The sequence below is a fragment of the Numenius arquata genome, chromosome 27, assembly GCF_964106895.1.
Source record: "Numenius arquata chromosome 27, bNumArq3.hap1.1, whole genome shotgun sequence".
Classification (NCBI taxonomy): Eukaryota; Metazoa; Chordata; class Aves; order Charadriiformes; family Scolopacidae; genus Numenius; species Numenius arquata.
In genome coordinates, this window is record NC_133602.1 from 1,659,454 (window position 1) to 1,727,462 (window position 68,009).

The window sequence follows — 68,009 nt, forward strand, 5'->3', positions numbered from 1 at the left end:
CAGGGATGGGGCCGTGTTGTTCCAGGGCCATGCATCACCCTGGAGCTGGGGGATTGTCATCCCGGGGGGTGGTGCATCACCCCATGGGTGGGAGAGCATTACTCCAGGGAGGGGTAAATCACCCCAGGGATGGGGCAGCATCACCCCAGGGGGGGTGCATCACCCCAGGGGGGTTCATTGCCCCCAGGATGGGGGAGCATCGCCCTTGGGACCCTGTCCCCAACCCATGCTGACGAACGGCCCCAGACATGCTTTCCTGGCAGAAAGCAGCCTGGAAGTGCAACCTCCCTCCCCTGCTCCCCCAGCCCTGCCTGGCCCCCTCCCCTCCCACCCCCCCGGAGCTGCCCGGTTGTGGGAATGAGGAGAGCGGGGCTGCAGCGGGTCCGAGGGGGAGGATGAGGCTTTATTAAATTAACGTCAAGGCAGCGAATACAACCAGCGTGGGTCAGCCTCACGAGTGTGGGGGCTGGGGACCCCGGGGTTCCCTCGCCCCCCGAGGCGCTGGGTCCCGAGATGCAGCGTGTGGGGGTCCCCAGCCTCCAGCTGGGCTTCCTGGGGAGGATGGACTGGGGAGAGGGGGGTTGAAGGCAGGGAGATGGCAGGGAAGGGGGAAACATGGGGTTTAAATTAAATACAGCCACGGCAACCCACCCAGAGGGGGCACAAAATGAGGCTGGGGGTCCGGAGCAAGCATGCGAATTTGGGGGGGTTGGGAAGGAGGGGACAGGACGGGACAGGGGCGGAACTGAGCTTGGTGGTTCTTCACTCTGCAAAAGGGGTGCAAAAAAATTCCACGCAAACGTGTTAAAAATCATAAGGAGAGGGAGAAGCGTTAGGTGGGCGGGTGGGGGATGTGAGGGGACTGGGTTTTGGCGGGGAGGGGGCTACTGGAGGGGTGTCACTCGTCCCCCGAGGACCAGGGCTCCTGCTCGGCTCGCAGCCGACATGCCGGTGGCTGGTCGGGCGCGAGGCACAAGCCATCGTCCCCCAAAGAGGACGGCACGGGGACGGTGTCGGCCCCGCTGTGCTTGCCGCGGGGGGTGGCATCGGCCAGCTTGGCGGCGGTGGCATCTCCGGGAGCGGGGGGCTGCGGTGGCATCCCCCCAGTGGGGCCTGGGGTCTCGGTGGGGAACTCCGGTGCCGGAGACAGGCCGGTGATGCCGTTCGGCACCTCCTCGGTGAATTCGGCCAGGTCCTCCAGGCTGGCCTCCCGGTGCAGCCCGTTCTCCGCCCGAGCTGGACCCTCCGTCCCCGGTGCCACCTCCGCTGGTGCCTCCTGCACCGTGGGCTCCTCCTCGCTGGAGGAGGCGGGTGAGGAATCTTCCCCAGCATCCCGGGGGAGCTGCTCGGTCCCACCGGGATCCCGCTGCCCACCCTCGGCCGCCCTCACCCCCATCACCAGCTCCTGGTTGAACTCCAGGGCTTGCTCGACTATTTCCAAAATATCCGAGTCTTTCATGACGTCCGCCGGCACCTTTGCAGCAGGATCATCCCCCTCTGGACTTTCTTTAATCACTTCTGGAAAATCTCCCTGCTCCGGTGTGGATCCCAGCTGAGGGGGGTCGGCCTCGGGGGGCTCCTCGTCCCTGGCTGGGGGGGGACTGTCACCCTCTGGTGCTTCCTCCTCCACAGACGGCTGCTCATCCGATGTCTGCTCCGTGTGGTCGGGCGGCGGAGAAGCCAGCGTCACCTGGGCTTGGAGCTCTGCCGGAGGGATGGGCTCAGCCGTGTCCTGGTGAACCGTGCCAGGATCCTCATCCTCTTCCTCCTCTTCCTCCTTCTCCTCCTGCCCCACCAGCCCTGGGAGCATTTCGGCTCTGCCGGCATCGCTCTCCAGCTCGACCGCACCATCGAGCTCCTCATCTGATTCAGGAGCCAAACCCTCTGAGGTCCCTGCTCCCTCCTGCACATCAGAGCCTGTGGCACCCTGGGCTGGCTCGTCAGTGCCTCCTGCTAACGACCCCACAGCCCCGGGGGAGCTGGGATCCACCTCGGGCACAGCTGAGCCTTCCTCCAGCTCAGCTGTAAAATCCTCATCCTCATCCTTTGGCATCTCAGGTTCTTCTGTGGGCATCTTCACATCTTCGTCTGCTTCACCAACGAACACCTCAAAGTGCCCTTCGTCCTCTGCCACGGGAGATGCTTCTCTGGCAGCTTCCAGATCATCTTTGCTGGCTTCGGTTGCTTCAACTTTAATTTCTTCAAAGTCCTCGGAGATCTCGGCTTCCTCCAAGCTGGAAACCTCTTGGTTGGGAGCAGAGACCATGAAATAGCCTTCCTCCTCCTCGGCACCCTCTGCTGTGGGGGCTACCTCCACCCTTGCCTCCTCTTCGCAGCTCTCTGGCACGGTGGGAGTTGGTGGCTTGTCCCACCCATCATCCTCCGGAGCTGTTTGGGATGCGGGGGCTGCCTCTGCGGTCTCCTCAGTCTCTGGAGGGATTTGGCTGGGTGCGACCGCAGCCAACATCTCCCCTTGGTAGAGGTGCAAGGGCGTGCTGTCGGGCAGCGTGTCCTCCAGCTCCACCTTCCTGCCCGTCCCCGGTGCCTCCTCCAGCTCTCCCCATCGCCCTTCATCTCCATCCTCCTCCTCCAACTCACCGCTCTCCGTGCCATCACCCGGTGCCTGCTGCAGTGCGGTGGGGATGGTGCTGTCGCTCTCCGGCTGTCCTGGGTCCAAGTCGAGCTCGTCATCAGCATCCTCATCCTGCACCTCCCACGGCTCCTCCAGAGCCTCGGTGGGCTCCTGGCTGTCCGCTTGCCCGGTGGCATCGGTGGGTGCCTGGTGAGGCTGCCCCTCGGTGGCCTCCTGCTCATCCCCCACCAGCCCCGGGGCCGGCTCAGCCTCCGGCGGTGGCTGCTGCTGGCTCGTCCCATGGCTCTCAGCATCTTCTTCATCATCTTCCCGGGTTTCCTCCAGCTCTGCTGGCGACATGCTGGCGTCTCTCTCCTCACTTTCCAGCCCTCCTGCGCTTGTCGGGGTGTCATCTGCCCAGGCTGGCTCTTCTGTCCCCAGAGCCCCTTCTGTGTCCTCTGCTGTCACCTCCCAGTCCTCTGGAGGGGGCTTTTGGCTGCTGCCATCGTCCCTCCCAGCCCAGGGCTCCTCTCCCAGCTCCGGCTCCGGCTCCAGCTCCTCCTGCTCCTGCACCTCTTCCACAAAGCCATTTTCCTGCAGGTCCTCAGGCTCCTCCTGGGCTCCGCTCTCCTGCCCCAGGTCTTCAGGACCCTCAGCCTCTTCTGCCTGGGGGTCTTCTCCTCCCAGCGCCTCCCTGCTGGCCTCTCCCTTTTCTCCCCCACCATCTTTTGCTCTGCCCCGGTCTTCGCCTCCCGCAGCGTCTTCTTCAGCCCCCAGTGAAGACTCTTCTGCTGGGATGGCCTCATGGATGCTCGACGGCTCCTGCTCCAGGTATGGTTCCTGCCCTGGCCACGTCTCCTGCCTGCTTTCCTCCTCTGCAGCCAGATCTGTCTCGCACACGGGCATTTCCTGATGCTCAAACTTTTTCTGCTCTCCATCAACAAGGTCCTCTTCCAGGTGACTTTCCACGGGCAATCCCGGCTGGCTTTCCATGGGGACAGCAAAGGCAGCTTCGATTTCTCTTTGTGGGGACTCCTCTTCTTGCTCATCCATCCCTTCACCGTGGAAATCGTCATCATCCTCATAGGGGCTGCGGGGTCCCTTCTCCTCCTCATCCTCTGAGGGATGTGATGCCTCCGTTCTTGGGGCCTCCTCCTCATCCTCCCCTCGCTCTGGCTCTTCCAGGCCTGTCCCCGTCTGGCCAGGGCCACTTGTGTCCTCTTCCTGGGCCACTACTTCTGGTTCCCTTGGGCTCAGCACAGCAGGCACCTCCTCCTCCCACGTTCCCATTTCTTCCTGGCTCAGGGAAGCATCCATGCCGCTGGGATGTGGTCCCGCACCCACCCCCTGGAGCATGGCTTCCCCAGCCCTCTCCTCTTCTTCGGTGGCTTCACCATCCCCAAGGGCATCCTCGGGGGGACCTTGCCCTTCCCTGGCCCCTCTGCAAGCCTCTATGGGGGGAATGGGGCTGGGGGGGGGGAAGGGCGTCCTGGGGGGCCCACGTGGCGCTGAGCGTGGGCTCTTCTTTGGGCTGAGCATCGTCTTTCATTTCCTTGAGAGCATCCTCCAGCGCCTCGCTGACCAGCCGGGCCGGGTACCGCAGGGTGGGCACTGCATCCTGGGTCTCTGCCACGGCTCCTCCATCCTCCCCCTGAGGATGCTCCTTCTCTTGACTCGTCTCACCCCCGTCTCCTCCTGGCCAGGCAGGACCTTCTCCCCCCAGGCTCCCCGGCTCCGGGGGCACAGGGCTGGGGGGGTCCAGGGAGAGAGAAGGGGCTTTGCTGGGCTGCGAGGGGCTCAGTGTGGGGCGGCTGGCGGCACCCGACTCCCTGGTTTGCGGTGCCGTGGCATGGAGGGCCGAGCCGATTTTCTGGAGTTCCCTGGCGCTGAGGCTCTGGATTTTGGGTGTCAGAGCATCGCTCTGGGCTTTGGGGGGCTGCCCCCTCCCCTCCGCCCTGGGAAAGATGGAGGGGCTGGCACGGTGGTCCCGGGGCAGCAGCCGCCTGGCCTCGGTGCTCACTGGTGACAATTTGCTGCCACCGCTCACCTCCAGCTTGAGATCTGCAAAGGGCGAGGGGCAGCGCGGTGAGCCGGCCGAAAAGCCACTGCCGGGGCTCCCCCCCACCCCTCCCCGGCCCCCCCGGGGGCCTCTCACTGCCCGCTGCCCCCTCTCCTATTTTTAAACAGCCCCTTCCTGGAAAAGTGGGAAATTCCATGCTGGAGTGCCACCGATGCTGATGCTCCCGGGGGGATCGGGGACCGCGGGGGGACGATGCTCTGCCGCAGTCAGAGGGCGGGCGGGCGGGCGGGCGGGGGGGGGGGGGTGCAGGGAGGGAGGGTGCAGGTGCCAGGCTTTCCTTCTTGTTTTTTTTGGAGGAAAAAAGAAATGCTCAGCTTGTTACGACAACCCGCCGGGCACGTGGGTCCCCTCCTGCCCTCCCCGTGCAGGGAAGGAATGACAAAAAAGGGACCAAGTGGCAGATAAGCCCTTATCTGTGGCGGCGGGGGGGGGGGTTGGGGGGGGGGGGCTGCCAGCCCCGTGCCAGGAACCACCCCCCCTCCCCGGATGCTGTTCGCACCTTCCTATCGTGGTCAGGAAAATGCTCGTGGCTATATTCAGCCTTATTCTCCCCCCCCCCCCCCCCCCCCCCCAAATTCCTTCCCCTCCCGTCCCGGTGGTGGCCAGTGCTCCCTCACCTCGCAAGCCGTTGGCCAGTTTGTATTCCCCGGTTGGCATTTGCAAGCGGGTGCTCTCTGCTTCCAGCAGCGTCCTGCAAGGAGAGAAAGGGGGTGGGTGCTGGGGGGGGGGGGGTGTGTGGGTGGGGGGGTGTCTGTACCACAGCGAGAGCCAAGCAGCTCCCCGTACGCCCCAGCACACCCCACTGGGCTACGGCGGCTTCTTTGCGGGGAAACTGAGGCACGAATGGGCTACGGATGGTTTTGCTGCTCGGTGGAGGGGTTGGGGGGGACCGGAGCAGCCCCCCCCCCCCCCCCCCCGGCTCTTGCTCCTGTCTCCCCTCCCATCCCCCTGTCCCCAGGATTAGTGTCCGCGCAGGGTGACATCATGCTCTGCCGGGGAGGCCCCTCGCCTGGGCCGGGGACAGCCCCTATTCTCATGCTAATTGTCCCCCCCCCCCCCCCTCCCCGGTCCCCTGGCAGCCTGCCTTTGTCTGGGGCCATCTGGAAGGGCTGGAAGAGGGGCGCGGGGCCGCCCCTACACAAGACCCCCCCCCCCCCCCTCGTGCCCGAGAACCCCCCCCCCCCCCTTATCCCCAATACCCCCCACCCCATGCCCACCGCGGTGCAGGGGTCGCCCCCAGCTCCCTGTGCGGGGGAAGCGGCTGTGTCCCCCAGTCTCGTCCCCGTGGGGGACCTCACCTGTAGGTGGCCACCTCCAGGCTGAGGGACATCTTGAGGTGCATGAGCTGCTGCCTGTCCTCCAACACCTGGGCGATCTGCACCCGCAGGGTCTGCTTCTCCTGCTCCAGGGCTTCCATCGCCAGCTGCGGGGAGGGGGGGGGACACACACACACATCAGGGACATCTCAGCCCTGCTGTCCCTGCCGGACATGGGACCGTGCTGGTGGCTCTTCTTTCCACCCAGCGGCCCATAGGATGCTGCAGGGAGAGGGGTCCTGGGGGGACCAGGGGGGGGCTGAGGATGGGGAGGGGAGGGGCGAGGAGAGAAATGGGGGTGAAAAGGGAAGGGGGACGGCTGCCGGAGAAGGGAGGAAGGGCCCGGGGGGGGGGGCGGGGGGATACGGGGCTGCAGGACAGCAGCGTGGGAAAGAAGCATCTTTGGGGTGGGGGGCCAAGACCGTGGCACCCTCTGCTCCGTGACTGGTGGCCGTGGCCGGTCCCTGGACCTGTAACAAAGAGGGACCCTTCCCGGGGGTGGCATCCGTGCCCTCCCCGGCATTTCCAGCCCCATGTGTCCCGTCCCCCCAACCCCCCTTCCCCACAACCTCCTGCTGCTGAATTACTTTTGCAGCTGTTGAGCTGCAGCTGCAGCAAAGTCGGTCGGAGTTTATCCTCCCCACAACTCCCCCCCCTGCCCCCCGGTGCTGCCTGCACCCGCTGCCTGCACCCGCTGCCTGCACCCAGCTTGGGGGGGGGGGTGCGTGTGCGGTGGGCTGCAGGCAGGGGCTGCCATTCCCCAAGGGCTCTGGAGCCCATCGGGACGTGGGGCAGCAGCCCCAGGAAGGGTGGTGGAGGAGGACCCGGTGTCTGGGTGCCGCAGGGTGGCCCCCGGTCCCTCTTGTGATGGGGACAAGGATGTCCCCGAGCTGCTCTGCTCTTCCTCCCACCTTCCCCAGCTTCCTCTCCATCTGCGGCTCATCCAGGGCCACCGTCCATCCCTGCCCTGGGGTTCGCTCCCTCTGTCTTTCCTCCTTCTATCCATCCACCCCGTCTCTTTGCAGGTGGTGGGTGCCCTCAGCACCCCCCCAGGCACCCCCGACACCCCGCTTTCCCCCTCCCCAGGGGTCCAGCGCCTCCCCACCGCCTTTATCCACCTGGAACTTCTCTGCCTCCCCACGCTGCTCCTGCCATTGCCGGGCCAGGCTCTCCTCCAGCATCTCCTTCCGCGCTTTGAGCCCCGCCAGGTCCTTCTCCAGGTGCTGCAGCTGGAGCTGGCTCTGCTGGTTGTCCTCCACCGCCTTCCAGAGGTTCTCTTTGGCCTGGCAGAGGGAACCCTCCAACTGCGACACCTCTGTCTTGTAGGTCTCCACCGCCCCTTTCCAGATCTCTGAGAGCCTCTTGGAGTAGTCCTCCACCTCCACCGGCTGGAAAGCCACCGGGGCGCAGCGGAAGCTCTCCAGGCTCTGCGAGAAGCTTGCGATCTCCTGGTCCAGCCCCGCTTTCTCCTCCTCGTGCACCTCCAGCAAGGCTTCCACCTCCTTCTCCAGCTGCACGGCTCTCTCCTTCAGCCAGATCTGCGCCCTCCTCTCCTCCTCCAGCTCCTTCCTGCTCAAGGAGAGCTGCTTCTTGGCTTCTTCTCGGGCCGCCTGCTCCTTCTGGCACCTGCTTTTCACCTGCTGGACCTCCTCGTAGAGGTTGTCCCTGGCCAGTTCGGCCGAGCACTTCTCCCTGAAGGCGTGATCCAGCGCATCCCGCAGGGCTCGCAGCTCCTCCTCATACTTCGCCCGCCACGACTCCCCGGCGGGGCTGCTCTTGGCGCTCTGGATTTCGGCTCGCAGCACCTCGTTCTCCTCCTCCAGGAACTTGACGCGGGCCAGGTACGCCTCCAGCCTCTTGTTGAGGTCCCACATCTGCAAGGACTCCTCGCCCAGGGCTCTCGCCCCAGCGAAACTTTCCGTGCTCAGCATCGGCGTGGCCGGAGGGTGCCGGGGCTCGGATGCCGGGGGATGCCGGGGGATGCCGGGGGGTGCCGGGGGGTGCCGGGGACTCTGGAGGAGAAGGAAGGCACGGGGAGGGAAACGAATGGCTGGGAAAGGAGGGAAGGGCAGCTATTCATACTCCGCCGGGCGAGTGGGAGGCCCCTGAGACCCGGGCGAGCAGCTGGGCTTAACTCTTCCGCAGCCGGGCTAGTTCCAGCCCCACGTGGGCTCGATGCCGGCCGTGATTTCCCAGCCCCGGGGAGGGGCAAAGTGTTTCTTTCCACTTTGGGAGGGTGGTTTGAGGAGTTGGATCCTGCCACCGGCGTGACTCGGCTGGGAAAATCCCCCCTCCCCACTCCCCCAAGGCTCCGTGTGGGGTGCTGGGGGGCTGCCGTGGGGCTTGGCGTGGAGGTTGGGGGATGTCCAAGGCCGGGTTGGCAGATGCCAGTCCTTGAGGGCTTGGCTGCGGGCATCCTTCTCTGACGGCTCACTGGCCCCACGCCACTCCGAAACCGGGGGCCAAGGGAGCCCAGTGGGAGCCCAGGGAGGGTCTCACAGTCTCGGGGAGGTGACAGTGTGTCCCGGTTTGAAGTAAAACCGAAACCACGACACAGTGGCACTGGGGGACACCAGTCCCCGTGGCCAGGGCAGTTTTGGGCTCGGCATAAGCCACGGCTGAGAGCTGGTCCCGTGGATCTGGCCACACGGGCATCCCTTTGCCCAGGGGGGATAGCTGGGAGCACAGGGCATCGTCCCAGCCAACCTCCCCCCCCAATTCGGGGTGCTGCATCCAGCTGTGTCCAGCTGCAATCTCCTCTCTTTCCAGATGTGTGCGGCGGGAGGCGCCGAACGGAGTCGGGAGCCCAACGGAGACTTTCACCGGCTGCCTCCGAAACTTGGCAAGCGCCGCCTCAACATTTGGTTTCATTCACAGCTTTCACCCGCTCGGCCGAGCCGTCACGGTGGGGTTATGAATCGCTTCGCGGGGAGCGTTTAGGGGATTATTATTATTTTTTATTTCTCTCTTTTCCCCCCCCAGCTGATTTATTTGAAGGCGGGGGGAGGGGGGGGGGGGCGGGGGAGGGGGGGAGCAGCGGGCTGGCAAGGGGAAGAGGTTTAAAAATTCAAACTCTGGAGGTTTCTGTGAACAAAAGAGGGAGGAAAACATCATTTGGGGAGGGACTCGTTGCCAGCTTTTTCTCCCCGTCCTCCCTCTCCCGGAGAGACGGTGGTTTTCCCACGGGAGGGTCCCTCGCCAGGGCAAGGAGGAGAAGATTAAATGTCCCCTCCCGAGCAGGCTCCAGGCGAGCTCCTCCGGAGAGACAAGCAACAGTCCCCTCTGCTGGCAAAGGCCACCCAGAGCTGTCCCCGAGCTCCTTCCAGCCTTGAGCCACCCGGGAGCTGGTGGGATCCCCGCATCCCCCACATCTGAGAGTGGCAATAACAGGGGTCCCAGCCCCCCTTGGCACCTCATGGAGGGGGTTTTCCCCCACTTCTGACACGTCCCAGTGCCTGGACGGTGGGGAGGGGGAGATGCCCCGGCTTGGGGGTCCCCAAAGGCATCGGCTTCCCAGCTCATCTCCGGCCAGACATCCTGTCTGGCTCTCCGGCCCCGGCTCTGGTTTGCCTCTCGCAGCCAGGATTGAAATGCCATTAAGCAGCACCGGGGAGCGCTGAGGTCGAGTAATTCATCTCTGGGTCCCCGGAGATCTGGGCAGCGGGGTGATGGAGCCTTGCTGTGCGCCTTCATCATCCTCATCCTCCTCCTCCTCCTCATTTCCATAGCACATCCACTCCGGAGCCCACCATCCCCGCTGCCCAGCTGTTCTACCAGCTCCCAGTTTCCTCCTCCCATTGGGGAGACTGGGTGCCCCAGGGTTGCCCAAGGGCCACCCCCCCTCAATATCGGTGTCTGCCACAAGGCGGCCCTCAGCGCCTGCAGCTACACCGGGAAGAGCCCTGGGATGGAGGTTTCCTTCCTCCCCGGCCTCTCTCCGCTCTTCCTCCTCATGTTTTTGCTTGGGCTTTCCCCATTATGGCCAGCACTGGGGCTCTCTGGGACAGCCCAAATCCTGCAGCCCCCAGAGGACTGGGGATCCCCAGGGGGGTAGAGGGGTCCCAGCACCTCCCTGCCCGGGATAGGCTGGGGGCAGAGCTGGGGAGATTCCCCCAGGATGGGGATGTCTGTGTATCCCTTCGTCCCGCGGGGTGCTCGGGGATGGGAGTCACTTGGGAGGGGGACATCCATGTCCCTGGGGGATATTTGGAGTCAGAACCCCTTGGGATGGGGACGTTCGTGTCTCTGGGGAGTGCTCAGGGTCAAGATCCCCCCAGGGTGGGGACATCCATGTCCCTGTGGGATACTCGGGGTCAGAACCAGCTGGGATGGGGATGTCTGTGTCCCTGGGGGATGCTCAGGGTCAGGATCCTCTCAGGAGGGGGATGTCCATGTCCCTGGGGGTGTTCAGGGTTGAGACACCCCTGGGATGGGGATGTCTGTGTCCCTGAGGGATGTTTGGGGTCAGGAACGACCCGAGGTAGGGACATCCATGTCCCTGGGGGATGCTCAGGGTCAGGATTCCCTGGGATGGGGATATCCATATCCCTGGAGGATGGCCAGGATCCTTTGGGGTGGGGACATCTGTGTCCCTGGGAGATGGTCAGGGTCGGGAGCTGCTCAGGGTCAGAAGCCACCCAGGGCAAGGACATTCATGTCCCTGCGGGATACTCAGAGCTAGGAGCCTCTCAGGAGGAGGATATCCGTGTCCCTGGGGGATGCTTGGGATTGAAACCCACCCTGGGATAAGGATATCTGTGTCCCTGGGAGATGCCCAGAGTCAGGAGCCACCCGAGATGGGGACATCCATGTCTCTGGGGAATGCTCAGGCTCAGGAGTCACCTGAGGTAGGGACATCCATGTCCCTGTGGGATGCTCGGGGTCAGAACCGGCTGGGATGGGGACATCCATGTCCCTGGGAGATACTCAGGGTCAGGAGCCACCTGAGGTAGGGACATCCATGTCTTTGGGGGATGCTTGGGGTCAGAACCCCCTGGAATGGGGATATCTGTGCCCTCTTGTCCCTGCAGGGTGCTCGGGGGTGGCAGTTTGGCAGCAGCAGAGGTTTGGGGGGGCAGCAGGTTTGCGGGCGCCACAGTCCTGCACCCCCCGGCGGGTGCGTGTCCCCCCAGGGTGGGGGTCCTTCGGGGCGCCGGCGAGCTTGGTGCAGGGTGAGCAGCGGGCGCTGCTACGTGGCTTTGAGCAGGGCTGGAGGGGGAAGGAGGAGAAGGAGGAGGAGGAGGAGAAGGAGGAAGCACAGCTGGGCATTGGGGCCCTTCCAGCCTGGACGCAGCTGGGGATCGCCTGCAGCCAGGGTGGGGGCTGTGGTTGTTGCATGGGGTCCCCATGGGGTCCGACCCCTTCCCGTGCCCTCGGCTGCTGGGGCTGGGTCTGAGGCAATGGGAAGGACTGGGAGGCCCCCGATATCTCTGGGGCAGGGATGGGGATTCTCTGATGTCTAATAAGGGTTGTGCCCTGTTGACACCTTCTCTTCTCCCTCCTCCCCTGCCCCTTCCAGGAGCTGGATGTCCCAGGGGCTTTGCCCCACCGATGTCACCAGTCAGGAGGGACCAGGAACTGCCCAGAGAAGGGACAGGCAGAGCAGCAGCCCTGGAAGATTCGCTCTGAAAACCCAAAACCCCGGCCGGGATGGGAACATTTGTTCCCAATTAGGCTGGGGGACGCTCCTTGCTGAGCAGGCACTTTGCGCTTCCCCGGCCCCGAGCCTTTTGCCGCAAAAGTGCAGGATGTGACCTCATGGGTCGGGTTTGGGGTGGGGGGGGGGTGGGCAGAGGATGGGGCAGCCCGTGGCTTTCACCCCTGCTCTTCCCAGTGTCCATCCCGGTGTCCATCCCGGCCCCGTACCACCATGCGGTTGCCCGGAGGGCTGAGCGTTGCGGCGTGCATCACCCGCCGGGCTGCACCGCTAACGAGGCCGTCTCCGCCGCCCGTAAATTATTTCCCAGGGCGACGAATGATTAATTCTGCTCAGGAGCTGCGGCTTTCTGCAAACTCACCCGAGCAATTATCTGGCAGGCGCCGCGCCGCCCCCCCCCCACTCCCCCCGGCCAGAGGATGCTCCGTGCCAGGGAAAGTTGGAGTGAGATCTGGTTAAAAAAAGCCCTGAGGCCGGTTGGTGGGTGCTGCCCTTCTCCCCAGGGGCTTGGGTCTGCAGATGAGGGTCCCCAACTTCACCCCACACCCCACTAGGGCACCCAGGTCCCGATACGTCCCTCTGGGAGCAATCTGTAAGCCATCAAAATTAAAAATACATTCATTATCCTGGGTCCCATTAACACAGATGAAGGTGGGTAAACTGAGGCAGGGCACGTGGTCTCTGCGGGACCAAGCTTGGCTGTGAGCGGGTCTCTGGAGGTCTGGAGGTCAGGTCTGGCTGCTCTCCCCACCCTTTTGGGGGCTGGCAAAGCCCCTGGGTCCCCCCCAAACCCCCAGACAGTGCCTCCACCCCCGTGGGGATCCACCAGCCTCGCTGCGAAGGGGGTTTTGCATGACAAAGCCTCCGCTGGCTACTGGGACCCCCATCCATGACCCCCTCCCCGTCCAGCTGAAGCTGCCAAATATTAGAAATAACCACCCAAAAGGGGCTTTGGGGGGGGGACGGACCCCCTTTTCAGGCTGGGTCTGGGAGAGCCAGCGTTAAATAACGTGCCCAAGTTGAGCATCCTCCTCTCCCCACACTCGGCATCCCGTGCTGGCTTTGCCAGCTGCCAGGAGGGAGGGAAGGGGAGGGCAGAAGCGCCTGCCAACACAGTAATAATTTATTTTTTTATTTCCCCCCCCCCCCCCCCTTAATTAGGGGAAGGAATAAATATAAAAGGAGGAGGGAAAGGGGAAGGAAAAAAAAAAAAAGGGAAAAAAAAAAATTAAAAAAAAAAAAAAAGAGAGAGAGGAGGACACGGACACACACACACACACACACAGAAGACTCCTCTTTTCTCGCTGCCTGCACTTATGCCCGGCGGAGCTGGTTCCAGGCCGTCCTGCCAACCTGCTGCCGACCGCTGCCTGCGCTGCCCCGGAGAAGCCGCAGCTCAGCCCCGCACCGCGCCCCCCCCCCGCCGCGGAGAAGGACCACCGAGGGGCTGCCGCAAGGTGGGAGACGCGGGGAAAGCGACGGGGGGGAGGTGGGTGTGTGTGAGTGTGTGTGTGTGTGTGTGTGTGTGAGTGTGGGGGTGTGATGCGTGTGTGTGTGATGCCCGCTCCGGGGCGGGGGGGGGACACACACACAACTGCCGTACTGCGCTATTAATTTCAATATCTCCTTTCACCTCTGCGCCGGCGGAAAGTAAGCGGTGAGCGGGGTTGGGGGGGGGGGGGGGGGGGACACGGGACAGGACGGGGGGGGGGTTACCGAGAGCTTTCCCTGTGATTTTCCCCCCCCTCCCCCCCCGCGCGGGATGCAGGGGCTCAGGGCATCCTCCTGCCCTGCAGCGGAGGATGCTTGAAGCTGGTGGTCCCCCCCCAACGGTCCCGCTTAGGGGAGGTTTGTCCTTGTCACCGACCCCCCCACACCACCCCCCCCCCCCGGAGGACAGAATCGCGCTGCAAGGTTGCTTTTTTTTTTTTTTAACGGATCAGTTTGTACCGGCGGCGGTTCTGCAGATCTGGGGGCAGAGAGGGGGCTGAGGGGGGGGTGTGTGTGTGTGTGTCTTGCTAAGTTGGGTGGAAAAAGGACTTTGGTTCTGCCCGCTCGCCGCAGCCTGGAGCCCAGCCCGGTCGGGCTCGAAGATTTTGGGGATAAAGGGGATTTTGGGGGACTGTTTCAGCAGCTGCTCCCGCGGGACCCTCAGTTTGGGAGAGCTGCTGGGGGTCCGGCGTGGGACTTGGGGTGTCCCGTCTCGGGGGAGCCCTCCCCGTCCGTCCTGCAGAGCCTCTGGACGGGTCCTTGTCCCAAGGAGGCTGCAGTCAGGGTGGCAGTGGAAAGGGAAACTGAGGCACGGAGCTGGGCAGGGGCTTGCACAGAGACCCAGGGGTCCGGCTCCCCCCTCTCCTGCCCGTCCCCCTCTCTGCTCTCCCTGGGGAGGTTTTCAGGGTCCCGCAGGGGTTGGGGCAGAGTTTGGGGTTTGGGATGGCTGTGGGGCACCGCCGGATCTCCCCGTCCTCCCCCAGCTCTGCCGGTGTCCCGGGGCGGGGGACAGGAGGGGCTGGAGGAAAATAGAAACGTTTTGCGGGATTTTCATGGCTTTTTCCCACCGAGCAGCCCCAGCTCCCCCGTGGGGTGCCCCGGGCTGGGGTAATTTTCTGTAAACCCCTTCCCCCCCCGCCCCCCCAGCTAGAGCATTTTGTCCCTCGGGGTGAACGGGCTGCCCTTGAGCATCCCCCCCTCCCCGGGGACCACTTTTGGGCGAAGCCGCCTCCTCTCCCATCACATCGACTTCTCCCGTCTCAACCCAACCCAGAACCTGTTGCTCTTCCTTTCGGGGTGGGAAAAGCTCCCTGTGCCCCAGCTCGGATCCTTTTCCAACCGCTTGAGGAGTTGGGGGGGGTGTGGGGGTGTGGGGTGGCGCATGGCAGTGAGACTGGTCAGGATGCTTTAAGGGCTGCTTTTCAGGGAATGGGTTTAGACTGGGGAAACTGGGAGCCCGGGTCCTTCCTCGGGGCGCTGTGGTCTTGTGCTGGGAGTAACGAGCTGCGAGTCTGAAGGTGCCAAGGGGCCCGGGAGACCTGGTTTAGTGGGTGCCACCTGAGGAGCAGTGCCCAAATCTGGGACCCCCCCATCCTCCACCCCACACTTATCCTGCCCCACCTCGTGCCTCAGTTTCCCCACAGCTGGGAGAGGCAGGGTTGGGGGTGCAAACCTTCATGTGTGCGCGCGACATGCTCACCCAGGTGCGCGTGTGCCCACGTGTCCCTGGGGGTCCCCGAGGGGTCTCCATCTCTCCATGGGGGAGACCGCCCCCCCCCCCCGGCCTCCCCTGGACCTCCTGCTGCGGGGGGCACATCCCAGTGTCCCAGCCCTGCAACAAGGAACCCCTTTCTCCCTGCTGGGTTGGGGGGGTGGCAAGTGGCTCTGGCAGCCGGAGGGACCCCCCCGTTGTCCCCACCTGCTTCCGGACTTTTAAGCTCTGCCAGCGGCTGCTGCCAAGAGGCTGCTGGGTGCTTCCCCCTGCAGAGACCATGGCTCGTCCCCTCCCAGGGAACCTGGTGTGTCCCCCCGAGTACTGCCCCGCTCCGGGGACCCCTCCGGGCATGGCTGCACCCCATGAACATCCAGGGTTGGGGACCGATCCTGGACACAGGGCCAGTTTGCAGCGAGGTGGGGGGGGGGGGGTGATGTGTGCGTGACACTGATACAGAGACGACCACGTGCGCGCTGGGATGGGTGCGTGCGTGGCCGGGGACATCGGTGCGTCCGGCTGGCTGGGGTGTCCGAAGCCCTTTGCCAGTGGGGACGTGGGTTGTCCGCTTGTGCCTGGAGCGGGGCCAGCCTCTGCCCGTGGCTGCTGACTCATTCTGCAGCTGAGCATCCCTGGAAAGCCACCGCTCCGCTGCCTGTCCCCCCCCCTCCTTTCCCCGGGCTCGCTGCGGGCTGGCAGGGCACCTTGTGAGCTGGGATGAGTAACCATCACGTGGAGGGGACAAGGGGGCCCTGGAGGAGAAAGCCCCTCTCTGGAGATAGGAAGGGATCGGGCTCGTGGCTGCGTCACCCCCCCAGCATCGCCCTGGACCAGCCCCAAGTCACGCCGGCCCCGTGTTCAAGGAGCCGCCTCCGAAAGCAGGGCCGAGCTCAGGGGAGAAAGAATCATCGCTCCTGGCCCAAAATAGACTTCAGCTCCATTTTCCACCTGGTTTCCCACGGAAATGGAGGTTAGTCGGCCCCGCCACGTGCGTGCCCTCGTCTCGGTCCGTCCCCAGCATCTCCGAGGTCTCGGGGACGATTGAGCCCCAAAAGCCACCATCATTTCCCCCTCTCTGAGGTTTTTGGCCACCTTTCCCTAGTCCTGCTCCCAGCTTTCCCCTCCTGATGTGTGGGCTGAAAATTTTTCCGTTTGTGGCAAATAAGGAAAAAAAAACAAAAACCAAACCCAAAAATCCAACCCCAAACCCCAAACATGACATCTGAGAGTTTTCTTGCCATCACAGGACTCCAGGACCTTGGGGCATCGCCCATGGGTAAGGGAGAAACTGGGTTTAACCCTTTCCACATCCCATTCCCAGTGCTGGCACACTGGTCCCAGCCGGGGACTGGCACCGGAGGGGAGCAGCCAGCCACTCATCCCAGTTTGCCCAGTTCCTGCAGAGTTTTATCACTTGAATTTCCTCCCCGGGGCTTCGTGGCTGCCGCCGGCCGCGGCTCACGCCACCGCGGCGCCTTGGGAACGGGAAGAAAAGGCGCCCGTGACAAAAGCCTTCCTCGCTTGGCCGCCCGGGGGGGGGGGGACGGCAGCCAGCCCCCGCGCTGGAGCCCGGCCACCGCCACCGAGCAGGAGGGTTTTGTATCCCTCGCTCCAGAGCCGTGGGGCTGAATTCAAATGATCCGGTCGGAGCAGAGAAAGCCCCCAGTTTGGCTCTGGCACCGCCGGCCGGGTCCTGGGTGGACTGGGCTTTGGCTCCTGCTGGGAAGGGGTGGTTTGTGGTCTTTGCATGATGGTCAATGCCCATGGTGTGTGGTGCCAGGGGCTGTACGTCCATGGTGTGTGGTTGACAAGGGTTGTGCATGCATGATGCATGGTGCCAGGGGCTGTGCATCCATGGTATATGGTGCCAGGGGCTGTACATCCATGGTGTGAGGCTGTATGTCCATGGTGCATGGTGCCAGGGGTTGTACGTCCATGGTGCCAGGGGTTGTACGTCCATGGTGCTTGGTGCCAGGGACTGTGCATCCATGGTATATGGTGCCAGGGGCTGTACATCCATGGTGTGAGGCTGTATGTCCATGGTGCATGGTGCCAGGGGTTGTACGTCCATGGTGCCAGGGGTTGTACATCCATGGTGCTTGGTGCCAGGGACTGTGCATCCATGGTATATGGCGCCAGGGGCTGTACACGCATGATACATGGTGCCAGGGGCTGTATGTCCATGGTGTGTGGCTATACGCCCATGGTGTGTGGCTGCACATCCATGGTGTGTGGTGCCAGGGGCTGTATGTTCATGGTGCTAGGGGCTGTGAATCCATGATATATGGTGTGAGGGGCTGTACATCCATGGTGTGTCGTTCTAGGGGCTGTACATCCGTGGTGTGTGGTGCCATGGGCTCTATGCGCATGGTGCCAGGAGCTGTGCATCCATGATATATGGTGTGAGGGGCTGTACATCCATGGTGTGTGGCTGTATATCCATGGTGTGGGGTGCCAGGGGCTGTCCATCCATGGTGCCTGGTGCCAGGGGCTGTACATCCATGGTGTGTGGTTCCAGGGGCTGTGCATCCATGGTGCTTGGTGCCAGGGACTGTACATCCATGGTGTGTGGTGCCAGGGGCTGTACATCCATGGTGTGTAGTTCTAGGGGCTGTACATCCATGGTGTGTGGTGCCAGGGGCTGTACATCCATGGTGTGTAGTTCTAGGGGCTGTACATCCATGGTGTGTGGTGCCAGGGGCTGTACATCCATGGTGTGTAGTGCTAGGGGCTGTACATCCATGGTGTGTAGTTCTAGGGGCTGTACATCCATGGTGTGTGGTGCCAGGGGCTGTACATCCATGGTGTGTAGTTCTAGGGGCTGTACATCCATGGTGTGTGGTGCCAGGGGCTGTACATCCATGGTGTGTAGTGCTAGGGGTTGTACATCCATGGTGTGTGGTTCCAGGGGCTGTGCATCCATGGTGTGTGGTGCCAGGGGCTGTACATCCATGGTGTGTAGTTCTAGGGGCTGTACATCCATGGTGTGTGGTGCCAGGGGCTGTACATCCATGGTGTGTAGTGCTAGGGGTTGTACATCCATGGTGTGTAGTGCCAGGGGCTGTACATCTATGGTGTGTAGTTCTAGGGGCTGTACATCCATGGTGTGTGGTGCTAGGGGCTGTACATCCATGGTGTGTGGTTCCAGGGGCTGTACATCCATGGTGTGTGGTTCCAGGGGCTGTGCATCCATGGCGTGTGGTGCGGGGGCTGTATTCACACCCTCTCCCCGGTGCACTGGTCCCACGGGTAAACTCAGGGAGCACTGTTCGCAGAGGGATGCAGGTGACGGGGACAGCCTCCCGGCGGCTTGGCCCTGGCAGCCAGAGACCTGGCCCAGAGAGCGCCCAGGAGGTGCCAAATCCTCTTCTGTGGCTGCCGAAATCAATGCAGCACAAAGAGCTCATAAATTTCGAAGATGCTCTGAGTCTCAGGGTCACCGTACTCCTGTCCTCGGGGAACCGAGCGGTGCATCCTCGGGTACGGGGAGGGGGGGGGGGTGTGCTGAGGAGACCCCCAGCCTCTGCGGAGGGGTGAGGGGGTATGGGGGTCTGTGTCCCCCCTGCACCACGTAGGGGCATCTCCCCGCATCCCCAGCATCCTCCTCCTCTCCGGATGGCTGTTAAGAGCCCGTGGGCAACCGGAACCCCTCCGCGACATGCCCGGCGTCCCCAGCGATTCCCCCCCCCCCCAAGGGGGGTGGGTGGGCAGTGCTAGCCACTGGGCTCTCCTTTCAGCGCTGGTCCCCAGCCCGCTGGGGAGAGCCCTTTGTGCCAGGCAGCCTTGAGAGAGGCCTGGGACATAATGGCCGCTTTGCTGGGCCCCGCTTTTCCCAGCCCCGCGCGGGGGGAACCTCCGGCGTGAGCTGAATGGCAAAGAGAAGCCCTCCCTGCTCCTTCCCTCCCCCTCCGCCCCGCGCTTTGTGTGCCCTCGGCCGTGTGTCGTACCCCCCCTCCCCGCTTCCCCAGCAGCTCGCTGACCTCAACACCCGCCGCGTCCCCCCCCCCTGCCCCCCCACCTCCATACACACAGCGCACACGTGCACGAGGGCACGCACACGCGTGTGCGCACCCGCACGTGAGCACGCCACCAGGGGCGGGTGGAAGCAGGAGGGCAGGCAGCACACGTGTGTGCCCTGCTTGCACGCTCGCCTCCCCTCGCGCCCTCTTTCCCTGCCACCCCCCAGTTGTTAAAAATCCCCTTTCTGAGGTTTTTCACTGTGGTCCCAGCCCTGGCATCACCCACCCACCCCCCCCCCCCCCCCCCAGCCAGGGCCACGGTTTGGGCTCAGGTTTTCTGTGCCATGGGGGCCAGGATGGGCTCTGGTGTCCCCGGGGGACCCCGGCTCCCCAGGAAGGCTGGTGGGGGCCGGATGGGACCCAGTGACCCCCCAGCCAATGGTCCCGGTGGCTGGTGCTTTCTTTCTCCTCTTCACCAGGGCACATTCCCTTCTCTTCCCTCTCCCCATCACCACCCCGTGGGTCCAGGTTACCCCCCAAGCCGTGCCGGTGCCACCCTCTCCATCTCTCCCCAGATGCCACATGCATCACCCCATCCCCACACACGCGGGCTGGGGTCCCTCCCCGACCTCTCTCCCTCCTGCAGGGAAGGGGTATTTTGGATGTTTCTTTGGATTTTAAGCCCAGTCGGTGTTTTTTCCTCTCCTCCCCCGTTTCAGGGCAGAGGATGGCCTCAGCCCTCCCGCTGCTGCTGCTCTGGGGGTTTGCCCCCACGGTGGTCCCGGAGGTGTTTGCCCCTGCAGATGGCACAGGTAACTCGGCATCATCGGGGGTACCCTGTGGTGGGGGTCTGGGGCAGGGGGGGGGGGGTGGTGTCACCCTATGGCAGTCTCCCCTCACGGCTCCTCTCTTCTCCCACCCAGAGGACGTCAAGGCTCTGCAGGTCTCCATCCCACGGCAGCCAGCCCTGGACGCCGTGCTGGCGGGTGACATCACCATCCCCTGCCTCATCACCTACCTCGGCCCCCAGCCCACCCCCGGCACCGCCGGCCGCCGGGCGGTACTGGGAACCCCCCGGGTCAAGTGGACCTTCATTTCTGAGGGCAAGGAGGTGGAGATCTTGGTAGCCCGGGGGGACAGGGTGAAGGTGAGCGAGGGCTACCGCCTTCGCGCCTCCCTGCCCATCTTCCACCAGCGCTACACCAACGCCTCCCTGCTGCTCACCGAGCTGCGCCCCAACGACTCGGGCATCTACCGCTGTGACGTGCAGCACGGCATCGAGGACGGGCACGACATCCTCCACCTCAGAGTCAAAGGTACCGCCAGGTGGGGAGCAGTGGGATTTAAGGCTGGGGGAGGTCTGGGAGGGGCAGGGGGGTAGGGGTTCATCCTGCCCAGGTGCCTTCTCCTGGCTCAGCAAACCCCTCCTGCACCCGGGGGGACGATGCGCCCGTGTGGGTGGGGGGGCTGCCCAAAGGGGGACCTGGGTGCAGATGCACCCTCATGGGTGGGGGGCTGCTGCAAAGATGCACCCATGTGGGTGGGGGGGCTGCCCAAAGGGGTAACCGGGTGCAGATGTACCCTAAAGGGTGGGGGGCTACTGCAAAGGGGCAGCCATATGAATGGGGGGCTGCCCAAAGGGCCACCTGTGGGGGGGTGGGGGTGCCCAAAGGGGGACCTGGATGCAGATGCACCCTCATGGGTGGGGGGGCTGCTGCAAAGGTGCACCCATGTGGGTGGGGGGGCTGCCCAAAGGGACAGCTGGGTGCAGATGTAGCCATTTGGGTGGGGGGGCTGCTGCAGAGGAGTACCTGGGTGAAGATGTAGTGGAGTGGGTGGGGGGGCTGCTGCAAAGGGGCACCCATATGGGTGGGGTCCTGCCCAAAGGGGCACCCAGGTACAGATGTACCCATATGAGTAGGGGGGCTGCCCAAAGGGGCACCCAGGTGGGTGGAGGACTGCTGGAAAGGGGCACCCGGGTGCAGGTGTACCCTAATGGGTGGGGGGCCTGCTGCAAAGATGGACCCATGTGGGTGGGGGGCTGCTTCTAAGTGGTACCCAGGTGGACATGCATCACTATGGGTGGGGGGCTGCCCAAAGGGGCACCTGGGTGGGTGGGTGGGCTGCTGGAAAGGGGCATCCAGGTGCAGATGCACCCATATGGGTGGGGGGGCTGCTGCAGAGGGGTACCCAGATGAAAATGTAGCAGAGCGGGTGGGTGGGGGGCTGCCCAAAGGGGCACCCAGGTATAGATGCACCCATATGGGTAGGGGGGCTGCTTGAAAGGTGCAACTGGGTACAGATGTAGCCAAGTGGGTGGGGGGCTGCCCAAAGGGGCACCTGGGTGGAGATGTACCAGTGTGTGTGTGGGGGGGCTGCTGGAAAGGGGAACCTGGGTGGAGATATATCCATAGGGGTGAGGGGATGCCCAAAGGGAAACCCATATATGGGGGGGGGGGGGGGGGCTGCTGGGAAGATGCACCCTGGTGCGGATGCACCCGTGTGGGTGGGGGCTGCTGTGAAGCCCCTTGCCCCATGCCTATGTGTCCCCCCTCCCAGGGGTGGTGTTTCACTACCGGGAGGGCTCCATGCGTTACGCCTACACCTTCGCCGAGGCGCAGGAGGCTTGTGCCCGCATCGGCGCCCGCATCGCCACCCCCGAGCAGCTCTACGCCGCCTACCTGGGGGGCTACGAGCAGTGCGATGCCGGCTGGATCGCCGATCAGACTGTCAGGTGGGGACCACCATCACCCCGGCATCGCGCCCTTCATCCCCCGTGACCCCCCCTGGGAGCCGTCAGCCCTCCCCTCTGCTTTCCTGCCCCAGGTACCCCATCCACACCCCCCGCGAGGCCTGTTACGGAGACATGAACGGCTTCCCCGGGGTGAGGAACTACGGTGTGGTGGACCCGGAGGACATGTACGATGTCTACTGCTACGCCGAGGACCTCCCAGGTGCCTGCGGTGCCACCAGCCCTGTCCTACCCCCCGCCCCTTGCTTTTGTGGCCACACTAACTCGCCCCTGTAACCCGTTGCGAACCCCAGCGTAAAAGCTGCCCCGAAACCTCTGAGTTCCACAAAGTTTTGGGCACCTTGATGCACGCAAAGGTGGGGGACTCAATGTTTGCTCCCCAAAACAGCTACGGTTTGGTTCTGGGAGGTGTGCGGCTCGTTCCCTCCCAGCAGCTGGTGCCCATCCCTGGGCATCCTCGGGGCTGGAGGATGCCCAGGGTGATCCGCCCCATAGGCTGCGTGGTGTTTTGGGGTCTGGGAAGGCTCATTCTGAGCTTTGCATGCATTGGGTTCTGCTTGTCCCACAGCTCGGGGACATCCCACCTGGTTGGGTGTGTGTGGAGATGGCCAGGGACATCCTTTGGGCCCGGGTTGGGGTCTCCGGTGGTGGCTGTGGCTGCCGTGGGGGTGGCTGGGGGGATGCCAGGCAGATGGCAGGCATGCGGTGCGGGATGCTGGGCACGATGTGCTGGTACCGGGAGAGCCGTGCGGTCACGGGGGCTGGCATGTGGCGTGCATTAGGGTCACGGTCTCCAGTCCTTCTCAGTGTGAAGCCCCACCATGGCACCTGCTGGGCTTGCAGGTCCCCTTAGAAATGTCCCCTACGTGGATTGCGCTGTGCAGGGCACAGACTGGCTCCTCTGCATCCTTTTTATGGGTTCCAGGGGCTTGGATGGAGGCTTGGACGGGGCTTGGAGCAACCTCGTCTGGTGGGAAGTGTCCCTGCCCAGGGCAGGGGAGGGAAAAGGATGGGCTTTAAGGTCCCTTCCCACCCAAACCATTCCATGATCACATGATATTAGGAAGAAATTTTTCACTCTGAGGGCGCTGAGAGCCTGGCCCAGGTTGCCCAGAGAAGCTGTGGCTGCCCCATCCCTGGAGGGGTTCAAGGCCAGGTTGGAGGGGGCTTGGAGCAACCTGGGCTGGTGGGAGGTGTCTGGTGGGACTGGGTGGTCTTTAAGGTCCCTTCCCACCCAAACCATTCCATGACTCTATGCTTTGAAGTCCCAGCTCCGTTTCCGAGGGCAGGTTTCCCGTGTGGCACGAGAGCTCCAGCCGTGCCCCGTTGCCCTGTGCAGGGAGACTGGAGCCAGGCAGGGAGGCAGCAGCTCCCTCCAGCCCCCCCGTCCCCCTCATCAGGACCACGCTGGATGTCCCCATCCCCAAGCCAGCTCCTGGGGCCGTGCAGAGAGCAGAGGGGCTCCTGCAGCCCGTTTCCCCCCCCCTCCCCAGCGCTGATCCCCTCCGTCTCCTTCCTCTCTTCGCAGGGGAGATCTTTTTGGAGACATCCCCAGAGAGATTCACGCTGGAGGAGGCGGCGGTGCACTGCCGGGCGCTGGGGGCCCAGCTGGCGAGCCCGGGGCAGCTCTACGCGGCGTGGAGCGGGGGGCTGGACGCCTGCAGCCCCGGCTGGTTGGCCGACGGCAGCGTCCGCTACCCCATCGTCACCCCCCGGGAACGCTGCGGGGGGGCCCTGCCCGGCGTCAAAACCATCTTCCTCTTCCGCAACCAGACGGGATTCCCCGATGCCCAGAGCAGATACGATGCCTATTGCTTTCGAGGTAAAGAGGGGCGCCCCCTCGCCCCCCCCCCCTCTGCCCCCCGCCTCCGGGTGTTCCCGGGCAGGGAGCAACCTAAGCTTTTGGGAAGGCGCCGGGAAACGCAGGGTGCCGGCTCCCGCAGAGCCGGGGTGTCCTGTAGGGTCGGGATGGCACCGGGATCCCGGTGTGTTGGCGGCGATATCGCGATAGAGCCAGGGGTGTTTGGTACCATCTGCGTCGTGCGCATCACCCTCCCGTGGGAGGGTAGGGGTGCCTTGCGTGGTCCTCACGTCGCACGCCGATATATCGTGATAGGGGAGGGATAACCTGCATGGTCCCGCTACTGATACATCACGATAGAGGAGGGATGTTTTGCGTGGTCTCAATGGTGCATGCTGCTATATCGCGACAGAGTAGGGATGCCCTGCATGTCCTCGGTACCGTGTCGCGATAGAACAGGGGGTGTCCTGCGTGGTGCTGTCGGTCTGCATGCCCTGCGGGGGCACAGATGATTCATCCCCCAGGGCAGGGGGGCTCTGCCGGGTCCCTGCCGGCTGCGAGGCTGGTTTTTAGGGAATGTCGCAGCGGTGAAGAGGGAACAGGACCCACAGGCAGCGGCGCTGGGCCGACTGCACTGCCGGGGGTGGCCTGGATGCTGGTCGATAAGCCAGGGGAGGATGAGCAAGGATGAAGGCTGGCAGGGATAGTGGGCATGGAGGGAGGAAGAGCAGCCCCTCTGCTCCTCCTTCCCTGTCCCACATCTCTCTGCAGCCCCCCGGGGCCACGGGGGCTCGCGATGGGGACACTGTCCCCCGGATCAACTGGATGCCGTGCATCTCCATGCCTCAGTTTCTCCATCTCTCAGCAGGGAAAGCCATGGGTCAGGCAGGATGGACCCGTCCCATGAATCCGCGACCCCTATAACCCACTAACTCCCCACACGCGTCTGCGCTCCCCGGGGTGGGGATGGGGGAGTGGAGAAGGACCCCCCCACCCAGGGTTGGGTGCCAGCGTGCAACGAGGTTTAGGGTTCACTGGAGGGGGAGAAGCGGGGACACCTGCTGTCGGGAAGGGCAGGGACGAGCAGAAAACACCCTGCGAGTGGAAAATTCGGCGCTGCCCGGATGCTGGCCGAAGCCACGAGCCCCCACCGGGGTGCCAGGCTGTCCCCAAGGCTCCAGCCCCACGCCGGGGGCGAGGGCATCTCTGCCTGCCGCGGGGCCAGGAGCGGGGCAGTAATATCCCACTTTCTTTCTGCCCACAGAAGGGACATACTCTTTCCCTGAGGCTGCAGGAAAATACCGAGCCAGAGAGCCCGAGGGCCTCCAGGAGATTGTTACAGTGGCAGAAAAGCTGGAGGAGCTGCAGCTGCCCAAAGCGCAAGTGGAGATTGAGTCGCGAGGGGCTATTTACGCCGTCCCTTTCTTTAAGGACGCTGAGCTGGAAAAGCCGAGCCCGTCCCCCGAAGACGCCCCGGGGCCAGGGACCCGGCACCCCCCGCTAGATACCTCCGTGTCCTCAGGTCACCCAGCCCCTGCCATCCCCTTTTCCCATGGCCCCGGCCGTCCCCGAGGCAGGCGTCCCCCCCTTAGCTGTGCTGCCAAAGTGGGGAGCCCATTCCCCGCGGAGGAGGATGGGGGGGGACAGGGACAGTTGGGGACACGGGTAGGTCGAGCAGCCGCTGGGGCGATGCCAGGGCTGGGGTGCAAGAGAGAAGCCACAGGGACGGAGGCGCCAGGATGGCAAGGAGAGGTCGGAGGCACCCGTGGGTGCCCGGGTGTCCCCAGCCGTCCCCATCCCTCCCATGGAGGGAGCACCCGTGGCCGGGGCACCCGTGTCTTGATGTAGGGCTGGGCACAAGCCACCGGTGTGGGGACAGCCGTCTGTCCCTCCCTTGGCCGGGGTCCAGCAATGCAGGGTCAGTGGCGGACTGTGATTTAGCAACACGAAGAGCCGGAGCAGGGAGAGGAGGCCAGGCGCAGCGGTGAGGGGCTGAGCGTGGCCCCCACTGCTGGGAAGCCTGTGCCGGGGCCGGTGGCCAAGCTAGAGCTCGGTTTGTCATGGCCACTTCAGAGGGGACAATGTCACATGGGCTCAGAGCCGTTTCTGTCTCCCTGGGGATCTTCATGCTGGCGTCACCCCCCACCGTGGGCAGGATCCGCAGCGATGCCGGTGGCCACACGGTCCGACTGGCTCCCGGTGCCGGCGTCTCACTGCCATTCTGCCTTGCCCTTTGCAGAGGAGGAGGAGGAGGGAGCAGCGCCGGGCAGGGACACGGCCAGTACCTCGGCAGAGAGTGGAGGGCGAGACCCCAGCCAGCCCACGGAGCCGGATGGAGCCGCCGGTGCTCAGACGCTCTCCGTGGCCCCGCGGGCGGGCGCAGAGGGACCCACCGGTGCCCCGTCCCCGGCGGGGGCCGCAGCAGGTGACACGGAGCATCCCGAGGGGTTTCCCCAGCCGCCCAGCCCCACTGTCCCCACGTGCCGCCCCCATCGCCCGCAGGATGCCATGGGGCGGCCAGCCCACACTGCCAGCCCTGGGCCACCAGGGCACCGGGTGACATCGCCGACCAGTGCCACTTCTGCCACCTCGACAGATAGCCGAGAGCCCGGCGGCCACAAGTCCCGTGGGGCGAGCACCTCTGTCCCCACCGCCGAAGATGCTGAGCTGTCAGGAGACGTGGCCGAAAGCCCCGGCGTGTCCCCGCTGCCCCCTGCGCCCCCGCAGACGCAGGAGGAGGGAGAGGAGGAGTCGGGGGCCCTGTGGGTCCCCTCACCCGCAGTCCCTGGGGACGGGAGCACCGTCCCTGCGGCGGAGGTGACGGCGGTCACACCTTGGCACGTGGAGGCACCTGGCAGCAGCAGCAGTGCGCCGGCGGCGGGAGGCAAGGAGGCTGTGCCGAGACCCCCGGGCAGTGATTCAGGAGAGGAGGAAGAGGAGGAGGAGGAGGAGGAGGAGGAGGAGGAAGAGCACCCCGCTCCCTCCGTTGCAACCGTGGAGGGTTTCCTTGCAGCCATTCCCGGAGAACCAGGTGGGACCCGCAGGGATGGACTCACCTCTCCCCGTACCGGCAGCTCCGGGGTGGTCCCGGTGGGGACCTCATTGGGGGACGCAGCCCCCAGCACAGCCGCCCCCCTGCCCGCCCTCCCCACCGAGCGGGCCAGCGTGGGGGCGGGAGCCCGCTCGGCCGGGGGTCCCCACCGTGCCACCCTGGCCCTGGGGGCAGCCCTCCTGGCTGCTCTCTGCCACTAGAGAAAGCCAACACCTTTCCTTCACGCTGTGCTTCCCTCTGTCTGTCCGTCCGTCTGTCCGTCCCTCCTCTCTCTCTCTCTCTCTCTCTCTCTCTTTCCTCCTCAGCTGGGTAAGGGAAGGTTACAGGTCCGGAGAAGCGCATATTTGTCAAACAAATTGGTCCGAGCTCTGCATGCACTTAAATCTCTTCTACTTCTGTGAAGTGTTTTAATGACTGTTTCCATGAAAAACAAAACAAAACAAAAAACAAACAAACAAACAAAAAAAAAAATCAAAAGAAGGCCCCAACCCCTCCTCTGACTAACAGTGGTACTAATAAAGGGAATTAAAAGCTTTCTAGAACAAGCATCTCGGCTAGCTCTTCCCTTCGTCCTTGCGCCTGCTGCCTCGCTCACCGCCCGCGCACGTCCCCCCCCCCCCCCCCCCCCCCCCCCACTGACGAACTAATTCCCCGGCCCCCGCCCCGTTCCCGCGACTCCCCGGGGAAGTGGGTGGATGGGACCCCCCCCGTGTGAGGTGGGGTACGGCTGCTTTGCACCCTCCCTGCAGCCCCCCCTGGGCTGGATCACCCCGCGCTGCCTGGGCAGAGGGACAAGGGGTGAGCAGGGGGGGGTTCCCACCCCTGGAGCCATGGGGGGCACAGATGGGTCCTGGGGTGCAGAGCCCCACTAAGAGCACCCCTTGATGGCCAAGTGCCCCAAAGTGCCCCTGGGGAGCACAGGGCCCCCCTGAGCCCCATTTCCCCCCCAAGAGGGCTGAGATGGGCGAGCGGTGGGTGCGTGAGCTGTCATGGGGGGGGGGGGGCGTGTCACCCACCCAGACCCACCACACCAGGGTTCTCCCAGCTCCAGTGCCCCCAAGATCCTGCCCCATCTGCTTTCCCGGCTCCCTGCAAGGGTGGCTCCAGCGGAGGGGACCACGCAGGGTCCCTGCCCGGTCCCGTGGCACGGAGGGTGCTCGGTGGCAAGTGGCCAGTCCTTGCCGTTGCCCTGGCAAGGAGAAGTGCTCCGGAAGAGCCGGCCGGGTGGCGTTAGGGCCCTAAATAGCTCATCCCGCTCCATGCCTCGCTCTGCTGGGGATGAGCTGGGTGTCCCGAGCGAGCCGCCGGCACCTTGCAGGGAGGTGACGGTGTCTGGGGACGGGTGAGGGTGGCAGCATCGTCCTTGGCACGGCTCCACCGAGCCAAGGGCCATTAAACGGGCCTCATTAGGCTGGAGGGTGTCAAGGACTTTCAGTCCTCGCTCCGCCGGCGCTGGCGGCAGCCCTTAATCACGCTCCCGAGCCGGGGCTGGGAGCACACGATGTGCTCCCGGTGCCTTAATGACCGTAACGGGCTGGTTGGGGACACGCGGGTCAGGGACGGCGCCGGCTGAGTTATCAGCCCCCCCGGCCAGGCTGAAGGTGACAAGATGGGGACAGGCGCGAGGATCACCTTGTCGCCAGGCTGAGGACGTGCTGAAGGCTTTATCCCTCTGCGCGTCCCCGTCCCCGGACGCGTTGGCTGCATCGCTCCAGGGGACAGCAGGAGCCGTCCCCGGGTGGCGGGAGCAGGCCAGGGGCTGGCACGGCAGCCAGCCCACTGATGCGGAGGACGAGAGCGTCCAGCTCACATCCCCGTGTCCTGGGGGGTGGCCAAAGCCCCAAGCCCGGCCAGCTCTCGGCCAGCAAGGCTCAGCCAGGAGCTTGGCTCCGGGCATGTCCGAGTCCTTCCCTTGGTGCCCACAGTGGCCAGATGGAGGAGTTGATTGCTGTAGGGTGCTCAAAGCAGAGATGAGGCCTTAATGATGCCGGGCACTAACGAGGTCCTCTCCGTGAGCCCCCGTGGTGAGGAAGGCTGCGTGTCCCTTGCAGGTGGCTGCGTCCCCAACCCCTGCCTGAACGGAGGGACCTGCACGGAGGACGGCACCCACCTCACCTGCCTCTGCCTGCCCGGCTATGGAGGCAGCACCTGCGAAAGACGTGAGTCCCCCGGGTGCCACTGTGGCCACGTCAGCTTGTCCCCTCCAGCTGGTCCCCTGCTGCAGCCTTGTCTGCTGAACCAGCAGCCCAGGAGACAGAAATGCAGGGAAATCAGGGTTTTTTGGGTTTTTTTCTTGCTGGTGGGCTATGCTCCATCACCCTGACCCTCTCCTCTCTCCCCCCTCGCTCCCCACCCTGGCTCAGCGCTGGAGAAGTGCAGCCCCGGCTGGGACAGCTTCCACGGAGCCTGCTACAAGCATTTCTCCACCCGGAGGAGCTGGGAGGACGCGGAGACCCAGTGCAGGCATTACGGGGGGCACCTGGCCACCATCCTCACCCCTGAAGAGCAGGACTTCATCAACGGTACGTGGTGCCGCCCCAGACCCCGCTGCATCCCCCCGCTCCCGGACCTCTGTCCATGGGACCCTCGGCATCCCTAAGGGCTGGGCTTCCAGTTTTAACCTTTAAGCCAAAAAAGCAGCCGGGAGGCAAGGCTGCCCTGCTGTGCTGAGGGAGAGGAAGGTACAGTCTGGGGAAGGCGCAGAAAATAAAGAATAAAGGGAATAGATGATACGACGGATTGACCAGGGCTTGGTCAGATGCTCGCTGGCCACTTGGCTACTGAGAGAGTGGCAGGGGAAGCGCGACAGGCAGCAGGATCTGATGGAGGATGGATGGGTGGGTGGATGGATGGATGGATGGATGGATGGATGGATGGATGGGAGATACACAGATACATGGATAGACACGAGAGAAGACAGATAGATGCATGGACAGACATGGGAGCAGACAGATACAACCACGAGGGGTGGACAGACCAGTAGAGGGCTGGCCACATCCAAGTAAATCCGAAGGCAAAGCAACAACCCGCCTGAAAGGAGACATGGAGGGAGACGGGGGGAGGCAGAACGGGGGACAAGAGGAGCGGGGACAGGGCAGAGAGCAAAGAGGCCTGGAGGGATGAGGGTGAAGGAGGAGTGGAAAGGGAGAGAGCTGGCAGGGACCGGCCGGACCAGAAGAGGACAAGCAGGGACAGGCAAGGGACCTGCAGGGACAGGCAGGGACAGGCAGGGACAGGCAGGGACAGGGACACGGGGCTCTGCCGCCCTCTCCTGGCCAGCCCCGTCCCGCCGCTCTCCCGGGGGTCAAGGGAGAGGGGGTGTCCCGCTCTGTCCCGCTCTGTCCCCTTCGTGGGTCCCCTTGTCCCCAAACCTCCCACACCCCACTGCAGGGCTGGGGAAAACTCCACCCTCCATAACTCACCCCCAGACCCCAAATCTCCCCAAATTGAGCCTCCAGCTCCCTTGAGCCCCATCCTGACAGGGAGTGCTGGGGGGGGGGGGGGGTTGGTGGTGCTGGTGGTGCTCTCCCCCCCATACACACCCCCTTTACCCCCCCCCAGACCAGTACAGGGAGTACCAGTGGATCGGCTTGAACGACCGGACCATCGAGGGGGACTTCCAGTGGTCCGACGGGAGCCCCTTGGTAAGTCGGGCTACCAGCCCATGAGTGCCCCCCCCTCTGGGAGAAGACCACCCCCGCCAGGCACCTCCTCATCCTTCTCCATCGCTTGGGAATGTGCCCGAGGGATGGGTCTGACCCTGGGACCAGGCTTTGAAGCCCCCCCTCAAAGAGCTTCGACCGGGCTGAGCATCCTCCAGGGTGCTGTGGGTGAGGCAGACCACGGGATTTGGGGTCCCAGGGGGCACGTCATGGCCAGGAGGCTGCAGATGGGTGAGGGTCCCCCCCCCCTTAAAGGGCGTGCTGGGGTGCCCCATGCACCCCATCCTGCCTGTCCGTCCCCCCCGCCCCAGCTCTACGAGAACTGGCACCCCGGGCAGCCCGACAGCTATTTCCTCTCCGGGGAGAACTGCGTGGTCATTGTGTGGCACGATGGGGGCCAGTGGAGCGACGTCCCCTGCAACTACCACCTCTCCTACACCTGCAAAATGGGGCTGGGTAAGCCGTGCCCCCCACCCTGCACCCCTATCCCAGGCAGGGGGACTGGGGCTGCACCCTTCCACCACCCCAAATGGGGGGTCCCCACCACCACTGCAGTGGGGAAATGGGTTCTGTGCATGGGACTCTCATTTGGCATTTATCGGGGGGGTGGTTTGCTATGGTTTGGGGGTGCAATGACCCCTTGTCGTGTTGTGTCCCCCCCCCCAGTGCAGTGCGGGCCCCCCCCCACCGTCACCAATGCCCGTGCCTTCGGCAAACCAAAGCAGCGCTACGAGATCGGCTCCATCACCCGGTACCAGTGTCACCGTGGCTTCGTCCAGCGCCGCTCACCCGTCATCCGGTGCCGGGAGGATGGGACATGGGAGCCCCCCCAGCTGGCCTGCCGCCCCGGTGAGTGTGGGGCTCCCCCCGTCTTCCCCCCCCAGCACCCACCTTTGGGGCTCCCCCTGACTCCTCCTCTTGGGCCCCCATTCACCTAGGGCTTCTTATGTCCCCCCCAGGCCTGGCTCAGTCCCCCGACGACTGAGCGGGTCCCCAGGGCAGAAGCCACCACCTCCCTGTGTCCCGGAGGCGGCGCAGATGGGGACGGCAGCGGGGACACCAGCGCGGACCCCCGGGATGGCACAAAACCTCACCGTTGGGCGTCTGCCTCCTCCTGCATTTTGTATCTGTACAAAGAAATCCTCGTAACTAAAGATCTCCTTGAAAGGAGCCGACAACGACCCGAAATGTAGCACGAGGGGTGTTTTGTTCCCGGAGTCACAAATAGAGTTGAAATCGAGGTGTGGGGGGGGGGGAGACAGGACCGTGGGCAGGTGGTGGCAATGACACCCCAATGTCACCTCCAGCCGCTTTCTCCCACCTGTGGCCCAAGGGTCCTCACCCTGTGACACCCTGGTGGGGGTGACACCCCAGCTGTGCCGGGGGGGGGTGCCAGGGGGCTTTTGCACTCCCCAGGAAAGGCAGGAGCCACTGCCGCGGGCTCGGGGTGGGTACATGTCACCCAAACCTCCCCTCTGTCCTTCTGTGGGTGCTAAAACCAGTAAAGGGATGGTGGGGAGCAATGGCCCGGTCACTGGGGCAGCCCTGGCACAGGGGTGGGAAAATCAGGGCTGCACAGCCCCAAAAATGGGGATGGTGGCAGCACCCACCCGCACCATGGGGCTGGAGAGCCCCCGGCACAGCCTGGGCACAGTGACATCCAGAGGGATCACAGAAACGGGGAGGAACAGCCCAAAGTACCCCCACAACCCAGGGGGACAGGTCAGGGCTCGGGCTGGGATGCGGCTCCCGGCAAACACATGGGACCTGGGGGGCACGTGGCCGGTGCCAGGGGATGCTGGCATCTCCCCACGCTGTGTTTCCCCCTGTGCTGTGCCAGCTCCGGCGCCTTTTATAGCTTTTTATAGCTCTCCCTGGCTGTGTCCAACAGCAAAACTCAGAAACCCCCTGTGTGCGGTGCCAGGGACACCGATAACCCCCGGGACAGGGCGGCTGGGGGGGGGGGGGCCCCACATGGAAAATCCTTGTCAAAATTCCCCTCATCAAGAGGCCAGACGGTCCCGGGGGGCAGAGTCCGGGAGAGAGCTTGGCTTTGCCGCACAGCTTTACCGTCGCTTTATTAATTGAGAAGGCGAAACTTCATTAGTCACGCTCGTTAATGCCCAGTCCTGCACCAGCCAGAGTCCTTGTGGCTGCAGGGAGCGAGGATGGGGTGCGGGATGCAGCGAGGCTGTGCTGAGGGGGCTGGATTAGCCCCCCTTCCTGGCCCAGCAATGGGTCCGGCTTCTCCAGCCAGCCCCGGACACCCCACAAGCCCCACAGCAGGCTGGGGTGTGGGGAGCAGCCCCACCAGAGGATGCACTGAGGACCCAAACCCAGCTCTATCCCTCCATCGGAGGATGCACGGACCACCCGAAATCACCGGGAGACACCCCCCCCCCCGCCACGGCCTCGTGCCCTGCCTCAAGCTTTCCACCCGGGTGACCGGGGCTGGTGTCCCACCGCTATCCCCTCCGCTCGGCCCACCTCTCCTTCCCGACCTTCCTACTTCCCCGCGAAGCAGTAGGTGCCGTAGGTCCGGAGCTCCTTGCTGGGAAAGCCGAAACTGCGGACGCCGGGGTCCGGCAGCCCCCCGCAGTGCTGGCGGGGGGTGGTGATGGGGTACCGCACACTGCCATCCGCCAGCCACCCCCCGTCGCAGCGATCCAGCTGGGAAAACTTCCAGGCGGAGTAGAGCTGCCCCACTTTGGCGATGGCGGCCCCTTGGTTGCGGCAGGCTTGGCCAGCCTCCTTGAAATTCAAGTGGCCCCGGATGAAGTAGACCTGGCCTGGGGACAAATGGGGACATGGCAAGTCCCCATTGCCGTGGAGGAAGGACTCTTGATCAGGGAGGAGAGCCAAAAGACAAGGGGAAAGGTTTTAAGATGAAAGAGGGGAGATTGAGCTGAGCTGTGGGGCAGAAGTTCTTTGCTGTGAGGGTGGTGAGAGCCTGGCCCAGGTTGCCCAGAGAAGCTGTGGCTGCCCCATCCCTGGAGGGGTTCAAGGCCAAGGTTGGAGGGGGCTTGGAGCAACCTGGGCTGGTGGGAGGTGTCCCTGCCCAGGGCGGGGGGGGACAGGATGGTCTTTAAGGTCCCTTCCAACCCAAACCATTCCATGATTCTGTGATTCAGCCTGGAGAAGAGAAGGCTCCGGGGAGACCTTAGAGCCACTTCCAGTCCCTAAAGGGGCTCCAGGAAAGCTGGGGGGGGGGACTCTTGATGAGGGAGGGGAGCGATGGCACGAGGGGGAAGGGTTTTAAGCTGAAAAAGGAGAGATTTAGGTTAGATATTGGGCAGAAGTTCTTTGCTGTGAGGGTGGTGAGAGCCTGGCCCAGGTTGCCCAGAGAAGCTGTGGCTGCCCCATCCCTGGAGGGGTTCAAGGCCAGGTTGGAGGGGGCTTGGCGCAACCTGGGCTGGTGGGAGGTGTCCCTGCCCAGGGCAAGGAGGGGTTGGAACTCCATGACTTTTAAGGTCCCTTCCAACCCAAACCATTCCACGATTCTATGATACTGAGTGGCCAGCGTGGATGGCAACCCGGGAATAACCCCAGCCCTGGTGGTCATCGGGGTTCAGTGCCACTGTGGGAGGGACAGGGGACCCCAGCACTACCTTGAAGAGCAGAGGTGAAGCAGAAAGCGTCGAATTTGTCCTTCTGCTTGTCCCTGGCCCCATAGGAACGAACGCCTGGCAGGAGGAGGCGGCCACCGCACGGCTCCCGCGAGTTGATGATGGGGTAGTGGACGGTCCCATCAAGGATCCACCCGGCATTGCACCAGTCCAGACCCTCCGTCCAGGCTGGGGGGCAAGAGGCAGGTTAGCACCGGCACTTCCCTCCTCCTGCACCCAGCGAGGCACGTTTTGGGGTAGATAAGGGTTTTTTTTTAGGATGTTTCACCTTTGTAGAGCTGCTGGTAGGTGGCGAGGCGGGAGTCCTGCTGCTCGCAGGCTCGCTTGGCTTCGTGGTAGTTGAATTTGTAGCGCCCGTTGCTGGGCTGGTAGGGGAAGACAACACCTGGGGGGAACAAGGACAGGGACAGAGGGTGAAGGAGATGCTCTCCCTGACAATGCTTTGGCTTTTCATCCCCAGGGATTCAGTGCTGAAGATAAGGGGGGGCACTGAAACAGGGGACATGACAGGTGGAGATACCCATCCATGGAGCCCCCAGCCCAGTCCAGCATCCCCTCTCCGCTGTCCCCCACATCCTCGGGGGGTAGGACGGTCCCCAGCCTCACCTTCCAGGTGCAGCGTGAGCGAGACGCTCTCGTCCTCCAGCCCGTTGACGAGCTGGCAGCGGTAACGTCCCTCGTCCTCCAGGGCCACGTCGGTGATGGTGAGGGAGGCGTCGTAGCGGTGGCCGTGCCGCAGGCGCACCCGCTGGCTCAGCGGCCCGTAGTTCTTGTGGTAGAGCCCGTTGGTGATGATGATGATGTTCTCCCGGTAGTTGGCCGGCTCCACCTTGCTCCACTTCACCCGGTAGTTGCGGGGCAGGGCGCGCAGGACACAGGGCAGGGTGGCCGTGGCACCCCGCTGCGTGTGCACCGCGGTGTGGAGGGGCTCCAGCAGGTACTGCAGGCGGGGGGGGGCTGCGGCAACCCCCCGTCTGCCTCACCACGGGGCATTGCGGGGGTCCCACCACCCCTTCAACACCTCCCGCAAAGCCCCCCGACTCTCATCGGCATCCCCAGCCTGGTTTCCATCACCCATCCTGGCTCCTTTCCGCCCCTCCTGCAACCCCCGGGATGCCCAGCCCTGGTTGGACCCCCCCCCAGCATCACCTCCCTCCTCCAGCCCTGACCCCAAAAGCAGTGCCTTGTCCCCCCCTCTGGCCCCTGTTCCCTACCTGGGGTCCCCGTTGGCCGCTGGAAGATGCTCGATGCTGGAGATGCCGCCAAGAGCCAGAGGGAGCCAAACAGGAGAAGCCGGTGCATCCTTAGAGCTGGGGGCGGGATGGTGCCTGGGGGGGGCGCAGGGGTCAAGGACATGAAGTGGGACGTACCCCGGCTTCAGAGGGGACGTGCCGGGGGACATCTACAGTGCTGGCTGCCGGGGATGCTGTGGGGCCAAGGGATGGCCCTGCTCTGTTGGGGTCTCACCAAGGTTTGCTGCGCAAAGGGGGCGTCCCCTGGCAGGACACAGAGCCAACAATGTGCCAACCCGCCTCCCCGGTGTCCCCACGCCTCTTACCGTCCCCAGCCGTGTCCTTCAGCGAGCCACCGTTCCCATCCAACGCCCCCAGTGTGGGTCCCACCCCGGCGCCCGCCGCGTCCCGTCTCCGTCACAGCCGCCCCATCGCGGGGCCGAGGGCTCTGGAAAGGTCAAACGGTGCTGCCGGGAAGAGGGGACACGGGGATGACACTGCCCTGTCACCGTCCTGGGGCGGGCAGCATCCCGACACCCCCGTGGCCCCGCGGTCCCTCGGCCTCTGCCCCCATGGCGTGCGGGAGCGGTGAGCGCCGGCCGTGCCCTCGCTCCCTGCCCTGTCGCCGTCTCTTCCCACTTTCTTCTCTTTTTTTTTTTTTGTGTGTGTGTGTGTGTGTGTTCCCCCCCCCCCCCCCCCGCTCCCAAACACCTCCCCGAGGAACGCACGGGGAGGAGGAAGCACAATTTCCCATTGTGAGCGTCTTTCTCTTTATTGTTCTGCTCGGCAAAACACAGCGCGCCCGGTTAACAAACACCCCTTTCTTCGCCGGCCGCAGCGTCGGGGGGTTCAGGGGAAAGGCCAGCCCGGCACAGGGCTCCGGCAGCCCCTTGGGCCGGCAAAGCCTCCCCTCGGCATCGGCCCCCCGTGCCCTCTGCTCCCCCAGACAGCAGGGCGATGGTTAATTTTACACTCCCTCTCCCTCACGTCTCTCCGATGATGGGATGCTACTCCCACCCTTTGGGTCTCTGATGGGGGGGGGGTGTCCCACCACTCTTGCATCCCACCGGCCTCATCCCACCCTGCAGAAAGCCATCGGAGAGGCTTCCCCGTCGGCACCTTGGGGCCGGGAGGCAGCAAAACAAGGCCACACAATGGGGCTGTGTTCTGGGCTGCCTTATCTTCTCCCTCCCCCAGGGTCCATCTCCAGGGGTGGAGGAAGAAGCTCTTCTCAAAGGAAACACAGGACAAGCGGAGTCTGTCCCCGCCACCAAAGGACACAGTGATCCCGGCTCCCCCGTGGCACACACGGCACCGAAAACAAACCTCCCCCGGGGCGGTGGGGGGACACACACGCGGCCCCCGGGCGTGCGCTGGCTCCCCTTGCCCCCAGCCCACCCTCTGGCTGCCTGTACGGAGGGGTTAATGAAATAACCTGCCCTAATTAGGATGCCAGCGGGCTGGATTGGAAGCCTCTGAGGCTCTTCCAGCTCAAAAAGGTCAGCGCTTTGGCTTATTTTAATGAGCAAAAGGTGGTTGGAGCCTTGCCCGCCCCCCCCCCCCCCCCCCGCATGGAAAGGCTAAACCGCCGCAGCACCATGCGTCCCCCTCCCGCATCTCCCCACGGTTATTTTGTGGGTTCAGAGAGCGCCCGTGAGCTCCCTCCATCACCTTTCCCAAATCCACGGCTACGTTATCGGATCTTGACACCCCCCACCCCCCCACCCTCTCCAGCGGTGCCCGGCCCCGGGGCAGAGACTCGGGGCTCCTCGACCAGAGGATGTTTTTTTCCCCAGCTCCGTGGTACCGCGAAGGAGTTGACTCATTTCTCGCATTTTTCCCAAGTGAAGGCAGCAGTTACACCCCTCGGCTCCCACACAACCGCAGCCCGGAGCGGGGTGCTCCCGGGGGGGGGGGCCTCCGAAAAGTGATTCATTTCCCTTCCCCATCCCCTGGGCGTCAGGGCACGACCCCGACCCGGCGCTGCGTATGTGAGATCATCGTTTGGCTCCTCGCTGCGGAAAGGCATTACCCGAGTCGCTTCCCAAACACACGCCGTGTTTTACTTCTCGGCTCCTTTTCCTCTCCCTTTTTTGGGATTTGTACCCGCTTTCGGTGCGTTACAAACACCTCTCTGCAAAGGCAGCAGCCAAAGAAAATCAAAGGGAACCCTCGTTCTCCAGCTCCTCCCCACCTCTCCTGGCAAGGGATGCTCAGCAGCCTCCAGCTCTGCTCCTCACCCTTCTTTTTCCCAGCTCAGCTTCTCCTCCTCCCCACGCAGCCCCACAGGGAACCTCGGGTGGGCAACAAGATGCCCACGTGCCACCAATGAGCCCTTGTGGCCAAAAAGGCCGATAGGAGCCTGGGGTGAGTTAAAAAGAGCGTGGCCAGCAGATGGAGGGAGGTCATCCTCCCCCTCTGCTCTGCCCTGGTGGGGCCACATCTGGAGCACTGGGACCAGTTCTGGGGCCCCCAGTTCCAGAAGGACAGGGAACTGCTGGAGAGAGTCCAGCGGAGGGCTGTGAGGATGATGAGGGGCTGGAGCATCTCTGTGCTGAGGAAAGGCTGAGGGACCTGGGGCCGTTCAGCTGGAGAAGAGCAGACTGAGAGGGGATCCCATCGATGCTGAGCAATAGCTAAAGGGCGGGGGGGTCAAGAGGATGGGGCCAGGTTCTCCTCAGTGGTGCCCGGGGACAGGACGAGGGGCAATGGGGACAAACTGGGACACGGGAAATGACCGTGAGGGTGGCAGAGCCCTGGAAGAGGCTGCCCAGAGAGGGTGTGGGGTCTCCTTCTCTGGAGAGATTCCAAACCCACCTGGATTTGATCCTGTGGGACCTGCTCTGGGTGACCCTGCTTGGGCAGGGGGTGGGACAAGGTGGTCTTTAGAGTTCCCTTCCAGCCCTGGCCAGTCTGGGATTCTGTGATTCTTCACCAAAGCCCCCCTGATCCATCATTTTTCCTAATGACCAAGGAATTTAAACCAGGCTTTGCCAGAGCCCAGCAGCAGGTCAGTCCCACCACCCTCCATCTCCTCTGCCTCACCAGGTCCCCCCAAACATGTTTCTCCTGCGCCAAACCTCCAGAAAGGCTGAAACCTCGGGGTTCCCCCAACCACGGTTCCCCCCAACGCCCTGAATCCCACCCTGACCCCCTGCCACCCAGCCGAGACGGATGCTGACACCAAGAGCCCCCTGCTCCTCCCTGGCACAGTGGCCCTGATGTGACAAAACCACATGCCGGGGCGACTGTCCCGGGGTTTCCGTGTTGGCAGCTCCGTCCCGCTCCCGGCTGGCTCTTCCGCCTGTGGGAAGCACCAAGACGAGGGCAGGACCTGGCAGTCACCCTGGCAGGCGGAGTTTGCAGCCCCAGAGCCTCTCTCCTCGTGTCTCCCCGGTTTCGGCGGGATTTGCTTTCCCTGGACACCCCCCCGACATGCCTGAGGACACCACCACCTCCAGGCTCCGTCTCGCCGGGCTGTGCTTCCTCCTCCAAATCCTCACCATCATCCTCTTCGCCGTCTTTGTCCGGTACCGCCCAGAGAGCAGCTCCGGTCCCTGCTCCCAGCAACTGAACTGCAGCTGGAAAAAACAGGATTTGGGTTCTCAGCACCCCCGTGAGTACCCCCGCCCCGGGTGGGTGCAGAGAGCGGCTCTACCTGGTCCCCAGGCGGTGCTGAGGGGGTGGCACAGGATGTCACCGTGTCCAGGCTGCAGCCCTGTCACCCCATCCAGCTCTCCAGAGTCAAACAGAGGGGTGGGGGACATCAAGCCTCAGGGTTGGGGTATCGGTGCATCCCACCGAGGAGGGGCCGGTGGGTGGAAAGCAAGGATTTTCCACGTGCCTGGAAAAATCCAAGCCCCAAATAGGGATATTTGGGTCTAGGGGGTGCGTTTTAGCAGCAGGAGAGCAGAGGGGATCAGTGATAAACCTGGGGTTGTCCTGCCATCCCCGGGCAGGGGACACGGCAGCTGCTCCTGGCACTTTTTTGGGGGGGTCTGGAAAACATCCCACCGACCTGCTGGGTTTGGCAGCACCAAGGGATTTGCACCGAGCCCCTTTCCATGGAGGATTCAGCTCCCTCGGTGCTGCCACAGCGTCCAACGTGGGGCTGGGGGTCCGTCCCACCAGGAGCATCCTCCTGCCGGGCATTGCTGAGGAATCCTCCTGGGATGAGGGACCGATCCTGGCTTTTCCGAGGGAAGGGCAGGGCTGGGATTGGAAAGGAGCCTCCGGAGGGCCCTGGCCGAGGGAGGGGAGCTGAGCAGAGCTGAGCTGCCTGGAATGGAACAGGCAGGTTCTCCCGGTTTCTGCTGCCCACATCACCCCACCCAGCGTAAGCAGTGACTCACGGCCGCGGCACGGCCCAGGGGTGCAAAGGGCGTTTAGCCCAAGTGACAATCGGGTCCCCTCTCCTCCGATTTCCCACCAAATGGTACCGGACTGGTCCCATTTTTCTGCTCATCCCTCTGGTCCTCTTGTTCCAGGGAGTGGGAGGTGACATTTGCAGGGTCAGCAGAGAGGTCCCAGGGAGTGGTTGACATCAGGAGGTGATGTTTTCAGGGGTAGCAGAGAGGTCCTGGGGGGTGGTTGACATCAGAAGGTGATGTTTTCAGGGGCAGCAGAGAGGTCCTGGGGGGTGGTTGACATCAGGAGGTGATGTTTTCAGGGGTAGCAGAGAGGTCCTGGGGGGTGGTTGACATCAGGAGGTGATGTTTTCAGGGGCAGCAGAGAGGTCCTGGGGGGTGGTTGACATCAGGAGGTGATGTTTTCAGGGGCAGCAGAGAGGTCCCAGTGCGTGGCTGATGTCTCAGACCCACCTTCGCGCTGGTGTAATGGGTGCAGATGGCTCTTGGCCACCCCAGGAGCTTTCTGGGCTGGAGGGTGAACCACGTGTGGGTACTGAGGGGTCTGCAGAGGGTGGTGGCAGAGTGGCAGGGGTCGCATTAGGCAGGGACAGCTTTACCTGTCACTAGCACAAGTGACAACTGCTCATCCTCTCCACTGGAGATCTCCAGGGGAGATCCAAGGCCAGATCCACCACGGTTCCAGAGACCTGTAGGTGGAACACGGCTGATTTGTATCTGTTGAAGCCTTCAGCTCCCCAAAATCCATTAGGGCATGGGGTGTCTGAGACCCCTCCGGGGGACCAGCCTGCCCTCGACGCCTCCAGACCCATCCTTCTGCCTCTGCTCTGCCAGGATTCCGGGATGTCCACCTCCAAGTTCTCCTCGGCTTCGGGCTCCTGGTGGCTTTCCTCGGCCGCTATGGGCTGGGCAGCATAGCCATCAGCATCCTCATCGTGGCCTTTGCCATCCAGTGGGCTGTCCTGATCCAGGGGTTTTTGTACTTCTTCCTGAACGGCAAAATTTACGTGGGAGCTGAGAGGTAAGGCAGGAGGGAGCTGCTGCTGCCGCCCGGCTGCCATCGTCCCAGGGCCAGCCCTGGCACACTGGCTCCCTCCTCTGTAGAACTCACAGCTCTGCTTTGGAGGAGGACTGTGAGGACAAGTAGGACCAGGCTTCTGGGCTATTTGAGTCCCTCACTAGTAAGGGCCATGTAAATACTGCCAACGTCACGGCCAGGCGTTTAGGAGGGGCACGCTGGCCCCCGACCTGCCTGGAGCCCAGCTGTCCCTTTGTCACTGCCATGGCAGGGCTGGGGATGCCCATTCAGCTCGCAGGAGCGGTGGGACAAGGGGCTGAAGGCTCAGCTCCCGTCCCCCCCCGCAACCCTGCTCTCCCCAGCTCCCGCATTCGCCCCCCTGGCAGCTGTGGGTCCAGCCCCACGCCTTCCCTTCTCCTCCCCAGCATGGTCAGTGTCGACTTCTGCACGGCAGCCATCCTGATCTCCACCGGAGCCGTTCTGGGCAGGGTAAACCCCATGCAGATGCTGCTGCTGACCCTGCTGGGGGTCACCCTCTTCAGTGTCAACGAGTACATCCTGTTCAGTCTCATGGGGGTGAGTCGGTGATCGGGGGGGCCACCAGAAAGGGGGTGACCATGGGTTTGGGCTCCTCCTGTCAAGACCTGCCTTGTCTGTAGAGACAAATCCCATGTCCCACCTTCCCACGTGGTGTTTTTCTGTACTCACCAGATAAGTGACAGTGGGGGCTCCTTGACTGTCCACACCTTCGGGGCTTATTTTGGCTTGATGGTTTCACGGATCTTGCACCGAACTCATATGGGCAAGAGGAAAGAGCAGCAGGACACGGGGCACCAGGCAGATGTTTTCTCTGTGGTCGGTACGGAGCTCGAGTCCTACAACACAAAAGTCATAGACGTGGTGGTGGAAGGACCATCACCACCGTTGGGACAGAGTGGTTGTGGCTTTGACCAGCACAGTCCTGCAAACCATGAAGCCTGGAGAAGAGAAGGCTCCGGGGAGACCTTCGAGTCCCTTCCAGTTCCTAAAGGGGCTCCAGGAAAGCTGGGGGGGGACTCTTGATGAGGGAGGGGAGCAATGGGACGAGGGGGAAGGGTTTTAAGCTACAAGAGGGGAGATTGAGCTGAGCTGTGGGGAAGAAGTTCTTTGCTGTGAGGGTGGTGAGAGCCTGGCCCAGGTTGCCCAGAGAAGCTGTGGCTGCCCCATCCCTGGAGGGGTTGAAGGCCAGGTTGGAGGGGGCTTGGAGCAACCTGGTCTGGTGGGAGGTGTCCCTGCCCAGGGCAGGAGGGTGGAACAAGATGATCTTCAAGGTCCCTTCCAACCCAAACCATTCTATGATTCTATGAAGGACAGAGGTCCTCCACCTCCCTGGGGACCTGTCCTGGGGCTGCACCACCCTCTCCAGGAAAAAGCTTTTCCTCATGTCCAACCTGACCTTCTCACACCCCAAGCTATGGCCACTTGCATCTCCTGGCACTACCAGGAAGTTTCCTTCTCACGAGAGATCAACCCCAACATTAAAACCTGCCTGTTCCCCACAGGAACCATCTACTTGTGGATCTTCTGGCCCAGCTTCACCTCAGCCACCACGGTCCGTAACGACGCCGAGCCCTGGGCAGTGCTCAACACCTACTTCTCGCTGGCAGCAAGCACCCTGGCCACCTTTGTCCTCTCGCCTGTCCTCTACGAGGAGAACACCCTGAGGATGGTAGGTCCTCTCCTGGGACAAACCCAAGTGTCACACATTGCCCACGCCCCGTCCTACAGGGATGGTGACCACGAGTACACAAAAGGGGATGCCCATTAGGCTTTCTTAGGTTCATTAAGACCCAGTTTGGTCCCCGAGGAAGCCCAAATCCCCCCAGCCCCATGCTGATGTCCTCCATGGAGCCAATTTCCCCGACCATGTTCTGCTCCATCAGGTTCAGATCCAGGATGCCACCTTGGCTGGAGCGGCTGTGATGGGTATGGCTGGGGAGATGCTGGTCACCCCCTTCGGGGCCCTCATCGCCGGGTTTCTGGCTGGCCTGATCCCCCCACTTGGCTTCAGATTCCTCACGGTGAGTCCCCTGGGGACAGCAGAGGACATCGGTCCCAGGTCAGAAGACCACCCGCCTTTGGTGGTGGTGGGGGCTGCATCACCAACCTGCAGCTCCCAAATCTGCAAACACTGAGCTGCAGCACAGCCCCTCCCCGGGGGTGAGCATCCCCCCTCTGAACCCCGGCTCTTCCCTACGCTCTCCCCAGCCCGTCCTGCGCTCGAGGCTGAAGACTCAGGACACATGTGGGGTTCACAACGTCCACGGGCTGCCGGGCCTCCTGGGGACCCTGCTGGGGACACTGCTGGCGGCACTGGCCACTGCAGACGCTTATGGTGGCAGGTGAGAAAGAGACGGAATCAGGGGTCACAGTGACTCCATGCGCCAAGCTGGGGCCACCACGACGTTTGAAATCAGGGATGCTCCGTGCACCCTCTACAGCACCCCCTTATAGCACATCACCCAGAGTCATGAGCAGAGCCCCCCCTGTATTCCTGCTGGGGGGGAACAAGTCTCCCAAAACCCGTCCCTGCTCCGGCTTGCAGGCTGGAGCTTGTGTTCCCGCTGGTGGCCCAGGGTAGCCGGACGGCCACTGACCAGGCGCTGCGCCAGCTCTACGCCCTGCCCGTCACCCTGCTGCTCGCCAGCCTTGGGGGCTGCCTGACCGGTGAGTTCTGCTTCCAATGGGATGGGACGAGGGGTGCGAGGGGCAAGGGAATCGATGGATTTGGGGGGGGGGGCGGGGGGGAAGCCAGGAGCAGCCCCAAAGTGAGCCCTCCCCATTATATGAGCCACCAATGAGCCCTTGTGGCCAAAAAGGCCGATAGGAGCCTGGGATGTGTTAAAAAGAGGCTGAGGGAGGTCGTCCTCCCCCTCTGCTCTGCCCTGGTGGGGCCACATCTGGAGCACTGGGACCAGTTCTGGGCCCCCCAGTTCCAGAAGAAGGACAGGGAACTGCTGGAGAGAGTCCAGCGGAGGGCTGTGAGGATGATGAGGGACTGGAGCATCTCTGTGCTGAGGAAAGGCTGAGGGACCTGGGGCCGTTCAGCTGGAGAAGAGCAGACTGAGAGGGGATCCCATCGACGCTGAGCAATAGCTAAAGGGTGGGGGGGGCAAGAGGATGGGGCCAGGTTCTTCTCAGTGGTGCCCGGGGACAGGACGAGGGGCAATGGGGACAAACTGGGACATGGGAAGTGACTGTGAGGGTGGCAGAGCCCTGGAAGGGGCTGCCCAGAGAGGGTGTGGGGTCTCCTTCTCCGGTGGGATTCCAAACCCACCTGGATTTGATCCTGTGGGACCTGCTCTGGGTGCCCCTGCTTGGGCAGGGGGTGGGACAAGGTGATCTCCAGAGGTTCCTTCCAACCCTGGCCAGTCTGGGATGCTGTCACCGGTCGGGGAGGAGCAGAGCCCACCATAACCCCCCCCCGGTCCCGGTGTTCCCTCCGGCTCCGGTTGTTGGAGCCGGTGTTCCCCGCGGTGCCGGTGCCCGGTGGATCCCACCCCGGCGCTGCCGCTAGATGTCAGGGGAAGCCCGGCGAGAGGAGCCGGGCTGGGCCGGTCGCCCCGCTCTCAGACGCCCTCGCCCGGCTTTCGGGCATCCTCAGGAGCCGTCCTGAACATGAAAGGGCTGAGATCTCCCCCGGACACGTCGTACCCGGAAAACACCATCCTCCGAGAGGTAAAGCTGGGGGGGCTGCTGGTAAAAAAAAAGGGGGTTACGGGGCTCAGACAGCAGCAGGGACTGGATGCTTCCCCGGTTGCCGATACCTCCCTCCTCCTCCTCCAGCAGCGTTTAGGGTGGGACACGGCTCCATTAAAGCCCCCACCCAGCCCTGGTTTGCCCCGAACAGGGCCCATTTCTGCCCCTCTCCATCTCTCTGCCTTGGTGCAGGCGGCCGAGGAAGGATGCGACCGCAGGGCGAGCAGAAAGGAGCCGAGCACCAGCACCTTGGTCTGATGACCCTGACCCCTCGGTGATGTCCTGCACCACCAGGCTCAACCCTCTGCCAGAATCGCCAGTGCCGGGCAGCTTCTGGTAGCCTGAATTTCCCGGTAGCCCGCCCCGGAGACAGCCAGGCTTGTCCCCAGGTGGGAGCCAGCTCCTGGTCCCAAAGGTTTGGGGAGCAGTGGGGTGCCCCCAGGCCTCTGCAGGGTGAAGAGACACCCCAGTGACTCGGGTGCTTGTTGTGGGAGCGACCTGGCTTCCTCCAGGGACACCTCAGGGTGCCCTGACGTGTGGTGGCTCTGCCACTTCCCCCCTCTGCTCTGTGCCTCGGTTTCCCCATCTACTGCTCTTCCAAGAGAGGAAGGCAATGAGGGGGGGGGCTTTGTCAGGGAAGGGGTGTCCCAGGCTCCACAGAAACCAGCAAAGACTTTCTACGGACACTTTTGCACACAATGATTAAAACACACAGACTTTTTGTACCGTCAGGATTTCTCACGTGAGTTTACACAGAACCTTTGCCGCTGAATTTCCTTCAGGTTTCTTTCCAGGGAGGAAAGCAAAGCCCCCCAGGACCCCCCTTCCCCCTAAAGACTGATGCCCATGGGGTGGGTTTGCATTCCCGTTGCCCCCCACCAAGGTGGGTACCCTACCAGAGCCTTGGTCACAGCCTGGAGCAGCCAGTACTTGGGGGGGCAAGACCAGGGTGACACCGGGGTCCCCCACCCAGGGGTGACCCCTGCCTTCCTCTTACCACTCATTGCCTTGCACTGGGGATGGGGGCCAAGAAAAAGCCCCCCCCTCCTCAAAACAGGAAAGTGCCCACCAGCACCCAGCCCTGCGGGGAGAGGGCTGCTCCCCTGGCCATTGCAGCCCCCAGGACCCCCAGCAGCACCCAGCACCCTGTGTCCCCACATGCCCCCCACAGAGAAGGTCTTACCCTGCCCCAGGCCCCCAGAGCTCCCCTAGGACCTGCTTTGAGCACCCTGGGAACGTGGCACCTCTCAAAGCGTGGGGTCCTGCAACACCTGAAGCAGGGGGACCGCCCCACAGGGCTCCCGGGGGGGCGATGGTGGCCGTACTGGGGGTCCCCAGCAGGACCCACCCCCCGTGAGCCTGGGGGGCAGCTGCCAGACGCTTTCACACCTCCAGCGCCAGACTCCAGCGCTCGCCAGGTGGGGTTCCCCCAGGCATGGGTGTCCCCAGCTGCCACCACCATCCCCCGAGGAGGGGACCACAGCCCTGTCCCCCAGGGAGGGGACCACAGCCCCATCCCACACAGAGAGGACAGGAGGTTCAAGGCCAATGCAGGGAGGTTTGGGGTCAGCGGTTTTAATACCTGATGCTGTTGAAACACAATTTTTTTTTAAAAATTATTGCATCTAAGATGAAAAGAAAAAACCCTATCATTTGGTTGCAGGCTGATCATAAAGCATTAAACCATATAAACCATGAAACATCCCTTTTTAAGGGATGTTTTAGAAAGTCTCTTTATCCTTTCTAAAAGGATATAAATCGAATTAGAGAAAAATTCCAGTCTGAGGCATTGCTCCACAGCAGAAATTCAAAACTTCTCACTTTGATTCAAATCAAACCATCACTATAACTCCCCAGTTTCAGTTGTTCGTTACAGAAAACCTGATGAAATCAACACATTTGCTAAATGCTTCGGTGCCACTGAATTTCCGCGACAAGACACTGGGAAGAGGGCCACAGGGGTCTGTCCCTGTTGTCATCACAGGTGCTGGGGGGTGTCTCTACTGTCCCCGCTCTGAGCAGAGACCCCAGCCCCATTGAGGTCGCAGGGCAGGAGAGGTTCCATGTGCCCATGTCCCCATGGCACGCACCACTCCCTGGAGGGATCACAGAATCACGGACTGGTTTGGATTGGAAAGGACCTTAAAGACCACCCAGTCCCCCCCTGCCCTGAGCAGGGACACCTCCCACCAGACCAGGTTGCTCCAAGCCCCCTCCAACCTGGCCTTGAACCCCTCCAGGGATGGGGCAGCCACAGCTTCTCTGGGCAACCTGGGCCAGGCTCTCACCACCCTCACAGCAAAGAACTTCTTCCCAATATCTAACCTAAATCTCTCCTTTTTCAGCTTAAAACCTTTCCCCCTCGTCCCATCGCTCCCCTCCCTCATCAAGAGTCCCCCCCCAGCTTTCCTGGAGCCCCTTCAGGGACTGGAAGTGGCTCTAATGTTTCCCTGGAGCCTTCTCTTCTCCAGGCTGAACAAAGATGAAGGATGTGAGAAGAAGTGGCCCAAGAGCTGGTGCCCCAGTAAGGGGGTGCCAGGCTCCATCCAGCACCCCAGACCCATGCCACCCCCTCCCACCTCACCTCCTTCCCACCCCTCTCCTCCTCTTTCCCAGGCAGCCCCTTTCCCCCCCTTTTTTTGATCTCCTCGCAGCACCGTTTCAAAAGCAACCCACTGCGCCGGGAAGAAAAACCCCTCCAGTGAGATCATTGCGAGACCCTCAGACGTAGGGGTCGGGTGTGAAATGGACCTCCCTCCTCCTCCTCCTCCTCCTTCTCCTCCTCCTCCTCTTCCCTTCGCCCGGCCCCTCTGAAAAGCTGTTATGTTTTGTAATTGGATTAGGGGAGCCCTGCGCCCTCCCCGTTCCCATTTACCAGCGCTACCAGTTTGCGCGTCGCCGCTTTTCCCCGCAGATTGTTTAAGCCAGCCGGGAGCGAGCGGTGAGCTGGCCCGTGCAGCGGCCGGGGTAGGTTCGGCCGGCGAGAGCCTGAAAGGTTTAGTCAGCGAACAAATTGCTTCTCTGTAGGGGCCGTTTTCTTCCCCAAGTTGAACATAATGCTGGCAGTTTGGCGAACAGATGGTGCAGCTAAAGCAGATAATCCCGCCGGCCCCGCTCGCTCGGGGAGAAGCTCTGCCCGTGGCTCCGGGGGCCCGTCCCGGGACAGGAGGGTCACCGCGGCGGTTGGGTGACAATGACACCCCGGGAATTCACGAGGAGCTTGGGTGAACACCCCCACCTTCACACCTCTCCTGCTCCTGGGGTGGTTTGGGTGCCAGACGCCGCTCCTGCCTCAGTTTCCCCAGCCCCGCGGGGAGCTCTCTGCCGGGCTCACCCTCAGCTCGCAGCCCGATGTGCCGCGAGACGGCACCACTTTTCCCCGCACGGGAGCAAAGGACAGCTGAGAAAAAGCTCATTTTATTCTCGTTTTGCCTCTCTCCCCTACAACATTCGAGACGGAGAAAGAGCTGGAGGAGAAATCCTGCCGGCTCGCAGTGGTGGGGTGTGGGTGTGTGTCAGGCTCAGCGGGGCTGGGACCCGCCTGCTAAGGAAGTTTTTATTTAAAATTTATTCTAAATACACCAGCAGGGAAAGCCCAAGGCCCCGCCAACACGACACAGGCAGGGAAGGGCATGGACACATCCGCGTGGAGCAAGCCCAGCCTGAGCCACGCTGGCACCAGGGACCCTTCCCCGCACTGCGGGGGTCTCGCAGCCCCCAGGACATGCTCCAGATGCACCACGCCGCATCCCTGCTTCCAGGGGGGGGTGTTTAATTCATGTTTCCCCCCCCCCAGCCCTGTCCCGTGGGATCCCTGACTCCGACAGCTCCCGTGCCCTCTCCCGCGGCAGCCCAGCTGCCAAAATCACCTCTTGCAAAAGCAGGAGCTCAACCAGCTGCTCCGAGGGTGTGTTACAAGGCAAAGCAATAACAACATCTCTCTGGTACAGCTGGGGGAAACTAAGGCACACAAAGAGATGCCCGAGAGTCCATTGGAATTAGAGGCAGGACAAAGCCTGGGTTCCCGGAGCTCCCGGCGTACGTGTCCTTACACATCCACAGCCCCCGCCGCCTCCCCACCCCCAGGAACAGCTGATGCCGTGTGCTGGTTGATAGAAAGCCAGCTAATCATCTTTCCCACCTTCGTTAGAGTGTGAATCGTTATCCCAGCGACACCTGTAAAGCTCCTTGTCAGACGGGGCTGGTGCACGCGACTAATAATGGGCACCATATGGGAGAGGGAAGGCTCGGGAGAGGAGCAGGGGCCCGACCGTCTCCCTGGTGAACAAAGAGCAGCGCCCGATGGCTTCCCATCACGGCAGAGCATCACCAGGACCAGCGCTGGGCCTTTTGAGAGACCGGCAACGTTGTGCCGTGGCAAGGGAAGAGCCCAGGCAGCGCTGGCGGTGGAGGAGAAGCCACCGCTGGTGGTACTAAACATCTCCTTAACTCTGCAAGCCGCCCCTGCCCTTTGGAAAACAAAACCAAAAAGCAACCCGTGTGAGGGCGCAGGTGAAAGGCGGGAGAGCCGTGGAGCCCTGCTCCCCTCAGTGTGGTCAAAGCCTGGGACTGGGTGTCCCAAACCCACGGAGCAACATCCCACCATACCCCAGAGCATCCTCTCCTGGCCCAGGCCACCCGTGGGCAAGGACCTCCCAGCACCCATGGGTTATACGGTGATGGAGAGGACACGGCCTGAATCAGAGACAGGTCCCTGCGTTGGGGCTGATCCAGAGTCCCCCACACTCCCTCCCTGACCCCAAACTTGGGGGGCAGAGCTCAGCCCCTCTGCCAAGCCACCCCCAGGATGAAAGCCCCCCCCGCTCCATCTTCCACCCACTGCAATTAAAGCCCTGTTTTCAGGCCCCCATTCATTGCCAGTGGCGTAATGAGCCTCCGGGCACCGAGGGGGGGGGCAAAGCAATTAAAATTGCTGGTGGCCGCGTGGGTGGCTCTGGCCTTGGCTGCTGCCGGTGCCCGTTTCGGGGCGAGCGGGCAACGCCGGGGCGGGCAGCATCTCAAAGCGCCGTGTCTCCGCCACGGGCGAACAATCGGCTCGTTCTTCCCCGGGTTAAAAGAATAATAAAATAAAATAAAGAGGGAATAAAGGCCCCTGATAAAACTGGGAGTCAAGTTTATTTACAAACTGAATATGAAGTGAAGGGCCGGGAACAAAGGTGTTATGTAAGGGACAGTCACTAAGGGGCTCTTTACCCACGCTAATTGCCACTTGCTCCGTGATATCCATTTATCTTCCAGCTGAAACGGCCTCCTCAGGCTCCCAGGTTCAAGCACTGCTCGTTTGCGAGGCTGCCCGGCACAATTAGTGCTGCAGGAGCAGCAGCCGACGCGATCCTACCCGCCCCAACCCACCGGGAAACCTCACATATCTCCCAAAAAAGCAGGATCGTGTCCAGAGAAGGTGGATGTGCTGGTGGTTTGGTGGGGACAGACACGGTTTGGTGGGGTGGTTGGGTAACGGCGGGGACAACAGGGCTCGGTTCTGCTGGAGAAGACCCTCCAGGTCCTCGCACCAAGCGGTGCCGAGCAGCGAACCCTCACGGGATGCCCATGGGAGCGGTGGCAAAATAATCATGGAATGGTTTAGGTTGGAAGAGACCTTTAGATCATGACCATGAAAGAACGAGATCTGGAGAGGATGACCGAACCCGGTGCTTGCGATGATGTTTCCCACTGGTCCAGCTGGAAACTGCCCTCGGATGCGAAAGACCAAAGGGCAGAGAATGGTAATAAATAAATGGTATATAAATGGTAAATGGTATAAAAATGGTAAATAAATGGTAATAAATAAAATACAGGAGAAGCTGCCACGATCGCTGCTGTGCCCCACAGCATGTGGCCTTTCTGCTCCCGTCCCCCTCTCGCCCTCGGAGCATCCAGGGGTGTGAAGACCACGGAGGGACCCTTGGCTTCGCTCCGGCCGAACCGGGGGCGGGGGAAGAGGGAGGAAGAGGAGGCGGCAGCATCCCCCGGAGCCGGGAGGTCAATTTTATTGACAAACCGCCTCTTGAATGGAGCACGGGGAACAAAGCCGGCCCTCGGCCCGGGTCAATCGGGACTGTGTAAAGTGAGGGGCCGGCACCAGCGGCCCCGGGAAAGCCCTCCAGGCGAGTGGCCTTTACCACCGTGTTTGCATAACCCCCTGACCCCTCCTTTGGGGGTTTAATTGAAATCCCAGCTTGGTGACAAATTGGCATGACCAGACCGGCCGGAGGGTGGGAGGGTGAGGGTGGAGGCGATGCCGGGAAACCCTCTCCCTGCCCCGGCAGAGACGGACCTGCTGCCCCTTCCCGTCCTGGCACAGGCCACCTGCAAAGCGATTTACACCCAAATTGAGCATTTTAATCACAGCCCGCTCCTTTCTTCTCCTCCCACGTCACTGTCACGACAGGCTTGGGATAGGCGACTGCGCAACTCCGCCAGCAGCCCTGGAGCTGCCTGGAGATGTGCGAGGCTCCTTCAGAAAAGCCCGTTTTGGCTGAAGACTCCTTGGACTGGAGATGCTCTGATGGTTCCTCAACCACAGAGCTCGTTAGACCTCGTTAGAGGCATTTGTGGTTTGCTCTCTGGTAAAGCCCGGCCATGGAGACCCCTCTCCTCTCCCCGTCCAACCAGTCTTTTGTCTTTAAGGAAAAACCACTTTTTGGAGTCAATAGCAGAAATGAGCTTCTGAAAACCAAATATAACTGAAGCCCCCGAGCGGTTTCCGCAGACTGGGGAGCAAAAATCTGACGTCGAGCCAAATGGGGCTGAAAGTCTTCCCGTTTCACAAGCTCCTGGGAGAGAGGTGAGAAATGACAGACGCACCCTTGTGATGGCAGAAATCTCATTTTCTGCAGAAACCAGACTGAAAAAAAAAAAAACACAAAAAAAAAAAAGAGGAAAAAGCCCCAAATCAGCCCCCTCCAAATCCCCATCCTTTTTTAGCAGCAGCTCAGCGATGCAGAGAAGGTACTGCCGCACCCCCGAGGGATGGCAGGGTGGGTACTGCTGCTGGCTAAAGGGGCTCTGCGGACCCACAGCATAATCCTCCAAAGCACTAATATTTTTCCCTTCGCTTCCCCCCCCCACCATCCCAGAATACTCTAATCATCAGCTGCTGAGATTAAACCGCCGCGTTTTCCTGCCCACAGGTAGGATATTTAATATTTTAGCTCATCCGAGATCTATCCCAGCTGCTCTTTAAAGGGGATGGAGTAACGGCTGGTTCTCCCGTGCCACCGCCGCCCCCAAAGCGCAAACGGCACAAGTGGGGGCTGAACCAATTCCAGTTGAAACCAGTGCGGTTTCCATGTGCAGGCAAGGAGCCCCAGCATCTCCCAGGCTCCTGCCAAGAGTTCTGCGGTGGGTCCTGCAGGACTTTGCCGGGTCTGGTGAAGCGTCCCCCGCTTTGGAGCATCAATCCCGTTTTTACAATTCCAAGTGGAGACTTTCAGTGGGAAGCAGGGGTCTAGACAGCCAATTTGCGCTAAATCACCTTAAAAACAGAGTGGCCCCACTTTGAGGTGAAATCCTCGAATATCCCCATTGGAGCCTGCTTTACTATGTGCACCTCATTTGCAAACCACTTACAGGGATTTTTACATTCCCCAAAATACTTTCAATAGCAGGTTTTGTGCCTGTGACCCATCACTGGTTAATACATTTCAGTGCTATTATTATTATTATTATTATTATTATTATTATTATTATTATTATTTTTAAAGGTGCGTCCTTCCCATTCATAAATCCGACACCCATGGATGAGGATGGAGCTGGGGTTCTCTTCCAGGAGGTGCAGCCACTGGAGGGGATGAGGCTTTTAAGAGCCCTCCCCATTTGCAAACCTCAAACCAGTCTGTAAAATAGCACCCGATCCCCAGTGTGCAGAAGGAAAGGCACAGTATGGGAGGTGACTTGCCTCCAGTGACTCCAATGAACTGGGGCCACTGGTGGGGACTGGACTGTCCGATCCCTTCGTCTTCCACACGCAACCTTGGAGTTTGCCACGTTTCAAGGGAGAGAAATGCACTGTGATTTTTGAGTTGCTCCACCTCCTTAACCCCCCTAGCCCCACACATCCTTGGGAGTAAATCTGGGATGATTTCACACCCCCACCTCCCAGTTTCTCTCCCCACCTCCCGGGACAACCGTGTCCTCACGCTCTGCTGGCTGTCCCTTAGCCACCTTCCCTCGGGTCACCCTTCCTCCAAACAACCTTCGGTTTCCACCAGTTGAGGTTGTTCTTAGGGGGGGCTTCTCGCACAAAACCCTTTGAGGTATTTCACGCGGGGCTTGAAAAGGCTCCTGCTTCCTCTGGGGGGCATTATCATGACAACCGGCTCCAATTCAGCACGGATCCAGGCTCCCAGCTGGATCCTCAGCCACGCCAAGTCCCCCCGACACCCTTGGGCTGGCAGAGAGAGGCCAAAGGAGCGCGCGGGTCCCAGGATCACGGGGAACCGGCCCGGCCCCGTTTCCCAGTCCCCATCCTCATATATATTCCCTTCCAGTCGCCCCGCGCTTTTCTCTGCCCGTTCTTCTTTTGCGAGAGCTGCCCTCCTCTTCCCCACTCCCACCGGGCGCTTCCCCCCCTCCCCGCGGGTCCTCCTCTGTCCCCGGCATCCCCCCTTTTTCTCTCGGCTCTTCTATAAACAAAGCGCCTCAGTGTCTGGGGGGAAGAAAAGTTGCATTATGCAAATGGGAAAAAGCGAGCGGGCGATTTCTCACTCCCGAGAACCCCCATTCCGGGCCTGCACCTCGGTTTCCATGGCATGACCAAAGCCTGCTGGAGGCTGGTTTGCATACGGATGAGAGAGGAGATGAAATCAGCACGAAAGCCCATCGCTGACAGAACACCATTGTTTAGCCTGTCTGATTTGGAGGCTAATGAAACGCCATTAAAAAACAAAAAAAAAAAAAAGAAAAGAAAAAAAAAGAAAAAAGAAAAAGAAAGAAAGAAGGGAAAAAAAAAAACCCCAAAACACCCGCCGCTTTCATCCTGGCTTTGGTCAGTGACGGGGAGGGGGGGTTAGATATGACGATGGAAGATCGTCTGCAGGATGGGGCTTGGGGTGAAGGTATTCTGGCACCCGGGAAGGAAATTCCCAGGATGCACTGCCCCCGGGAGCCGGAGCGATGCCGACGGGAGATGGTGCTGTGGGCAGAGCGCTGGGCCGGGAGAGGAGACACAGCCCCACCAACCCACCGATGCTCGGCAGCAGCCACCAACCCATCCGTCCCACAGCACATCCCAGGGAGGGGATTGACCCGCTCAAAACCACACCGTGGCCGGGAAAGACACTGGAGCAAGTGCTTTGGGGCTCTCCTGGTCACAGGGATTTGGAGAGGAATGGATTAAAACCTGTGAAATCAAAGGCCAGAGCGGGAGGAGGGTCAGCGAGTGAGCATGGTGCATTAACACTCCTTCACCAAGCTGTGACTGTGCTGGTGGAGAGGGAAGAGCCATGTCCATCTCAGAGAACAACACAAAATAGAGAGAGGAACACCTATTGGTGCCCCATCACCTCCACCTGAACAGCCGTCTTGGGCTATTCCTGATGTACAGGGCTGAGGAGGTCCCAGCACCTTGCAAAGTGGTGGGATGGATGGAGGGATGGAGGGATGGATGGATGGATGGAGCCCCTCTCAAAGGAGGCAGGATGGATGGGGCATCTCTCAAAGGAGGTGGGATGGATGGACCCCCTCTCAAAGAGATGGGATGGATGAATGGATGGATTGGGCACCTCTCAAAGTGGTGGGAGGGAACAGAGTACCTCTCAAAGGAGGTGGGATGGACAGATGGGGAACCTCTCAAAGTGGTGGGATGGATGGAGCCCCTCTCAAAGGAGATGAGGTGGACGGAGCACCTCGCAAAGGAGATGGGATGGATGGAGCAGGAGAGCAGCCACCAGCTCTCGGCCCCAGGTAGCTCTCCTCCCCTCGCCCTTGCCATGGCCACCCAGTCCCTTTCCCCCTGCCCTGCTGCCAACGGCACATTGTCCCCAGTGTGTGCCTTCCAGAACAGCGTGATTGGCCTTGAAAGGGCTGATTTGCTTTCCCCGGCCCATTGAAACGCCGGAGACCAAAGCCTGTTCCCTCCAGGCGCTCGGAAACCTGGCACCCTTTCCACTTCGCTTCCCCGTGCCCCTCGGCCCAGCAGCTCCTGCTGAGATTTTGCTGTCAACAGAGTTTTGTTCCTTTTCTAGGGCGGTGCAGAAGGGACACAAGGACCTTGAAAATGGCAGCTTCTTTGACACCGCTATTCTCCTTCGACCCCCCTGGCTGAATAAACAGCTCAGAAAAATGGAGTTTACTGTATTTCCTCCTCAGGGGGAAAACACTGCATCTTGGTCCTAATTAATTTACCTAATTAACATTATCTTCATTGCATCTGTATGCAAAGACCTCTTTCTGTACTGGCCGGGACAGGGGAAAAAAACAGGAATAAAATATATTCAGGCATCTCCCAGCCCCGACTGTAAAAGGGGCATCGCAGGAAGAAGTGCGTTGCTCCGGTTGTTTCAGCCTGGGAGAAAGCAGCTGAGGGGGGGAATCACCTCCGCCTCGACCTTCTTTTTGCAAACAGGGCACAGGACGGGGCTGTTTTACCTCCCGCCGACCTCTCGAGGCTGTGCTGGAGGTGCAGCACGTGTCCTCGGGGAATTTACTGCTGGGGGGAAAGAAGGTGGCAGGAAGGAGACCGAGGGGTTGAGACTGTGACTGGGGGGAGCCGGAAAGATGCCCAGAAATTCAAGCCACTGGGCTGACTCCTCCACTGCAAACTTTCTGCCAGTTTATACCTGCCGGGGAGCTTTCCCCATGTTCACACACTGAATTTTCCTGGGGTTTGCCCAGGTCTTGGATGGTCGATGCCGAGGAGGCAAAGGGCCCTGCGAACCCTCCGCCTTCTCCTCTCCCGCCCAGCAAAGCCCCGCTCCGCTATTTTGTTCTTTTCCCTGCCAGATGCCAGCTCTCTTCAGCCTCTTTCTTCTCCCCACGCTTTGCTTTGCCGCATAGTTCCGGAAACCAGAAACAAAAGGAGAGGAAAGAAAATAGGCTGGATCTGGGGGGTGGTTGTTGGGGGGTGGGGTGGGGGGGGAGGAAAGGGGGAGTTTCCCTTCCGTTAAGCTTTTTTGCAGCTCTCCCTGCCTCCCGATATGAGACAATCTGTGACATCTCACATGACGAGCACTGGCGTCCACGTGTGCCGCCACGTGATGGGCTGCCCGGCTGTGCCAGGCTGCGGGATGGAGGGGACACGGGAGATGCCGGGTTCGCAGCCCCCGACCCCTTCGGCCAGAGAAACAGGGGGAGGGATGCAGAAGAGAGAAGCTCCTCTCTGCTCCCCCAAAGCTCCGCCGAAACCCACACGTTGGGGGAAAAGCATTCCCAGGCCATGCATTCGCAGGGTTTTGTGGTTCAGTTTAGGCAGGAAGATCGGGGCTTTTGGGGCAGGACGTGGACTCGGTCCCACCGTTGCCATCGGGGCCACTATAGAGCAGATACCGGCAGCCAAAACTTCCCAAGAACCATGAATCGCAGAGTCTGAGCTTCACGTCTCTGCATCCACATCTTCCCTGCTTCAAACAAGACTATCAGCATGGGTTTAGGTGTCCACATCATCCAAATCATTTGATTTAGACATTTTTTCCTTTATAAAGGCAAATCCCCCATCCCAGGCTTCATAACCTTTGGCTGAAATGTCCAGTAATCATCCCAGAATTTGTTTTCCTTACTAAAATAAAGTCCCAGCTGGGTTTGCATCTCCGTTTGGAAACGCCAGCCCCCCGCAGCAACCTTCTGCCTTTCCCACCACCCCTGATTTACCAGGGCACTGAATTTTAATGACGTGATAAGCAGTTCCCGTCCTCGGGAGCCCCGTCAGGATTCTCCACGCCAGAAACCTCTGATGGATGAAGAGGAGAGAGGGAAGGTCTCTGCATTCCTCTGGGAGAGCCGGAGCACACCTCCAGCCCTGGAATCCTGCCGAAGGCAGCACGAAGCCTGTCCAAGCAAGGCAAGGTCTGGTGGGCTCCAGCCACTAGTAGGAGCTGCAAAGTGTGAGTCTGAGCAGCGATAAGAGCTGAGAAAATGGGCCAGAAATGGATGCGCCGAGGCAGAAACGAGGGTTAGGGCAGCTCTGCTGCTCCAGACAGGGGTTTTGCAGGGGTTCAGCTCCCACGTTGGGTTCTCCAGCTGAAAATCCTCTCCGGAGGCGGGAGGAGGAGCACAGCGAGCACAGGGACTGCTCTCCATTCCCAAAGCGAAGCCCGGTGTCACCTCAGCGGAGCACAGGGCTGACAAATGCGACGGCGAGCACTAACCCTGCACTGCAACCGGCCCAAAAGCTGACATTTCCACAGCCTGGCTAAAACTCCAGTTGTTTTCTGGAGGAGAGACCTCAGATAACTTCACCTGCTGGAGCCGGCAGAGGGGAGATGCTCCCACCGTCAGAAACCTGCTATTACCAGCAGGTGCTTTGTCCACCCCGTTTCCAGCAGCCGTTAGACTTCCAGTAATTCTCAGTGACCTCATTTTCACTTCATTTTGTAAATCATTTTTTGGGGGTTGTTGTTTTTCATTTTACTCTATTTTTAATTTGTTGTTGTTTCCCTCAGAGCTGGAGTTTGTCATTTAATCAACTTAGACCCAGATAGCCTGGAGGGTGTTTGGGGAAGGGGGGCAAGGGGAGCGGGGGGAAGAATGAAAACGCTAATGTCACATCACCTCCCTAAAATGAGTTTTAATTGTAATCCTTTAATCCCTCTCAGATGGCCCTCTCTCCACTGATGTTTTTCATAATTATTCCTTGCCATTTTCCCATCGGTCTAAGGAGTGTCTTCAAGAGGGAGGGGGTGGAGAAAAGGCCCTTTTATAAAATAATAATAATGGGCCAAATTAAGACACAAAGAGGGAAATAACAAGGGGGCAAGGGCTGCAGAGACAGAATGGGGATTATTAATGCCTCCCCCCTCAGAAATTTCAGCGGTGGTGCTCTCAGCCACCCCAATCAGTGGGCAATTGAGGCTTGTTTGCTCGAGTGGCTGCACCCTCCTACAATGACCCACATTTAGCCAAGTGGCTGCATTGAGGGAGTACCAGGTGCGCAGGGTTGGGAAACCGCCTCCAGGCAGCGTCTCGCCAGCCAGATCCAGGGCTCCGCGTGGGGACGGCCACCTCCAGGACCGTCCCCACCTGCCCGAGCCATGGGCTGCAACCTGGGATGAGATGGTCAAGTGGAAACATCCCCTCCATCACTACTGAGCACCTCTGCTACCCTAAAGGGCATCATTGTCACCACTGCTGCCAGCCACCAGCCCCTCAACCCTCTGAAATGAGTTGTAATTCATCTCTCGGTCTCCCTCAGATGGAGCCTGAAGGATGCTGGAGAGGAAAGGGGTTGCATTCCCCAGCAGCAGCAGACAAGGACATGGCTGGGTGGGGGAACAGGTCAGGAAGGATCTCCATGGAGGTCTCAGTCCTTCCCAGGGGCCACTGAGCCCTCAGTGCTGCCTCCAGCCCTCCACCAGGATCAGTGCTCCTTGCACTGGTACCTTCATCACACGCTATCGTCCCTCGACAAAGCTGAGGTGGCAGGAGAGCAAAGCCACTTGTCCCCAACTGATTTACTTGGCTCTGAGCAGCACCAAATTTCACCCCAGATCCCAGCGCAGCCTGTCCCCCCACGGTGCCAGTGCTGTAGAGATGGGACCATCACCCAAAGCCTGCTGGAGGGACCACAAGCCCAATAGAAGTTCTCTGGGTGCTTTGGAGGAGCTTAGAAAGCTAGCAAGAACCAAGCACCCAGGTTAATCCAGCACCTGGGGGCTCAGGTCTCTAAAGACACGGGTGTTAATTGAGGGGAGTTAAGCCCGACCTCCCTTTGAAAGGCCTGGAGAGGAATTGAGACGCAGTGAAAATCTGGTCCCTGAACACAAGCTGCAGGGCTTTCATTAACTCCAGAGTCGCTCTGGCGAAGCACCCCGACCAAAGGGGAACGTTTACAGACCACTGAACTTGGACTTAAGCTGGGAAACCTCTTGTACAGGTCTGACGGGGGTTAATCCACCCCTAACATCTCTTTCACCCTCTCTCCCCCCCTCCCCAAGCCATAGATCGGTGCTAATCATCACATTACTTCAATGAGCCTGACCCAAAAAGCTCCGCCAATGCCTCCTCCCTGCCCATTTTGGCTTTTTCCCCACAGCAACCTGTCCCGTCCCACCCTCCGCCCCGGTGCAGGGATCAAATTGACAGCGCATGTCGGCGGGGTGACCCTCGGGGACGGCAGGTCGCGTCCGCCATGACCCCCAAGGGCAAGTGATTCTTGCAGGAACAAAGAGCCCCTGTGTGCCGCCGGGGCCGGAGTTTGTGCGCAATTAACTCTGGTCAAACCAAACAGACCGAGTTCATGAGCGCGGAGTAGCGAAGAGCATCGTCGGGGTTTATAGACTCCCGGCTCCGAGGGAACCGGCACCGGCAACGCCTGAGCAGCGGGAGCTGCAAAACGAGAGGAGAAAAGAGCCCCAGACACAAAGCCGGGCAGGGAGGGGGGCAAAAATAGGATTACAGCAGGGGTACGCCTGACAAATTGTGTCAGGCACCAGGAGTATTTGGGGAGGAGAGCTGGAAAGAAAAGGATCCCTTTAATTATCAACGGTTGGGCACCGGAGGAAGCATCGCCTCGTGGCTGGAGAGGAGCAGGGGGACGGCAGGACACGGGGCTCCCACTCGCCATCAGGAGCGGGGAGGGTGGGCAAACCCTGGGTCTCTGGTGGGGGTCCCGAGCATGGGCTCAGATGGGTGTTTCACCTCCCGCCTCACCCGGTGCAGTGCTGGAAGAATAAACCCCAGCCAGGCAAGGGGAAAGGAGAGCTCAGCACCTCTAAGGGTGTGTGTCATCCCTCTCCCCAAAAATGACATGTTTTCCTCCTAAAAAACAGGGAAGGAAAAAAAAAATTAATTAAATTTGCTGTGTGGAATTTCTCACGAATTCCAGTGTAGGAGCATCAAAGCCTTTTGGTTTCAATTGCATCGAAACATGATGACTACGTGCAGAACTTTCAATTATTTACATAGTACAGTCTCACTGGAGATACGATACACAGCAAAAGTTCACTGAAACGAAACAACCAAGGTAAAGGTGCTTTGTGGTGTTTTACATTACCAGCCCTCAATAAAAGCATTGGAATAACCTATTAGAGGGGTTGTTTGCTGCTGACAGGGAAATGTTCCTGTAAAATGTGTCGATTTCAATAAAACTGCATTTTTCCCATTGACATATCGCCAATGAGCTGAACACATCCTTCCCCCGTCAGCCCTGAGCTGCTCCCGGGCTCAGGCATAAACGAGCCTCCTTGGGCTGCACCCAGAGGCCCCAGATCACAAAAATGACCACAAAAATGACCAAATGACCAGAAAAACCTCCTTTCCCCCCCTCCATCTCCGCATCAACCTCCTGCTCCAGCAGCAGCGTTCTCCATCCCCTGCAGCACCCTGGTTTCAGGTGAAGCTTTTGGACAAAGCCACAAGAGCCAACGCCGGTGATTTCCATCACCAGCCTCAAATATCCACGTTGAGCTGCCCTCCTTTAGGAGAAACACCTCTTCTGACTCATAAAAAATGAGATTTTTCCCTGGAATAAAGACAGAGGGGAATAAAGAGAAGGGTGGGGAAAACAACCCCCAACCTCTGCTTCCTTTTGAACTGATTTTTAATTTATTTTTAAACTTGTTTGCTGGCTATTTGGGGAGTTTGGAGAGGCAGGTTTGTCTGGAGGCACCTTGGAAGCGATGCCACGTCCCCGGGCAGCCCCATTCCCCCTCCACAGCCCCCCAAAGCCCTGACCCCCTTCTCCCAGCGCCGTTTATTGTCCCTTGGCGGGCAGACATGGAGGCTGGCACCGGAGGCGTGGGAAGCAAACAAGCCGCCCTGCCAGGCCCCTTCGCCCCGAAACCCGGTGCCATCCCCACCCCACGGCGGGGGGCAGCTGGGGAGGCGTAGGGAAGAACTGGGGCGGGGGGGTGGATCAAAAAAAAAAAAAAAAAACCAACAAAAAACAGAGGAGAGGGGGAAGAGAAAGAAAGGGAAAACAGCCCCCTGTAAAATAAAGAGGAGGAGAGCGCAAAAGGGGGGGGGTGTAAAAATCGTTAGCACTAATTATCAGGCACAGGGACAAACGATTAATTTGCAAGTCAATTAGTCTCAGATAGGTTCATGTTTCCTGTTCTCAGCCACTGAGGGGGAAAGAAAGAGGGAGACACAACTGCGGCCTTAATCCTCCTCAGAGGCGGCCATGGCGGGGCCGCCTGCCCGTGCCAAGGCGGAGGGAGGGGGGCTACAGCTGGCACTGCCGTGGCGGAGGGGCGGCCGCGGTGAGGGGCCGTTATGTGCCAGTCATTGTGCCCTCCGGAGAGGCCCTGGCACCGCGCCGGAGCCTTCCCCGCCGGGCGGGCGCCGCCATTTGGGAGCCCCTGCCGCCATTTTGTTGATGCCCGGGGAGGGCGGTGGCTGCCGTCGGCTCTGCCACACATTGAAACTGTCACCATGCTATCCTCCTGCCTCCTCTCCATCCCTCGTTCCCTCGGCCAGGCCTGTGGGGCCATTGCGACCTGCAGGTGCCTTCAAGGCCTGTGGCTGCCACCAAGGCCTGTGGCTGCCATCAAGGCCTGAGTGGTTGCTAGGAGACCGTGTGGCCTGGCCAGGCCCAGTCCGGCCTACGGTCATGGTGGCACCAGGCCTTGTCCAGCCTGGGGTTATGGCTGCACCATGGGGATGGAGCAAAAGCCTCCTCTCTGCTGGGGAGCTAACAGAGACTGTGCTATGAGGGGCCAGCTGGAAAATGGGCCCATCTCAGCAGCCAAGGAACAGAGCTGCCACCCTGTCATGTGGGTTCCCAGCCCTGCCCTGTAGAGGCTGTCAAAATCACCAAAGAGATAGGTTTTAGCCCAAAGTTGCCCTCTGAGCTGCAGCAAGCTGGGGTCCCAACAGCCGCCTCCGGGCTGGGGCAGCTGAGGATGGCCCAGGAGTCTGGGGGGGAAGAGATGTGGGAGAAGAAGATGTGGAAGAGATGCTCATGGTGTCCCCCCACCCTGAACCTAAGTTGTGGTTTCTCTGTCTCCTGGTGTCACTAATTCCACAAGAACTCACAAAAAACCAGCACTGTAAAATATATATTTTCTAGGAGCAACTTGAGGAGTCAATCAAACTACACCCCATGTTTGAGAAACATGGGGAAAAGGTGAAGAAAAGGGGCTCAAAGCAACGGATGAAGAAAAGCAACAGGGGGAAAAACTCAAAAGTGAGGGAGAACGGTGCCAGCAGCCCCCCCAGCTCCATCCAGTGGGACAGACAGTCCCCGAGGACACATGGACACCCATTGGAGAATGGGCACCATCACCCCTTCCTGCTCCAGCCACCCCCGAGCCCCGATTCTGGCTGCCCCGGGGAGGCCATGGCGGCTGTTGGGCGTGCGGCCGCGCACGATCTGAATGTGCGCCGCGTCCCCCCACGCTCTGCGCGGGGATATTTGTGTGCGTGTGGACACAACATGTCTGGGACCTGACAAAAGCCATCTGATTGACACAGAAAAGGGGGCTGACAAAAGGCCGAGCGGGGCTGGAGAGCCGTGCACAATGGCGGGCGCTGGTACCACGCGCAAGGGTGGGGGATCGAGGGAGGCAGGGGGGAGCAAGGTGGCTTTTAAGGACACCTCCGCCTTCCACATTTAAAAAAAAAAAAAAAAAAAAAGAATTAGCACTAACAATCCTTCAGCCTTCCTTTTGTGCAAAGGACGGGGGTTTGCACCCAGCTGGAGGGATTTTTTTTAACAAGCATCCTCATCCTCAGCGGCGGCAAAGAGAGTTTTGCTGCCCGTCCCATGGCCGCAGATGACACGGGGACCCTTTGTGCCAGGTGGAAGATGTCTCCAGAGCCAAAGAGAAGCTACCATCCTTTGCCCAAAGCCCGCTGAAGCTTTTATAGCCCCTCACAAGGTTAAAACCCAAACTGTGGTAAAAATCAAACCTGTGAAACAACCAGGAGAGTGGCCTCAAATTAGGTTAAAGTTCCTATGGAGCAGAGGGCAGCTGAGCTCCACCCTGGAAGGGGCTGTGGGTCCAAGACCACCACCTTGCCCTGCCTGTCCCTTTGAAAGTCACCAATTCCTTCAAAAGTCACTGATCCCTTCAAAAATCCTTCCACAGGGGCTGGGGGGTGTGATAAAATCCACATATTTTTCTTACTCCAGGCAGCTAATTCCAGCCGGAGCAAGGACCCAGCTGAATCCCCAGGAATTGCATTTTTTCAAGAAAATTTCTCAAATATGGGGTGGTTTTTTTTCTGTTCTTCCCCCCCCTTGTCTTAAGGAGAAACAAAAGTGTTTGTGATTTAAACCATTTCGCTGCGATGGGAAAGTCCTGGAGCAGCTATTTCTTTGCTGCAGGAGCCGCTCAGGCTCCGAATGCCTTGGAGCAGGGAGGGGAAAAAAGACACTATTTACCTTTAAAAAGTGAAAACTCACCACGCTTGTTAATTTTTCGCTTTAACCATATTCTTCAAATTTCCACCAGCTTCCTAACTCATTAAGCTTTTGTACCTGATAGTCTCAGGGACTGTTCTTCAATCAAAACTAGTTTTGAGCAGGACTGACCCAAGTTTAAAAACTCTCCTTCAGCCACACACCTGGGATTTCATATTTCCGTGTATGCATGGAACATGTCTCAAAACCACTGTTATTTTGATGCATTTTCCTCTAGAGTTTTTAATATTTTTTTAGATTTTTTTTTTTTTAAAAGGGAACACTAGGAAAATATTTAGTCCGCAATAAAGAATCAATCCAAATTCCTAAGAATAATAGGAAATACCCCAGGATGATGCTACACAATGGAGCTAAATTGGTTCCCACCAGCTCAGGACCCTGGAAAAGCCTTGTTAAGATTTTTTTTTTTTAATAGGGACATTAAAAATTCTAATTTAAAATACGATATTTTATCAGAATAATTCCTGATAAAAAGTTGTCAGTTTAGCGTGTTCAAGCATTTCGCAATTATTGCTCATTCTATAAATGAACAAACATTAGTGGCTAATAATAATATAGATAAAAATCTCCTTTTTTTTTTTTCCGTTCTGGGGGCAAATGATCGCTACCATTTTTGTAGCCAGCAGAAAATTTTTGGTTTTTTTTTTTTTTTTTCGTTTGCTAAATTGAGAGGCACGAAGTGGGAGAATTACATTTAGTAACTGGCTTAAAACGGGATCCTGCTTGACCCGACAAATCCCGGGCAACAAGACGGCTTTGTCTGAACGTGTGGCAGGCGAGATTTCACACTTCCTCCCATACCAGACCCAGAAACACACGATATTCCCCCAAACTTCCCCTTCCCGAGGTTTTTAAGGCGATAAATCGACTTTTAAAGGAAAGAAAACGATTTTTAGAGGGGAAAAAAAAAAAAAAATAATCAATTGAGTCCATTTAAAGAGGGTTTGGGGGTTTTTTCGCCGATTCGCTGCGATGGAAAAACGCTGGGAGAAATGGTAGAAAACGAAGCTGAAGTTTGGCGGGGAAGGAATGGGGGGAATTCGGGGGTTTTGGGGACTTTCCCAAGCACACCCCCCCCCACTCCCGCGGGAGGCAGCGCTTCGGGAGAGGCTGGAGGGGAGCGTTTCTCCGGGGGGGGGGGAGGAAAACAAGGAGAGAGGGGCCGGGGGGGGGAGAAACCCCAATTAATATTTTAAAACGAGGGACAGCGGTGTGATCAGGGCTCCGCACTTTTAGCCCGAGATGCTAAAACCCGGGGGGGGGGGGGGGACATTTCTGCGCTCTCCAATTCCCCCACCCCCCACCCCCGGTTAAATGACCTTTTTCTGCCGGTTTTAGGTGTAAAACCCGGTTAAAACAACTCAGCGACCGCGAGTTCCACGCGGATCTTCTCGCTGCCGGCAGAACCCTGTTTAAAAACGAATTATTTGCCCCAAGTCGAGTGTTGGGAACCGGTTGCCCCCCCAGCACCCCCATCCCCGGCTCTTATCCCCCCTTCGTGACCTCCCCCCCCCCCCCCCGGGCAGCCCCGGAGGCTGCACCTAAAAAAAAAGAGGGGAAAGGAGTTAACTTCGCATCCTTTGTTATTTCTATTTGTTTGTTAGTTCTGTTTACTTTCCCCGTAATCTGGGGTTACTCAACTGCGCATCAACTAATTTAATTAAAAAAAGCTTATTTTATAATCTGATTCGGGGGGGGGGGAATCTCCGTTTAGGATTTTTTTTTAATTTTTTTCTCCCCCCCCGCCTGCTGGACGCGATCATTATTCTTGCATTTTCTAATGAAATGTAAGATTACAAATTAATTGAATTGCTTTCCCCCCTTCAATCTGTCATCTTTGTTAAATTTGGGGTTAATCGTAAATAAATTGCAAATATCCAAAGCGAGCACGGGGCGGGCGGGGGTGTGTGTGTGCGCGTTTGGTTTGTGTTGTGCTTTACAGGGGGGGGAAAGGGGCTGATTTGGGACATTTCTGTGCAAAAAGCTGAGAAATCTCTGTGTGGAGGGTCCCGTCGGGGGCCACTCTGCCAGAGCTCGCTCGCCCCACGGGTCCCCGTCCCCCTCCCCTTCCAGTTTGCCTCCCCAACACTTCTGGGGGAAAACCAGTAAAAAAAAACAACCCACCCCACCCCACGGAACAAAAGAGAGGTTTGAATGGCTGGGAGATGAAAAAGGAATCATTTTTTTAAAAATAAAAAATACAAACTCACTGATTTTAGCTGATGATAGAGGAAAAGACTGCAAAAAGGAGCAGCAGCAGCTTAAAATAATGCCCCCCAAAAGCTGTGACCCCCCCGCGAGGTGACTCGTGCGGGCACCGAGGGGTCTCGCAGCAGCGACCGCCGCGCTTGATCCTTCCCACGCTGCGTCCGGCCCCACCGACACCGTGTCCCAAACCCCACGGACACGGTGTCCCAAACCCCAGAAAAAACTTAGTCTAAAAATAAAATAAAATAAAATAAAATACAATAAAGTAAATAAAATAAAATGCATTCATCTTGTGAATGCAGCATCAGTTCGTCGAGCTATAGCAGTACTGGAAATCCTGGAAAATAATAAATCAGTGATTTATGTAGTTTAAGCTTTCCACTTGATCCTCTAATATTAATTTCATTGGTTTTAATGATTCCTTTTTTTTTTTTCATACCTAAACACAGCTCCTGCCTTTATAGCCACAGAGATTAAATATTGTATTTTTTAATTTACAGCACATTTCTGTTAGAAAGCAGACAGATTTTATTATTATTATGTTTTAAAAAAACTTGAAGTTTGTCCTTTTTACCTGCTGGCAAGTTCAGCCTCTATTTGATGACATTTATTGTAAACAGGACACAAACCAGCACGTTTTATATCATATGAATAATTTTTAAAATGTGATGAAAAGTTATTCCTCCACAACATAAAGCCCTCACTGAAGCTGATGCAATTGTTCGCCTCGTGGATGTGTATAAAGAGGTCTCACACACACAAATTTTATGGTATTTCATATTTGTCCCAGATTCATGCCATTTGGGGACAACTTTTCTGCTTCAACTCAGAGTTTTCACCAAAAAATCAAGGTGTTCCAGGAGAGAAAATAACTTCATAAATACATTTATTGCTGCTGCTTCCCCAGGAGCCACAGACGAGAAGTGGGATTTTCACTCTTTCTCTTGCGAATAGCGAAAAGGGATGATTTGTCCCCAAAAATCTCCGCTCCAAGATGCACTAGGAGGTCCCCTGGCACCTGGGCTTTCTCCCTGCCCCCTTGGGCTACCCAGCCTGGCCACTGCTGCCACCTGGCCACCCCCGGGCCAGGAGCCACCGCAAAGTCCCACAAGATGTTTTTGTCCCCTCTGCCCTCGCCCAACCTTTGTTCCCTCTTGGCTTCAGCGTGGTGGTCCTCAAACCAGGACATTTAGTCTCCAACCAGCTTCTATTGCCACTAATACACAGATTTTAGGGGAGAAAAAAATATTAATAAATTAGATATTTCAGGTCCTGCAATTCCCAGCACCAGGATGGGGAGACAGCTCTCCCGATGGGACGATTTTACACCAGAAAAATCTTAGAGCTCATATAAATGACACGTAATATTTGTTTTCAGAATAAGAACTGGAAAAATCAGTGAGTGTCATTTAGGGGAGCACCAAAAAGGACATATCTCCAAAATTTCTAGTGATTTGAACGTGTATTTTAAGATTTTCTTCAGGCGGTTGAAACTTTTTTAACTTAATGTAACCCAAAAAGCAGAATTCAAAGCCAAGCTCTGAGCTGATCTCTTCCAGGTTGGGGGTCGTGTGCTTCCCCCCAAAGCAGGCCCCACTTTTTCCCCTAAAAAACCTCATAAAACATGAAAAAAAAAAACAGATTAAAGTACACAAACCACCTGACTTAATCTGAACCCTTTTTTCCCCCCACTCTATAAAACACTGTTTTCCAGAGGAGAAGGTTCCGACCTCGTGGTGGGTAACGGCTCCCCCCTGCGCAGCTGCACGAACCCACCCCCGGCCCATCACCGTATTTTCCACGAGGAGGAAAAAATTCAGGACGACATCGATTCCCTTTGAAACCGCAACGAGAGCCCAAGGAGATGTTATTGTTCTCTCCTCGAGCGGCCGGGACCATTTCTCCGCTGCCCCTCGTTTTACGGATGCCGTACCCCCATTCCTTCCTAACCCCCCAGTAGAAAGGAAATTTTAAAAATCCCAATTTGGAATGATATTGGGATTCAATTGGAATGATAAAGCCAGAAGGACATATCCTTTAATTATATATTAATAATTTCTGATGTCGTCGTCGCGGCTTTTCGTTTCTTTCCAAGCCCCATCACTTTTATTCAACCTTTATCTTCGGCATCGCGGGAAGAGCCGAGCCCTGGATCCTCCTTTCTCTGCATCGCTGTGAGAAATGGGGCAAAATTATCACTTTTTGGTGCAGGCATAGTTAAGCCATGTGGCAGAAGGGGTTTCTTGCGCCCCCCTGCCCCCCCCACTCCGGGACATCTCCATCACCCCCCCTTTCTGGCCACAGCGCCAAAACCTCGGCTGGGTAATGGATACAGCCAAATCTGCGATAATTTACACCAAACTCGGCCCCGACCAGGGGGGTGTTTAACCTGATATTTCATCAGGATGGGTTTAATGTTCTCTACATGGGTTCCCCCCCACCCGCCCCCCCTGAGCGCTCCGGTTCCGGCAGCAGTTATGGGATTTAGCACACAAGGGCTTCTAAGATCACTAATCCTATTAAACTTCTGCAAACAGGCAGGGTGAGAGCCGTTGCCCCCCCCCCCGCCCCGGCCCATGGGGAGGGGGACACGCATGATGGCAATGACCCCAAATCCTTGGGAAAGACCAGGCGCATGGGGGCTAAAGCTGGGAGAGGCCCTCTTTGTGCTCCCCCCACAATGATCTGCCCCAAAACTGACTCCCTGTGGGCTGGGACACAGGGGCAAATTTACCCCGAGGTCCCTACGGGTGGTGGGGTGGGAGGGAGGGTTGTAACCCCAAACCCCAGGGTCTGTCCCCATCCCTCCTCCCAGGCCTCTGCCACCACCAGGCAGGGACGAGGGGGGGGGATCACCGAGGATTCTGAGCCAAACCATCCTCCCCAGTGCCCCCACCCTAAGGACCAGCATCCTCCTCCCGTCAAGGACCCACGAGATTCCCCTCAGGTCCCACCCGTACGACAGGGCCACCTCTCCCACCCTAAAAGCCCAACGGAGGGGACACGGGGGCAGCCCCCATCCTGAAATCCCATTTTCTTCCCCCAAAACCCCACCAGTGCTTCCCAGTGCCAAGAGAGCGCTCGCGCCCTGGCACACACCGCGGAGAAAAGAGGGCAGCAGCTGCCAGGCAGCGCCGCAGCAATGACATTTATTGGGAGGGGTGGGGGGGTTGATGGGGGCAGCTGGCTGCTGATTATTATTTTTTTTTTATTTTTTTATTTTTTTT

At 60.2% G+C, this 68,009-nt stretch overlaps 4 protein-coding genes across 4 annotated transcripts; 2 read left to right on the forward strand and 2 right to left on the reverse strand.

Annotated features, from left to right (window-relative positions):
• Positions 1-389: 389 nt before the first annotated feature.
• On the reverse strand, positions 390-7,899 carry NES (nestin). Its single transcript, XM_074164434.1, is given in 5 exon segments — positions 390-4,051; positions 4,053-4,633; positions 5,270-5,343; positions 5,951-6,075; positions 7,087-7,899. Coding segments are annotated over 5 exon segments (4,746 nt in total). The 3' UTR covers positions 390-898.
• Positions 7,900-12,631: 4,732 nt separating this feature from the next.
• BCAN (brevican) lies at positions 12,632-31,037 on the forward strand. Its single transcript, XM_074164435.1, has 14 exons — positions 12,632-12,739; positions 19,505-19,597; positions 19,709-20,101; positions 21,345-21,519; positions 21,612-21,739; positions 23,066-23,359; positions 24,603-24,860; positions 25,578-26,369; positions 28,442-28,549; positions 28,754-28,912; positions 29,952-30,034; positions 30,364-30,508; positions 30,719-30,901; positions 31,012-31,037. The coding sequence occupies exons 2-14, from the start codon at positions 19,513-19,515 to the stop codon at positions 31,035-31,037; spliced, it is 2,829 nt and encodes a 942-aa protein (XP_074020536.1). The 5' UTR covers positions 12,632-12,739; positions 19,505-19,512.
• Positions 31,038-32,557: 1,520 nt separating this feature from the next.
• Positions 32,558-35,034, reverse strand: HAPLN2 (hyaluronan and proteoglycan link protein 2). Its single transcript, XM_074164548.1, has 5 exons — positions 34,893-35,034; positions 34,285-34,635; positions 33,947-34,063; positions 33,661-33,846; positions 32,558-32,841 (listed from the first exon to the last, which is right to left on the reverse strand). Exons 1-5 carry the CDS (start codon positions 35,032-35,034, stop codon positions 32,558-32,560), a joined length of 1,080 nt encoding a protein of 359 aa, XP_074020649.1.
• A 3,311-nt stretch (positions 35,035-38,345) lies between these two features.
• RHBG (Rh family B glycoprotein) lies at positions 38,346-44,291 on the forward strand. The gene is made up of 10 exons (XM_074164556.1): positions 38,346-38,526; positions 40,112-40,298; positions 40,721-40,871; positions 41,007-41,154; positions 41,837-42,003; positions 42,218-42,355; positions 42,543-42,676; positions 42,880-43,001; positions 43,939-44,012; positions 44,226-44,291. The coding sequence occupies exons 1-10, from the start codon at positions 38,346-38,348 to the stop codon at positions 44,289-44,291; spliced, it is 1,368 nt and encodes a 455-aa protein (XP_074020657.1).
• The last annotated feature ends 23,718 nt before the right edge of the window (positions 44,292-68,009 follow it).

Coding starts and splice junctions, on each gene's coding strand:
- HAPLN2 (XM_074164548.1), bottom strand. CDS start 35,034: ATGTCCTTGACCCCTGCGCCCCCCCCAGGCACCATCCCGCCCCCAGCT. Junction 34,636..34,892: donor GCGGCCAACGGGGACCCCAG/GTAGGGAACAGG, acceptor GGGTTGCCGCAG/CCCCCCCCCGCCTGCAGTAC. Junction 33,847..33,946: donor CTACCAGCAGCTCTACAAAG/GTGAAACATCCT, acceptor CTTGCCCCCCAG/CCTGGACGGAGGGTCTGGAC.
- RHBG (XM_074164556.1), top strand. CDS start 38,346: ATGCCTGAGGACACCACCACCTCCAGGCTCCGTCTCGCCGGGCTGTGC. Junction 40,299..40,720: donor ATTTACGTGGGAGCTGAGAG/GTAAGGCAGGAG, acceptor TCTCCTCCCCAG/CATGGTCAGTGTCGACTTCT. Junction 44,013..44,225: donor AAAACACCATCCTCCGAGAG/GTAAAGCTGGGG, acceptor GCCTTGGTGCAG/GCGGCCGAGGAAGGATGCGA.
- BCAN (XM_074164435.1), top strand. CDS start 19,513: ATGGCCTCAGCCCTCCCGCTGCTGCTGCTCTGGGGGTTTGCCCCCACG. Junction 19,598..19,708: donor TGCCCCTGCAGATGGCACAG/GTAACTCGGCAT, acceptor TCTCCCACCCAG/AGGACGTCAAGGCTCTGCAG. Junction 26,370..28,441: donor AGCCATTCCCGGAGAACCAG/GTGGGACCCGCA, acceptor TGTCCCTTGCAG/GTGGCTGCGTCCCCAACCCC.